This window comes from Phascolarctos cinereus, unplaced genomic scaffold (genome assembly GCF_003287225.1).
Source record: "Phascolarctos cinereus isolate Bilbo 61053 unplaced genomic scaffold, phaCin_HiC Scaffold_7;HRSCAF=346, whole genome shotgun sequence".
Taxonomy (NCBI): domain Eukaryota; kingdom Metazoa; phylum Chordata; class Mammalia; order Diprotodontia; family Phascolarctidae; genus Phascolarctos; species Phascolarctos cinereus.
Window position 1 is genome coordinate 133,292,936 of NW_027556180.1, and position 72,089 is coordinate 133,365,024.

Genomic DNA, 72,089 nt, shown 5'->3' on the forward strand with positions numbered 1-72,089 from the left:
CTCTTCTTTGATTACAAACTCAACTCATTTTCTATCAATAGAGTTTGTCCAAGATGCACTAATTCAATGCAACTAGACTAATTCATTGTGTTGGCCATGAAAATATGGGCAACATCATCTATCTATCTATCTATCTATCTATCTATCTAGATAGATAGATATAGATATGGATATACATATAGTAAAAACATCTCATTTTTAGTACTGTTCCTTTTTCTGCCACTAGCACTGCAGAGGAAAGCCGTGCAAAATTAAGGATCATTTTTTATTTTTTTTTACATTATGGGTTGTAATGGGGGTCCTTCAGGTAATATTATCCCCATTTTTATTTGGGAAAGCTGAGGCCAAGAAAGTTTAATGGACCTGCACAATCATTCAATTAGTAAATAGCACAGATAATACTTGAAGCTCTGTATTACTGACCCCAAGACCAATACTCTATAAATAATTCAACCATGTCTTTGATAACCAGTAGAAGATGATCTCTGAAAGCTTACTTGTTTTCCTCTTATATTTTCATCATGGATAATGTTTTGCAATCAAATATTTTTTCATCATTATTTCATATATTATTATATATGCATATAAAACATTTTTCAACATTCATTCATATCTCATATTTTGATCCTCAGTAGTGCTTTGAGGAAGCTATGGCACTGCCCCTTACAATTTTCTCCCCAAATGATCATAAGAATGGCCAAATGGATAATATGTAAACCTATTTCAAACTATAAAGGAAGAATGTTTGTGAAAGGATTTATTCCTTCATTTTCCTCATATGTGTCAGAAAAAGAGGCCCCTGTGTCTTTTTTTCTTCTTTTTTTGGCCTGTCAAATAGGTTTAAAGAGAAAGCAGCCCAACTCTTTCAGTACTTTTTATCTAGAAAAGCTTATTATAAAGGGAATGGTTGGAAAATACCAATCACAAGATTGCCTGTTGTACATGTGAATAGGACTTATTATGAATACCTAGAGAATCTCACATTTTGGTATAATAATGTTTAAGTATACTGATCTAAGTTCAAAAATTCCAGATTCTAAGAAATTTCCTTAGAGCACCTGACCAAAAATATTTGGTTTCTATTGGACACACAGTCTTTTCTTAAATAATGCTTAAGGGTAACGATAAACAGACCAAAACAGATTTCAATACAATTAGATCATTCAAATGGGAGTAATTAAAGAAAAAAAAATTAAAACTGAATACACACAAATTTATTTAGTTATTTCAGTGTAAGTCCAGTTCTTCCTGACTTATATGTGTTAAATTATATTTTTTTACTAGTTCCTCTCCTAGTGTTTCATTAAAACATTTTTTCTGATCATCACATAGCCTGTAATTATTATTACCTAGAAAAGGTAAAAAAAAAAAATACAATTTCACAGACAATTTTAAATCATCTTTGCACAGATTATTCACTTGACCAAGTAGTTTCGATTTTCTTCTTTGGATACTCCAAGCATGTCCCAAATTGCTGACTCAATGGCACTGTAGTACCTACCATTTATTAGGCCTGAAGCAAGATTCACAAAACATGAATTATGTCCTTCAATCAGTTTTTTTTTAAACACAAATTCTGTTGGAAAAGTATATTAAAAAAAATCTTGGGGACAAACACTTGCAGGAGTGAAGATGGTGGAGTAAGCACTGCAACCCTCCCATACTTACCTCCAAACAACCATAAAATGGATCCTCAAAACAAATCTTGGAACAGCAGAACAAGCCAAAAGATAGGGTGAAACAATATTTTGTTTGAAAATTCAATAAGAAAGGTCCATCTCACTTGGGTGAAAGAGGAGCACAGCCTAGGATGGGAAGCATCCCAATAAACCAGGAGCAAACCCCATCTCAGAAAAATCAGTGGGAGATCCTGAGCCCCAGTGTGGTATAGGGAAAGGCCAACAATATACCAGCCCCACATGCCTTGGGCAGAGCCAGAGAAACTGGCAGATTCTAGCTCTGGGAACCACCTTGTGCTTCAGCTCAGATCCAGGCAAACAAGTAGATGCCTACCCTACTGAGGCCTAAGCAAAAAAGCAGCCTGCAGCCAGCACCATGCTACTTCAATGTAGTTCTGGTACCTCCAGGGTAGCCTCCAGTGGCCAGACCTCCATGTGATTCAGTGTAGCCCCAGGATATGCAGAAGCATGCCACCAGGATTCAGCAAATTCAGCACTAGGTCCCTAGCTCAGCACCAGGTAAGCTGTCAGACCCCTAGAGCATCTAGCAGCGTCATCCAACCCCATCCCACATCCTCAGTGCAGCACTAGACAGTGAGGGTCCCCTTATACATTCAGTGCAGTGCCAAGTAAACAACAGGGCCTGAAGGCACTAGAAGAAGATGCTGGAGACGGTGTCAAATTTAAAAGAAATGCTGGAAAAGACCAAAAAATTAGCAGAAAATAACAATAACAACAACAACAAAAAGAATTTGACCATAGAAACTTATTATGTTGACAGAGAAGATCAAGACATAAACTCATAAGAGGACAACAATGTCAGAACACTTATGGGCAGAACCATGAAGAAAAATGGGAAGTGGTCTCAAGCCCAAAAATATCTCATGGAAGCACTCAAAAGGGAGCTTAAAAATTAAATAAGAGAGATAGAAGAAAAATGGGAAAAGAAATTGAGAGTGAAGCAAGAGAAGAAACTTTTTTTTTAAAGTAGGATTGGCCAAGTGGAAAAGGAAATAGAAAAATCCACCAAAGAAAACTCCTTAAAGCGTACAATTACTCAAATGAAAAAGAAAGTACAAAAGCTAATTAAAGAAAACAATACTTTAAAATTTAGAATTGGGCAAGTGGAAGCTAATGACCCTGTGTATCATCAAGAATCAGTCACATAAATTCAAAAGAATGATGAAAAAAAATGGAAGAAAATGTTAAATACCTCATGGGAGAATCAAGTCACCTAGAAAATAAATCCTGTAGAAACAATATCAGAATCATTGGATTACCTAAAAACGATAATCAAAAGAAGAACCTGGACAGCATATATCAAGAAATTATCAAGGAAAAAAAAACTTCCCTGATGTCCTGGAACGAGAGGCTAAAACAGGCATTGAAAGAATCCACTTATCACCTCACAAAAGTAATCCCAAATTTAAAACCCCAGGGAACATTGTAGCCAAATTCCAGAGCTATCAGATCAAGTAAAAAAAAAAAAAAACAATGCTAGAAGAGGCCAGAAAGAAACAATTCAGATATCAGGGAGTCACAATCAGGATCACACAGGACCTGGTAGCTGCAACTTTAAAGGATCAGAGGTCATGGAGTATGATATTCTGGAGGACAAAGGAGCTAGGACTATAACCAAGAATCACTTACTTGACAAAATTAAGCATAATAGGTCAAGGGAAAATGGTCATTTAATGAAATAGAAGGAGTTCAAGCCATCCTAATGAAAAGACCATAATTAAACCAAAAATTTTACCTCCAATATCAAGACCCAAGAGAAGCATAAACAGGTAAAAATGGAAAAGAAAGCATAGGGGATTCAATGGAACTTAATTATTTACATCTTTGCACATGAAGATGATACTTGTAACTCTTATAAATTGTATCACCAATAGTACAGACAGAAATAATATGCACAGGCAGAAAATAGAAGTAAAAAGGGAATTTGAGAAAATGATATTAAAAGAATTAAGGGATGAGAAAGAAGAGTACAAAGCATACAAAAGGAAGGTAAAAGTAAAATGGGGTTAATTGCCTCTCATGACAAGGCAAGAAAGACCTTTTACAGTAGTAGAGAGAAAATTGGGAGGGTGGACGATGGACATCGCTTAAACTTTACTCTCATCATTATTGGCTGAAAGAAGAAATCATACACACAATTAGTTGAATATAGAAGTCTATGTCACTCAACAAGGAAGTAGGAGAGGAGGAGATCAAGTAAAGTGGGAGTGAGGGAGGTGGTGGTCAAAAGCAAAACAGTAGTGAAGAAGGAAAAGGATAAAGGAGGAAGAAAAGCATAAAAGGGGGGGAAGAATGGAGAGAAATACACAAATGGTAATCATAATTGTGAATGTGAATAGGACGAACTCTCATAAAATAGAAGTGGATACCAGAGTAGATCAATAACCAGAATCCTACAATATGAATATGTTGCTCTCAAGAAACAGATGAAGCAGAGAGACACACACAGAGTAAAGGTAAGGGGCTGGAGTAGAATCTATTAAGCTTAAGTTAAAGTAAAACAACAACAACAACAACAACAACAACAACAACAAAACCAGGGGTAGTAATTCTGATCTTAGACAAAGTAAAAGCAAAAATAGACCTAATTAAAAAAGAGAGAAGAAAGGAAACTACATGTTGCTAAAAGGTAACATAGACAATGAACCAATCAAATTAGAAGAGAAAGGAATAGCCTACCTGTCAGATCTAAGGGGATGGGAGGTATTCATGACCAAGCAAGAGATAGAAAGTATTGTGAAATGTAGAATAAATAATTTTGAACATAATTAATTGAAAAGCTTTTGTACAAACAAAACCAATGCAGCCAAGATTAGAAGGAAAGCAGAAAGCTGGGAAACAATCTTTATATTAAGTGTCTCTGATATTTCTTAAATATATGGAGAACTGAGTCAAATTTATGAGAATACAAGCCATTTCCCCATTGACAAATGGTTGAAGGATATGAACACCCAGTTTTTGGATGAATAAATCAATAAAGGCATATGAAAAGTGCTCTAAATCACTTTTGAGTAGTGAAATTCAAATTAAAACAACTCTGAAATACTTCACACAAATCAGATTAGCTAGTATGACAGAAAAAGGAAAATGATAAATGTTGGAGAGGATGTGGGAAAATTGTGACACTAATGCATTGTAGTTGGAGGTGTGAACCGATTCGACACTGTGTTATTTTTTGGGGGGGATGTTTTTAATTAATTAATTAATTTTTAATTTTCAACATTCACTTCCATAAAATTTTGAGTTTAAAATTTTCTCCCCTTTTTTCTCCTCTTCCCTTCCCAAGACAGTATGCAATCTGATATAGGCTCTACTTATGCATTCATATTAAACATATTTTCATATTAGTCATGATGTGAAGAAGAATTAGAATTAATGGGATGAACGAGAAAGAAAAAAACAAACAAAACATCAAAAGAAAAGGAGAGCAAATAGTATACTTCCATCTGCATTCAGACTCCAAAGTTCTTTCTCTGGATGTGTATAGCATTTTCCTTTGTGAGTCCTTTGGAGTTGTCTTAGATACTTGCGTTGTTGAGAAGAGCTAAGTCTATCAAAATCAGTCATCACATAATGTGATTGATACTGTGTACAATATTCTCTTGGTTCTGTTGATTTCACTCAGCATCAGTTTATATATGTCTTTCCAGGTTTTTCTGAAGTCTGCTTGCTCATCATTTCTTATAGCCCAATAGTTTTCCATTACATGTATATACCACAACTTGTTCAGTCATTCCCCATTGATGGATATCCCCCCTCAGTTTCCAATTCTTGGCCAGTGTTTCTGGGATGGATGTCTAGAATGTAGAATTCGAAGAGGAGGGATATCTGGTGATTTTCTATATAAATAAACATTCTTGCGAGCTAGATTCTAGGTTCAGTTGGTGTTATGATAGTAAACTAATGTAAATGGTGTCAGAACCCTATAAATTAATACCTTTGCACAAAGTCCCAGTTTCCTTGTCATAGTTACAACTATACTAAGAGATAACATATCCCTCCATTATATAACTAGAAATAAAATTTAAGCAACAGAGTTTCATAGATTTTGAGCTTAAAGGAACACAAGATGTCATCTTATCCCAACTTCCTCATTTTACATATGAGGAAACTAAGGCCCAGATAGGTTAAGTGACTTGTCTTAAATAATATAGTAAGTAGCAGAGCTAAGACTTGGAGACAGGTAGTTTGTCCCCAAACCCATTGTACTGTAATGGCTCTAATGATATTTTTTAAAATTTTATTTTATTTATTTATTTTTAGTTGTCAACATTCACTTTTATAAGATTTTGAGTTTGAAAATTGTCCCCCCCCCTTTCCAAGACAGCATGAATTCTGATATAGCCTATACATGTATGATCATATTAAATAGTTTCCCATGTTAGTAATATTGTGAAAGAAGAATCAAAACAAGAGGGAAAATAGAAACATGAAACCATGAAACCAAAAACATGAAAAAGAAAAAAAAATAGAAGAAAGAAAGAGAGAGAGAGAGACAAATTGTATGCTTTTATCTGTATTCAGACTCCATAGTTCTTTCTCTAGATGTGGATAACATTTTCCATCATGAGTGTTTTGGAATTGTCTTAGATCATTGCATTGCTCTGAAGAGCTAAGTCTAACAAAGTCGGTCATTGCACTATGTTGCTTTTACTATGTACAACATTCTCCTGGTTCTGCTTACATAACTCAGCATTAATTCATGCAGGTCTTTCCAGGTTTTTCTGAAATCTACCTGCTCATCATTTCTTATGGAACACTAGTATTCTATTGAATTCATATACCACAACTTGTTTAGCCATTCCCCAGTTGTTGGGCATCCCTTCAATTTCCAATTCTTTGCCACCACAAAAAGAGCTGCTACAAATATTTTTGTACATGTAGGTCCCATTCCCTTTTTTATGGTCTCTTTGGATACAGACTTAGAAGTGGTATTGTTGGATCAAAGGCTACGCACAGTTTTATAACCCTTTAGGCATAGTTCCAAATTGTTCTTCAAAATGGTTGGATTATTTCACAACTCCACCAACAATGTAGTAGTGTTCCAATTTCCCCACTTCTCCAACTTTTATCATTTTCCTGTTTTATTATGTTAGCCAATCTGATAGGTGTGATGTGATACCTCAGAGTTGCTTTAATTTGTATTTTTCTAATCAATTTTGATTTAGAGCATTTTTTCATATGACTATAAAGAGCTTTAATTTCTTCATCTGAAAATTACCTGTTCATATCCTTTGACCATTTATCAGTTAGGGAATGACTTGCATTCTTAGAGATTTGGCTTAGTTCTGTATATATTTAAGAAATGAACCCTTTATCAGAGACACTGAGTGTAAAAATTCTTTCCCAGCTTTCTACCTTCATTCTAAACTTGGTTACATTGTCTTTGTGCAAAATCTTGTTAATTTAATGTAATCAAAATCATACATCTTGCATTTCCTAAAGCTCTCTATCTCTTGTTTGATCATAAATTCTTCTCTTCTTTATAGATCTGACAAGTAAACTATTCCTTGCTCTTCTAATTTACTTATAGTTTCACCCTTTTTGGCTAAATTGTGTACCCACTTTGACATGTATATTGGTACATGGTGTAAGATGTTGGTCTATGTCTAGTTTCTGTTTTCCAGTTTTCCCAGCAGTTTTTGTCAAATATTGAGTTTTTATCCCAGAAATTGGATTCTTTGGGTTTATCAAATGGTAGATTACTATAATCATTAACTACTGCGTCTTGTATACAAAACCTGTTCTGCTGATTCACCAGAACCAAGTGGTTTTGATGATTGCTGCTTTATAATACAATGTTAGATCTGGTATGGCTAGGCCACCTTTGCTTGCATTTCTTTTCATTAATTCCCTTGATATTCTGGACCTTTTATTCTTCCAGATGAATTTGTTATTATTTTTTCTAGGCCTATAAATTAGTTTTTGGTAGTTTGATTGGTATGTCACTGAATAAGTAAATTAATTCAGGAAGCACTGGCACTATTTTTTGGGGAGTAGTATATGGGGTTAAGTGACTTACCCAGAGTCACACAGCTAGTAAGTGTCAAGTGTCTGAGGCCGGATTTGAACTCAGGTCCTCCAAACTCCAGGGCCAGTGCTTTATCCACTGGGTCAGTGCTCTATCAACTGCACCACCTATCTGCCCCTGGCACTCTTTTTAAAAGTTATCATATACTCTTTTTCATTGTACCGTCCTGCCCCTAATAGAAACTCATATTCATATTATTATTAAATATATTAAATATGTAATAAGATGCAAGTGACTGATAGTAAAGCATTGCTGGAGGATAAAAATGATGAGAAAGGATTTAAGAGCATGGATGACTAATAAGGAAACATTTTTATATATTAGAAAGCACATACTGGATGAGGAATTGGAAAAACTAAATTCAAGTCCAGGTTGTAACTTAAAAAGCTCTCTTTTCTTAGTTAAATAATTGTACTGAATATCAGTTTCTTTGTAAAATGAGAGTAATAACTTGCATTGTCTATTACATAATTATAATAAGGTTCAAATTAGATAATACATGTAACATTCTTTTGTAATTACAAAATGCTATGTACATTTATGTCAGTAATATTAGAAAAAACAGCTACTGAAGGAGGAAAACATGTGAACAGAAGAGACTGAGGGTATCAAATGCAAACTAATCTTTCTTCAGAACTTGTCTATAGTGTACCTCAATGAGATAGAAGGCTCATTTTATTGAAGTATTATTTGAGTCTCCCATTGCTCATGGTGTAATATTTGGAATCCATATTTTACTGTAAAAACTATTTTGTTGGCAACTAATTTCAAATATTTCCTTTTTTCTGAATAAAATGAACTTATCTAAATCATATTTCCATATAATAAATACCCTTAATTGCTAAGAATTGTATGAAAGATTGGCCTCTTGTGATTCATATGTGCTTATCTTGCTAGCTTCTTACTGCTAAGAGAATATTGACAAAAACATGTTATGAGATTTGCTTTTCATTTTACCCCATAATTTGCTATGTTATCGTATTATGCTTAACAAGACCAAAGAAAAGGATGATATTTTCTAATGTTTACTAAGCACCTTGATCTGCATTCATTGAAAATAACTATAAAGTTTGGCAATAGCAATTTACCTTTGAAATTTAAGCATGTAAATAATGTGTCATTAATGAGCTAATCAGCAATGGTTTCTGTTTCATATTGGAATGCAGGCTTCCTATAAGCCTTCTTGAAAAAAAGGAAAATATTCTCTCTGTTCCTTTTCCTGGTGTCTGACCTTATTCTGATTAATACCAAATTATGCTGACTGAAGGTACAACTTTACCCTCAATTATGCATCATAGAGAAATATAAATATCTGCATGCAGACATACATGCATTCATATAAATGACTATAACCACACTATTACAAGTTTTGCCACCCCCTCCAAAAAAAAAAAAGCTTAAACAGCACAGAAACTTTTGGGATTCTATGTGTATGTGTGTGTGTATGCTTTCACCACAATATTATTCTATTTTTAAAACTTTCAAAGTTTTTATGCATAAAAACATATGTACCCTTCCATCTATGTGTGTGTGTGTGTGTATGTGTATCCATTTTAAATGTGCATATATTTTAGCATTTAAATTCATTTATTTTCATTATGACTTGTAATATCATTGGTATAAGGTCATTTCTGTTCAGAAAATTCTATCAATGTGAATCAGCTTCTGTTCCTAATGTTCCATGACTTATAATCTTAGAAAAAATGAATACAGCACTGAAGTTAAATGACTTGCCTAGGGTCATACAACCAATTTCAACACCTGCTTTGTTTCAATTATCCATCTTTGTTTCTCTGGGTCTGTCTGTCTGTCTGTCTGTCTGTCTGTCTCTCTCTTTCTCATTTTATCTGTCTGACTCTCTCTTTCTTTGCTTCAACATGTCAATATATACTACACACAAATATGTGTTTATGGAACTTACTCTACCTCTATATGAAGAGGGATAGTTGTTCTCTGTTCAATTGATCTGCCCTAACCCCCTGCCACCAGCTGATGTAGTGAAAGATTGTAAAGGATATGCAATGAGTGGTTATCTCTTGCATTCTATTAGCTATACCATCTAGCAGTGGACCTACTTCCCCAGTAGAAGACAACGTAGACACTAGTACAAGAGCAGATCAGTTCAAAGCACAGTTGCAATTCATCCAGCATGTTACATACTGAAGAAGAGACACATACTTTTCAGTCAGAAATCAGCACAGAGATGCAGTAAAAGAAGGGAAAAGGTCTTCCAAAGTACATGAATTCTAACAGAAGATAATAGAGTAAATCTTGACAGTTCAGTAATAATATCTTCAGAGTCACACTGAGCAGGTGGGTTGTTATACACAAAGTGGAGGAGTTAAAAGAAACCATGAGAAGACAAAGTACTTCAATTTCCTACAATATTGGAGGTGTGAATTTTGTAACATATGTTCCCTACCTGTCTACCCTACTACCTTTGTTTGTGCCCACTGTTATCCTGGGTATTATTGTATCTGAGGGATTGCATATCCCGGCTTTGGAATTGGGGGGAGGGGTAGCTGCTCTTTTTAATATTCTCTCTTTGTAAATGCCTTCACTTTGAGCTAAACATAGAAAGAAGAAACTCACCAGTTGGAACTTATGAGCTATACTTCTAGGGATGCAAACCCACAGTGTATCTTAAACATAGGAATAGTAGGTGCTTTCTGGAGACCAAAGTCATCACTGTGAGATATGCATACATGTGTACACATATGCATATGAACTCTTAATATATACCACGTGACATAAATGTGCTTATTCATACACACAGGTATCCAAACATGATGAGTATATATTATATGTTGAAAACATGAATATTGCATATATGTATAAATAAATAATAAACACAGAAGAAAAATTTTCTTTGAATAAGGTTGTGGTTAAGGGGAACTAAAAATGTAGGAAATCCACTGGGGATGGGGAGAGATGGCTATCTGTAGCCAAGTATTTACTTTGCTTCATTTCTTCCAAACTTGGTTTATGTACCTAAATGGAATTTCACACACCAAGAAGTTTACAGGTTGAACATTTCTATGCACATCAAAAGTGAAGATCATAATGTTGAGGTAATTATCTAGATTAATGAGATGAAAATTATTTTGACTTTTCAATTACCAAGACACTTAAGGTAAATAAAGGAACTTTTGATTTTATTTTTAATCAAAGGATCAATATGACTGCCCTACTCTAATGTCCTCTTTACTTTGAGTATGCTTTCATCATGTGTGTGTATATGTCTCTGTATTTGTTTGTGTGTGTTTATTTAAAGGATACCATTATTCTAGAGAAGATAGTCCAGGACAGAATCCTCAGGGACACCTATTGTCAACAAGCATGATATAGAGGAGGATCCAGCAAAGGACACAGAGAAGGAGAGGTCAGATAGCTAGGAGGAGAACCAGGAGAGAGTGGTATCCAAAAAGCCAGAGAGAGAGAGAGAGAGAGAGAGAGAGAGAGAGAGAGAGAGAGAGAGGGTGATGAGGAGAGATTTTAGAGCTGATGATAAAAGAAATCACAGACTAGTTGGAGATTAAATATTATATTATAAACAATATATACAAATAAATATATATATATATATACACATACACAACATATGTGCATATATACATATATAATATTTTAAAAAGAAAAAAATTAGGTAATTTTCTACATAATAGATAACAAGAAAGGTTCATATATAAGAAATAAGTCCAATATTTTTCATTCTAATACTACATATAAATATGTGTATATTATATATAGTACTTAATTTATACAATGTTAATAATGACAAGATTGCAGCAAATCTGGAAAGAGGTTTTACATCCATTTTATAGAGAATAGGTGCATATATGTGAGGGTTCAGATGAGCATGGCACAACTGGGTTAATGTAGTCTTTCCAAATAGACCGTATGCTACTTCAGGGAAGAAAGTATTTTATTCTTGTCCTTATTTTCTCAGCACCTAAAATAACGCCTAGCATATGGCCATTTAATAAGTGCTTTTTGATCAATTGAAATTGTGTATGTAAACAAAAAACAGTAATTATATATATATATATATGTATGTATATGTATATGTATATATGTATGTATATGTGTGTGTATATACAAACACATTTATATACAGAGAGAGAGAGACAGAGACAGAGAGATGAGAGAGAGGAGATTCTAGCTGAAAACTTCTCATCACAATGGCAGAACCCATTTTGGTGAGAAACATAATCATCATCCTAGACTTCTCATTCTCTCACACCTCTCTCCGTTCTATTGTAAAACCCATCAAATCTATCTCCATATTTACCTCTTCTCCTCTGACACTGCCATTACTCTGGTACAGGCAATCCTCATTTTACTTCTGAGCTATTGCAATAGCTTTCTGGTGTGTCTCCCTATATCAAGTCACTCCCCACACTTGAACATGCTCTATTAAGCTGTCAACATAATTTTCCTCAACTGAAGCTCTGACCATGTCACATACACACGCACCCTCCACATTGAATAAGCTCCATTGGCTCCCTATTATAACCAAGATAAAATGTGAAATCATCGCTTTAGGGATACAAAATTTCTCATAATCTGCCCTCTTCTTACCTGTTTAGTCTTCTTATACATTACTCCCTCCAATTTACCCTATGATATAGTGACATTGACCTCCTCATAGTTCTTCATATGACAATCACCATCTTCCAACACTAGATATTTGTAATTTGCTTCCCATTCCTAGAACTTTCTTTTTCCTCAACTTCACTCCCTTCTAGCTTTTCTGATTTCTTTCAAGTCTCAGTTAAAATCTCACCTTCTACAAAAAGCCTCTCCCAACTCCTCTTTATGCTAATATTTGTTTCCTAGAATTTGTCTCCAACTTATCCAGCATATGCTGTGTTTGTACACAGTTGTATACAAGATGTCTTTTCCTTTTGACTGGGAGCTGCTTCACAGAAGGGACTTTTTTTTTTTGCCTTCCTTTTTATCCTTTGTATCCTTTGTATCCTTCCTTTGTATCCCCGGAGCTTAGCACAGTGCCTGGCATATGATAGATGCTTAAAATGCTCCTTGAAATTACTTAAATTGTCTTAAAAGAAAATCCACAGAAATTCAAATTAGATGAAATGTGACAGCTATTCACATAACACTTTAAAATTTGCTAGAACCTTAAATAAAATACCAAACTGAGACCAACAATAAATTGGAAGAAACAATGTGAGAGGAAGGAGCAAGGAAATTAAGATCTCCAACAAGATGTTCAGCAATTCTATTTTTCCCTGTATACTGTGTAAATCCTGAAGAGTATCTATCTCAGTATCATTTTTTTCTTGTATCTAAAGTCTTTGTCTTTTCAAATATGACTAAGTCAATTAATTTGTAAGCAGCACCAAATTAACTATGACTCTTTGAAATGGGTTCTTTTTCTAAAGTATTTCCCCTTTCTTGTGTTTTTTTTTCTATAACATTTTTCTTATGGATATTGAATAAGTCACTTCTTATAACCAAGAACTAGGTGGGCTCATAATCATCCCACATGAAAATAAATTTCTTTTGTGGTCTTTTTTTTCATGTCTGAAACATGTTGAATCTATTATTTCTGTTGTGAAATTATAAATACCATGAAATGTGTTTATAACCTTTGGATATGCAACTGGGATATCCATAATAGCTAAAATAATCGATAAAGTACAAGAATAACGGCATACAAGAATCATTTGTAACCTCCCCTCCATGACAAGAAAAATTAAACTTTATCTAAATGACAGCCAAATATTGTACAAGACAAGGGAAGTTATATATTATTTTATTTAGAATGAACACAGAGTTACCTACAAGTAAGTAATGGCTTAGTAACCATAATTTGGTTCTATGAAAATGCATTCTTTTACATCTCTAAGCATACTGTTACAGAGTTGGACACAACATTCAGGTGTTAAGCCAAGGCTAAAGAAGGAAAATTGAGAGATTTTAGGGTAAAGAACTGTGTGTATAAATTTAATAGGAAAGCAAACAGGCCAGAAGGGAAGAAAGGAGGAGGGGACAGGAGGGGAGAAAGGAAGAGAAGATTTTTTTTAAGCACCTACTATATGCCATACACTGTGCTAAGTGCTTTACAAATGTCATTTCCTGGTTCTGTTCATTGAAAGAAGGGGAGGGAGAAAATTTAGAACTCAAAATAAAATAAAAAGGAATGAAAAAACAAAATAAATATCTCATTGGATCCTCACAATAACCCTGGAAAGAGTGCTACTTTTGTTTCAGTTTTGCAGTTAAAGAAACATAAGCAGAGAGAGTAACTTGACCAGGGTCACACAACTAATGTCTGAAGTCAAATTTGAACATGGGTCTTTTTTTTTCTTTTTAACTTCCAGTACCCTATCCACTGTGTTACCTAGCTTCTTAACCTTCAAATTCCAAGACACAGAATGGGTAAATATCATAATAACAAACAACAAATCTTGCAGGCAAGAATCAAAGGGGAAATGATAATGGTACTTAAATATAGTAAGTGCAGAAATAGACAAAATAAATCTGTACTGGAGCTAATGCATTTTGAAATGCACTGACAGACCTGTTCTTATGTTATGTCAGAGAGGTTAGGATTCCAAGTGAATTAAAAAAAAAAATTGGAGGTGCTGCTTTTCCCAAAGAAAACTGAGAAATCAACTACTAAAGCAGCTAGTTGATACAGAAAGTAGGACTGAAACCCAAATGTCAGGAAGCCCTGATTTCAAATCCTGTCCCAGAAATTTATTAGGTATATGAGTTACATAATCTCTCTCAGGCTCAGTTTTATCATCTGTTAAATGAGGATACCAATAACAATCTTGGTTTTGGTAAGGATCAAATGAGAAAATATGTAAAGCAATTTGCAAACCTTAAAAAGCCATATAAATGCTATTTATGATTATTGATTCATATGTCAGCTTCTCACAATTATAAAAATTTTATAATAATCACATATGCATTCATCTAGATATCTTCGATAAAAACATCAGAATGAAAGATCAAGCCTTTTAAGTACTTCTATAAAGTAGACCGTTTCTTTATAACCACACAACTAAGAGGGCCAAATATCACTATGGTTCTTATTTAGTAACTTTCAAAAAGCATATGATTTGATAAAGAGAAATGCAGCCTTGAAGATCTTCACATGTAAGTCAGCTTTCCTGTGAATATGTTATAATCAACAATGCAAAGCTACATGTCAAATTTAAACAACAAGATTACCTTTTTTCAGACAAAGAAGGTGCATGTTGTGATTTGTACTGAGGAAATGTCCATAAGGATGAAGTCCTACCTCCACTGACGTATCAGCATTTCTGTTGTATGAAATCATTATGTACTGACATAGGCAGTGTTTAGCTTATAGACCGAAATCCAAAATTTTTAAATTATTAATCCTTTATTTTTAAATCACCAATATTTCCCAAGAAATCTCTCCTATCTTTTCCAGGGTACCATCCCTAACAACAATAACAAAAATTTTTTAAACCTAGCCATCATGTCAGACAAGTCTGATGTTATATGTTTTCTTCTATACCAATAGGCTACCACTTCTGCAAAGAAAGGAAGGCAGTATATTCACATATCTCTTCTTTGGGGAGCTAGTTTGTCATACTTTCATAAAATTCAGTTGATTATTTTGTCCATATCTTTCTTTCCACTTACTTTGTTGTATTCAGTGTACACATTATTTTTCAGGTTCTGCTTATGTGTCTTTGTTTCAGCTTAACTGAATGTCTTGCTGTGGTTTTCCATAATCTCATTATACAAGTAATTTTTATAATATAGTACGACTACGTTACTTTCAATTACCACAATTTAACTAGGCATTCTCCAATTTATGCACAAGGTTTCCATTATTTTAAATCTATGAAAGATAACTATTATACTATATATGTGTATATATATATATATATATATATATATATATATATATATACACATATATACACACACACGTGACATAGAGTGGGATATCTATATTAAAGAGTAAGAACATTTTTGTCTCTTAGCATAATTGCAAATATCTTCTCTTTTTTTTTTATTAGCAAAAAGAATAGTCTATTTATTGGCTTTCTCGAGGAGGGGCACCCAAAAGATGGCACCCACCGAAGAAAGCCTGTAAATATCTTCTCAAAATGGATGGACCAATTCCTAGTTCAACCAAAAGCTGGTAGTCAGTCTTCATATTGTTGTTCCCATATTGACTATTCTCACTTTTGTCATCTTTGCCAAATTGCTGGGTATGACTTGAAACCTCAGAAATGTTTTAATTTGCATTAATCTTATTATTATTGATTTAGAGAAATATGTCATTTAATGTTTAGTATACCATTTTTTGAAAACCATTTGTTGATAACCTTTGACTACCTTATTTTAGGCTTATATGTTTGTGTTGCTCCCCCACATGACTTCCTGAAGTCAGGAAGACTTGAATTCCAATCTAACATCAAATTCTTGCTAGCTAAGTTACCACTCTCTGTGACAATTTCTCCTTCTCTAAAATGGAGATAAGAATAGCAACTACCACCCAGAATTATAGTGAGAATCAAATAAGATAACATACAAAATACATTGAAAATCTTATATAAAAATAACTGTGTTTTTTTTTTAGTATTTTGGATAGCAGACACTTGTCATGGTCTGTTAATTAAAATTTCTTTTCTAATTGACATATTCCTTTATTATCATAGGTACATTAATTTCATTTTATTCTTGTAAATGCTTTTCAGTCACATGCAATCTAAATTATCTCTAATCTTACGTGACTTTCTCTATCCTTGGTGTGGTTAAAAATTTAATCCTTACATACAGATTTCAAAGATACTAGATCTGATTCTTTTCCATTTTTCTTTAATGTTATAATCTTAAATATTTATATCATGTATTCACTTTGAGCTTATTGTGGCATGTGGTGTAAGATGTTCATTTAAGCTTTATCTCTGCTATACTGCTTTCTATTTTTTCTAGCAGTTTTTGTCATTTTTCCCCTTAAGTAACGTATTTTTTAGCACATATTGAAGAATGGATTACTGAGTTCAATAGTTTTTATTATTTTACAGTTTTATTCCATTTATCTATATTTCTATTTTAACCCACTGAAATGATTTTATTAGTGCTAGAAGTATTATTCCTCTTCATTCTTTTTTTCTTCAATTATTTCCTTCAAAATTCTAGAACATTTTTTCACTCATAGGAATTTTGTTATTATTTTGTCTAGACTATAAAGCATCCCCTCAGTCATTTGTTTGTTATAACAATAAAACTCTAGATTACTCAAGGTACTGTGATCATTTCTATTACACTGGCATAAACTAGCCATGTGCACTGAAAATATTTCTTCAGTTACTTAAGTGGCTCTTCTTTATTTTTTTTATTATAAATTTATTTATTTTTATTTTTCAATATTCACATCCACAAGTTTTTGAGTTCCAAATTTTCACCCCATCTCACCACTCCCCCCACCCCAAGATGGCATGCATTCAGAATATCCCTTCCCCTAGTTTGTCCTCTCTTCTGTCTCTCCTCCCTTCTCTTATCCCCTTCCCCTTCTATTTTCCTGTAGGGCAAGATAGATTTCTATACCCCATCTCCTGTATTTCTTATTTCCCAGTAGCATGTGAAAACATTTTGTTTAAACATATGTTTTTAAAACTTTAGGTTTCAAATTTTCTCTCTTCCTTCCTCCCCACCCACCCTCATTGAAAAGGCAAGCAACTCAATATAGGTTGTACATGTGCAGTTATGCAAAACTTCCATAGTAGACATGTTGTGAAAAATAACTCTATTTCCCTTAATCCTATCCTGCCTCCCATTTATTCTATTCTTTCTTTTGACCCTGTCCCTCCTCAGAAGTATTTCTTCTGATTACCCCCTTTCCCAATCTGCCCTCCTCTCTATCATCCCCTGCTCTCTTGTCCCCTTCTCCCCCTATTTTCCTGTAGGGTAAGACAGATTTCCATACCCAATTGAATGTGTATGTTATTCCCTCCTTAAGCCAAATCCTATGAGAAAGATTCACTCATTCCCTCTCACCTTCCCTGTTTCCCTCCACTGTAAGAACTTTTCTTTTCTGTTTTTTTTGTGAGATAATTTACCCCATTCTACCTCTCCCTTTCTTCTCCGAGTATATCCTCTCTCTCCCTTAATTTTTTCTCCAGATATGACCCTTAATCTTCAACTCACCCTGTGCCCTCTATCTATCTATCTATATACATACATATAATTTTTTTCCTTCAACTACCCTAATACTGACAAAGGTCTCATGAGTTATAAATATCATCTTTCCATGCAGGAATGTAAACAGTTCTTAATAAGTCTCTTATGATTTCTCTTTCCTGTTTACCTCTTCATGTTCCACTGAGTCCTGTATTTGAAAGTCAAATTTTCTATTCAGCTCTGGTCTTTTCATCAAGAATGCTTGAAAGTCCTCTATTTCACTGAATGACCATTTTTTCCCTGAAGGCTTATACTCAGTTTTGCTGGGTAGGTGATTCTTGGTTGTAATCCTATCTCCTTTGCCCTCAGGAATATTATATTCCATGCCCTGTGGTCCTTTAATGTAGAAGCTGCTAAATCTTGTGTTATCCTGATTGTGTTTCCACCATACTTGAATTGTTTCCTTCTGGCAGCTTGTAATATTTTCTCCTTGACCTGGGAACTCTGGAATTTGGCTATAATATTCCTAGGAGTTTTCCTTTGGGATCTCTTTCAGGAGGAGATCTGTGGATTCTTTCAATTTCTATTTTGCCCTCTGGTTCTAATATATCAGGGCAGTTTTCCTTGATAATTTCTTGAAAGATGATGTCTAGGCTCTTTTTTTGATCATGGCTTTCAGATAGTCCAATAATTTTTAAATTCTCTCTCCTGGATCTATTTTCCAGGTCAGTTGTTTTTCCAATGAGATATTTCACATTGTTTTCTAATTTTTCATTCTTTTGGATTGGTTTTACATTGTCTTGATTTCTCATAAAGTCACTAGCTTCCAATTGCTCTATTCTAATTTTTAAGGAAGTATTTTCTTCAGTAGTCTTTTGGACTTCCTTTTCCATTTGGCCAATTTTTCTTTTTAGGGCATTTTTCTCCTCATTGGCTTTTTGGACCTCTTTTGCCTTTTGGGTTATGCTATTTTTAAAGTTTATTTTCTTCAGTATTTTTTTGGGTCTCCTTTAGCAAGTTGTTTTTTTCATAATTTTCTTGCATTGCTCTCATTTCTCTTCCCAGTTTTTCCTCTACTTCCCTTACTTGCTTCTCAAAATCCCTTTTGTGCTCTTCCAAGGCCTGGGACTGATTCATATTTTTCTTGGAGGCTTTGGATGTAGGAGCTTTGACTTTGTTGTCTTCTTCTGGTTGTATATTTTGATCTTCTTTTCACCAAAATAAGATAATATAGTCTGACTCTTTTTGCACTGCTTGCTCATGATCCCAGCCAATTACTTGAGTTTTAAACTCTTTGTTAAGGTAAGAGTCTGCTTCCAATGTGGAGAGTGTCCCAAGCTTCAGGGGTTTGTATAGCTGTTTTCGGAGATACTTGTAGGGACCTGTAAATTTTCAGTTCTTCCAAGGTGGTATGATAAGGGGCGAGGTGTTTACTCCTTTCCTGGCCTGTGACCACAAGCAAATCCTTTCTGTACTGTAACTATGAGGAGGGGCTCTTCTCCACAGGCACTATAAGCTCCTCCATGCCAGCACTCTTCCTCACCCCAGTACCGCCGCCCAGAACTGTAACCCAGGTCCAAACACGGGCAAAGCAAGAGATTCCTGCCTCAGCATTGGCAAAAAGATCCCTGCAATCCCTTTCTGATCAGCCACTGGATTCCCCTTCAGTCTGTGGGCCGAGAAGCTCAGGAAGCAGCTGCCCCCCCAGGGTCATGTTTTGGGGAATGGAGCTGAAATCCCGCCTTCCTCTCTGAGCACCAACAGAAACAGACTTTTCCCACTGACCTTGTAAGTTGTCTTTGGCATTCGTGGATTGAGGAGTCTGGAAACCTCCACAGCTGCCTGTGATTCAGTCCTCTGAGGCCTGCTTCAGGTTTGCTGCAGCCTGTGCACCCACGCTGCGCTGTGCTGCGCTGTGCTGCGCTCCCAGCCCTGCGCAATACACCTTTCTGATCAACCATCCAGGTTGTCTTGGGCTGGAAATTTGTTTCACTCTTTGTCTTTTTGTGGGTTCTGCTGCTTCAGAATTTGTTTAGAGCCATTTTTTATGAGTATTTGGAGGAGTTTGGAGGAGAGCTCAAGCAAGTCACTCCTTTCAGTCCGCCATCTTGGCTCTGCCAGTTGTTCTTCTTTATAAAGGGGCATTTTATATTGTATTTATATAGGTCTTGAGTGCCTTGGTATAAAATGATTCCTAGACCTTTTTTTTTTTTAAGTTTTGTAGTTATTTTGAAGGACAGCTAGATGGTTGAATGGATAGAGTACTGGGCTTGAAATCAGGAAGACTCATCTTTATGAGTCCAAATTTGGCTTCAGATACTAGTTACTTGATGCTGGGCAAGTCACTTAACCCTGCTTGCCTCAGTTCCTCATCTACAAAATGAGCTGGAGAAAGAAATGGTAAAACACTCTAGTATCTTTGCTAAGAAAACCCTAATGAGGTCATGAAAAGTTAGACATGACTGAAACAATTCAAGAACAAGTTCTTTTGAAATGGTCTTACTTTTCCTTTATGTTATTCTACATTTTGCTAACTCTATATAGAAATGTAGTTTACTTTTGTGGGGTATTTTTTTGTATTTTGTTACTTTATTAAAGCTGTTAGTTATCTCAGTTTATTTGTTAACTTTTGAAGATTTTCCAAAAGTCTCTTCATGTCATCTGCAAATAAGGATTGTTTTAAAACTTTTCTGTCTATGTTTATGCCTTTATTTATTTTTTTGGTGGTAGGAGTCAGATTTTTAATGCCAAGAATTCAATAACTATATAAAATAGAAGCAAAGGAAAGGAACATTCTTGCTTTGCTCCTATATTTATTGGGATATCTGGTGTTTAGCCACTTAATATTATATGACATTTGGATTTAGATATAAATTTTTATCATAGTAGAAAAAAAGGCCTTTTGTGCCATGTGTTGTAGACTTTTTAGGATAAATAAGTGTACTTCATCAAAAGTTTTTCTATAACTTGCTGTAATCATGTGATTTAGGGCATTTTTTCTAATATGATTATATTGTTTGGCAATCTTGGACTATCATTTCATCTCAGTTATCAATACAAAATTTTAACACAATTTTGCTTAATTTTAAAGATTTGAATAGAGAGATTTCCCTTGAATCAGGAAAACTTGGAATCAGAACTGACTTACTTTTTTACTTACTAGTTTCCTGACCAAGTCACATAACTCCTATTTGCCTCAGCATATATATATATATATGTATGTATGTGTGTGTGTGTATATATGTGTGTGTGTATGTATGTATGTGTGTGTATATATATGTGTGTGTATGTATGTATGTATGTGTGTGTATGTATGTATGGGTGTGTATATGTGTGTGTATGTATGTATGTGTATATGTGTGTATGTATGTATGTATGTATGTATGTATATACACACATATATACCCTTTCTTTATAATATCATTACCTGGTTTGGGTTTTCATAGAAGGGTTTTGGTAGTGCCTTCTTTTGTGATTTTTGGGAAAAGTTTAGTAGTATATTAATTGTCCTTTGCAAGTTAAATTGAGTTATCCTGTATAATCCATCTGAATAACCTGCCATCCTTCCAAAAAAAGGATAAAGAAAATAAGGAGAAAAAAAGGAGGAAGAAGATGAAGAGAAGGAAGGGGGAAAAGAGACAGAAGAGAAACAGAGAGAGAGAGAGAGAGAGAGAGAGAGAGAGAGAGAGAGAGAGAGAGAGAGAACCAAGAAGTTAAATGTTGAATGGTCTGCTAATATTTCACTCTATTCCAATATTGAACCTTAAATATCAGGGCAACATCATGTTATCAGGCCCAGGGTAAAAAAAATTAAAAAATTTAAAAAAACCCCAATAGGTTTAGCTTTTACTTTCTTTATAGTCCTTTTTCTTTTCAAATTTTTTGGTGTTGGAGAAGTTTTTAAAAAAATATTTTTCACTATCTTGCCAGTCTTGTGATGCTTGTGGTGTTTTTAATGAACGTAATGGTAGCATTGGTTCAGGAACAGAAATTTACTGCTATGATTACTACTACTGCTGCTGCTGCTGCTGCTGCTGCTGCTGCTGCTGCTGCTGCTGCTGCTACAACTACTACATTTCAGGAGGAGAGTCTCTTAGTGTAGGGAGAGTATGGACCCTATGTAAGAAGGCAAAAGATGATAAGACACTAGAAAGGAGAGCATGGACTGAGAATCAAAAAAGATGCTTAATAATAAAGGGCATGTATGGAAATGATAAAGTATATATATACATACATATATCTATATATGCACAAATATTATATGTTATATATGTGTATACACAAAAGTATGTTTTGTTGTTGCTGTTGTGTAATCATGTCCAACTCTTCATAATCCCATGGACCATACTGTCTATGGAGTTTTCTTGGCAAATATACTGCAGTAGTTTGCCATTTCCTTCTCTAGTGGATTAAGGCAAATAAAAGTTAAGTGACTTGCCCGGTCACATAACTAATAAATGTCTGAGTCCGGATTTGAACTCTGGTCTTCCTAACTCCAGGCCCAAAACTCTATCCTCTGAATCACCTACCTGCCTTTCTCTCTCTCTTTCTTTCTCTCTCTCTCTCTCTCTCTCTCCTTCTCTCTCCCCTTTGTCTGTATATGTATATGTATTTATGTAGATAGATAGATAGGTAGATAGATAGATCATATATGTGTGTTCATTCATATCATATGTATATAAATATAGATATTGATGTATATTTTCCCAAAAGAACACAAAACCACTGCTGAGGTCTGAACAAGATCTCCCCTGATCAAAATAATGTGTCTAGAAGTTTACCTCAGGAAAAAATGATGAAAGTTAGAATATAATTGGTTTTGGAGAAATGTAAAAATGTTTTTAATTTACTCAGTAATTTCCACAAAGTATGTTCAAAGGCATACCTTATGGAACCACAATTCAATTGTAAGAATTACTCTTAAAGTTTTACTTACATATAAATGCAAGTAAAATAAAATTCAAACATTTAAGTGCATTCCAAATACTTTTTGTTGCTCTTGTAAATAAAAATAACAAAAAATAAATTCAAATTGCTGCCTTTCATTATAGGAATATAGAAGCATAAAAATACAAAATGAAATCCATTACAATGTTTAGATCTGCTTTTTTTCAACTTTCCTAAACTATATGTTGGTCTCCTTTTTAAAATATTGGGTATCAAGCTGGGGAAAAGTTTGGCCATATTTATCTGCAAAGCAAGGATGAAGTCTGCTCAGATTATGCATTGTGCAGAGTTGAGAGTTGCCTGGTTTGTTTGGCCAGTTGGGTTGCAAAGGAGATTAAAGGAAGAGGGTAATGTGAAACAAACCTGTAAAGAAGTATATCTTGGAGTTAGAATGTGGAGGGCTTGAAATTCCACACTGTCAAATTGCTATTTTATTTTAGAGGCAATAGGATTTTAATGGAGATTTTTAAGCAGGAGACTAGTATGATCAAACCACTGCTTTAGAAATATGAATATGGCAGTGTGTCAAAAATAGATTAAAGAGGGGAGAGTCTAGAGATAAGAAGAGTGACCAGGACACTATTGCAATAGTCCAAGCAAGGTGTGCACAGGGCATGAGTATGTAAGATTATGTAACCAAGGTTTCTTTAGCATAAACTCTTGAGATTTGTTTCTGGTGTGTGGTGAGGGGGGAGGTTGGGAAGCAAATAAAATTTAAAAAGAAAAAAAATCCACTTTCTCCTACATGTGGATGAGAATAGACTCTTTCCATTGACTTCTCAGGAGGAATTGAATGTATGTTTAAAATGTAACAGGGTGGTTGGCCCGATAAAAAATGAGGAGCAAAATTGAGCCACGGGCAGCCACTTAATAATCCCAAACTTCCTCTTAATGGTGCCAAAGAATCCTAGGGGGAAAGTAATACATAACAAACCTGGTCCTCAGGCAGTAGAGACCAGAGTAATAAATGTTATAAATAAAATAGATGGTTGATAGGTTACATACAAACTGATGGTCCTACAGGTTAAAAACATATTTTGAAATGCAAGGCAGCCAACGCATAAATCTTAAAAAAAAATACGCATAGATACAAAATAATATCTAAATTTAAAAAGCACAAGTAATTAAAATGTTTCATTGTATAGTTCAAGTAGAACAATTAATGTGACATGTAATACCTTACTCCTTCCCCTACTACTCTCTACTAAGGAGGAATGGTCACATGGATAGTAAAAGAACAAGAAAAGCATCACAGAAATTCAGAAAAGAAAACATCCAGGAGGACAGAAACTCTGCAAAGACATTAAGAACCATGATGAGTGAGAAAAGACCACTCAATAAGGCAAATAGATTTGCCTTAATAATTTTGGAATGTGTAGATTAATTTGAGTGATGAGATTGGAAGCCAAATTTCAAGAGGTTGAGAAGTGGAGCAAAAGAAGCAGAGAAAATATAGTCTTAAACCCCTAAGCACTCCCCCCCCCCATATGAGTGTGGCTATGAAATGGAGGAGAGATATAGGACAGTCCCTTGAAAAGATGATTGGGTCAAGTGAGGGTTTCTTTTTTAGGGATGATAGAAACCTGAGTATGTTTACAGGTCACAGGATAGGGAGAGATAAAAGGAGCATGTATGGATTGAATATTTAAATATATATGCACATATTTATGCATATACATATATTTAATTTGAATTGACTAGGAAGAAAAAGCAAATTGAAACTATATTAATATATTATATATGTATATGTATATATTAATATGAAATACATTTATATGTAATGTGAGTTTATATGTATTTAATATATACATGTTAATATGTTTGTGTGTGTGTATATATATATATATATATATATATATATATATATATATATCTCAAACAAAAAACATACATGTAAGGAAACATTTGCACTAAAATTCCCTTGATCTTGGATATTCAGAAGGCTATTAGTGTATAAAATATTGTTATCTTCTTGACTGTGCTTAAAGTAGCATTTGCCATCAAGGGATGTTTTGGTTTAGATCATGATAAATCCAAAGGGCTGGACAAAAGCTCTTTACTATTTGTAACATGAAGTAAAGGAGAATTAAAGATACTAAGTGCCAGCATGATTCCCTGGGAAGAAAAAAAATCCCTGTGAACTAAGATTTCAACAAATACCATCAGGGCTTAGCTATATCCAATTAAAATAAAAATCTTTGTGTATAAGTTAACCCAACTACAAAAGAACAGCATGCCCTACATTCAAGATAGCAGGGGGAAAAGAAAGAATAAAGCAAAAGAAACCCCTAGGAAGTTGAAGGAAATGTTTATGCATGTAAATGAAAATAAATTTTCAAAGACGTTTCAGCTAGGTTTACTTTCTTCAGAATGAGTTTATATTTTGATTCTTATTTTCTTGAAATTACCTAGACTGTTTTTGGGATGTTTGAAACTTCTGGTTCAGGTTGTAAAAAATTCACATGCAGTGAGGAACCTTCAGGGAGGTGGCAGCTTGTTAAAATTTTATTGTACTATGGAAAAACCATATAAGTATGGCTTTAATGAATACAGAAAGCCTGAGACAAAATTGCTCATGCAGCAGAAATAAAACTATAAGCCTACTTTCCTAGAGCAATTATTGATTAATAGAGAAAAGAAAACAACTTGGAAGCAAGAAGAACAAATGGGGTTTACTTTGCTGCTACTACTACTACTATTACTACTACTTGGAGACATAGTATACTGTTCTCAGCATCTTGACATTTTTAGTAGTCTGGGTAATGTCACTAAAGGAGCAGGGAATGTGTTGTATATTTGATGCATATTTGATGAGCTAACAAAATTGAAGATAAAAAACTTCTCCAAGCTAGAAACTCATTGGGAACATCCTGTAAAACCACTTTTCTTTGTTACCATGCTTGAGGCCAATCAGACTTTCAGTAATATTGTTTCACATGCTATGATTTGGGAAAATGAGACCACAGTTGCAGTGCTGCTTTTGATAAGGCATTAGCCACTGGGGATAAAAAAAAATTCCTTTCTTCTATGAAGACTTAGAATCATCCTAATGAGCCTTTGTTCTCTTTTTCTGTCACTTGTTTATGGTGCATTATGCTTCTCATAAACATTGCCACAGACCCCTTTGCACGAAGCATTCTCCTACAAATGGTAGGTTCCATGCAATTTAAAACATGCAATTGAAATGTAGAATGTGTCTTCACCTACAAAAAGCATGCTGATTTTTAGGGAGGCATATACTGCTAGACTAAATTAACCTGTATGGTACTGGTTGGGGTGAAGAAAATTCAGGTCAGTTCCCCTTGGATCCCTTTCCAGCATTTGCATAGAAGATAGAATTATATATCCCTTTTTGATGAAGGAATTATTTTCCTTTGTTCTGCCATATTTATCCTTCTCTCACATTCATTTTTTTCCAATGTCTAATATTGGAAGAATTTTCCTGCAGCTGTTGAAAATAAGTTTTACTCACCTGATCACTATCACGAAGGTGTGGATCAGGATGTTTAAGATACAGAGATGGCTAAGTGTATGAATTTAGGAGTTAGGCCCATGGTGTCATGAGACTTAAGATAAGCATACATACAAGAGATTGTATGTATTGGGGAAAAACATAGTGGAATTCAGTTACTACAACTGCTCTACAGGTAGAGCAGAAATAGCTTCAAGATTAAACAAAAAAGAAAATGCAGTTGTGTGGCTACAAAGAGAAATCCATAGTCAATATAACTTCAAGGCTAGGGGATGGGGACTGACCATTGATTTCATTTTTAGAGGAATTCCTAGATTTGGAAACTCCCTATATCAAGGCAGAATATATATTGTTTGTATCTATCTATCTGTCTATCTATCTGTATGTATGTGTGTGTGTATGTGTATATTTATATATGTTGCAGAATACATAATTTATAGTCTTCAGGAGTTGACTGCATTCTGTAACTTGTCCATGGACATACAAAAATATGTATAGGGGCAGCTAGATTGTGCAGTGGATAGAGCACCAGCCTTAGAGTCAGGAGCACCTGAGTTCAAATTCGGCCTCCGACACATAATACTTCCTAGTTGTGTGACTCTGGGCAAGTCACTTAACCCCAATTGCCTCACTTAAAAAAAAAAATGTATGAAAGGAAGAACCTACGTTGCCATAGCTCTGAGGATAGATCTCTGTTCACTACTCCCAACTCTGGCATACAATACTTTCATAAGTATATTTTTACGTAAGAAATATAATTATAGGGGCAGCTGGGTGGTACAGTGGATAGAGCACTGGCCTTAGAGTCAAGAGGACCTGAGTTCAAATGTGACCTCAGACACTTGACTCGTACTAGCTGGGTGACCCTGGGCAAGTCACTTAACCCCAATTTTGCCTCACCTATATCTATATATCTATAGCTATATCTATCTATATAAACATATATACATATTTACACATATATGTATAATGTTCTCATATATATATATATAAAATTGTTCTTTTATATATATAAAATTATGTTCATATATATACATATATATATGTATATATATATATATGAAATTATGTTCTTAAGAAAGAATAAAGAGGGTTTCTAAGTAGTTATAACCCAAATACATCTGGGAACTTGCTTGATTGCTTACTCCACTCCCCTTCCCTTCTGTGCTACATAGCCACGAAGGGTTTAGGGTATAAGTATCCTAGAGGAAATGGATGTCTCTATAATTTTCAAAGATGTTTGCTATTCCATTAACAGAGAGCTCAGCAGTCCCAAAGTATGGACAGTAAGGTCATGGCCATCAACAAAGAGGATGAACAGTATAGATTTCAAAGATCTGGATCAAGTTTCCTGATAATGTTAGAGCAAAGAGCCAGGAAATACAGCTTCCACTACAAGTTCTGTAGACTCTGTACATGGCTACTGTGTCCCTCTTTCTGTTTTGATAGGAACTGAAGGATTTACAATAAGAACTTAGGCTGTGATTATTTCAACTCTTGAAAGTGATGCAGGGATACTGAGATCCCACCATTAAGTGGGGCAGAACAGAAAAGGATAGCTTGAGTTGAGTTAAAAATTGTGTTTATATGAAGAGGTGAATGAGATCTGACACTTACCCTCACTGATCTTTTGGTATTATTGTATTTACTACTTCAGTTAAACATTTATTCTAAACTAATTCTAAAACTATTCTAAACTCTGTGACCAGTAGCACTGGCCTCTTGACTGCTCCTCACATAAGAAACTCTACCTTGCAAATCTGGACATTTTCACTAACTGTCCCTCATAACTAGAATTCTTCCTTTCTTCATCTCTTCATGCATTTTTTCAAGTCTCAGTTAAAGTCCTACCTATGAGGGGCAGCTAGGTGGCACAGTGTATAGAGCACTGGCCCTCAATTTGGGAGGACCTGAGTGCAAATGCGGCCTCAGACACATAACACTTACTAGCTGTGTGACAAGTCACTTAACCCCATTGCCTAGCTAAAAAAAAAAAATGAAAAGTCCTACTTATGGAAAAAGCTTTTCCCAGTCTTCTATAATCTTAATTTTAATCTCAGTGTATTCTGTCTGAGATTATACCTAATTGAGCATGTATCTATGTATCTAATCTTCCCTTTAATTGAAATACAATTCCTTAAGAGTGAAAGCTGTTTTTTGTTTTGTTTTGTTTTGTTTAGCCTTGCCTTGTGTCATCAGTGTTTAGTACAGTGTCTATAACACAGGAAGCACTTTAAAAAGCACTTGCTGATTTATGTGGCCAAGTCTCTGGTCACATAATTCCTGACCTATTACTTACATGAGAAGAACTCATATTGATATCATAATTGGGGTTTGGAGAATTCCAAAACAACTCATACAGTGTCTTCCATAAGGGAGATGACCTATAAATTTTTTTTTCCGTGTTTAGAAGTAAAAATGGCAGCACTGATTTCATTTTCCAAATCAAGATATCCACTACCCACAAGAAGCTGTTCATTTAGTTGTCAGAGTATCAGCTTCCCAATTATCAACTCTCTCAAAAGTTTTGACAGGTATTTGTCACTTCCTAGACTATTATTAATTTACCTAGACATTTTGAGGTTTGTCTTGTTTAAGGACATGCCTTTTCTCGAAAAAAAAAATAGTAATGTACTCTTCTGTGCTCTAACTCAGACTGTTCTTGTGTTTCACACTGTAATTATGTCAGCTCTGCCATATCATAAAAAATAAGCCAAGTCTAATAATATATGTGCAATTCTTACATATTCTGGGTAACTATTTCTACATTTTGGGCTAGAAGTTTTCTTCAATCATAGTCTACTAATTGACAGGCAATTCTCTAGACAGATATTGTAGACAAGGACAGTAAGAAAGCTTATACATATATATATATATATATATGTATATACACATATATATAACATATATATAAAAACACACACATACACATATATATACACACATATATAGTATATGTATACACACATATACACATGTGTATGTGTATATTTATATGTATATATATGTATGTATGTGTGTATATAAGACAAAGAATAAAACAAATGATATTTTCCTTCCTCAAGAAGTTCTTGCATTATCTTTCTTTTTACTGTTAGTCCCTTCAACATTTCTGCCCAATTCAAATAGCTTACATTATACCCAATACTTCCACATACATTAATAATGTGGAAATATAATTTTGTGAATGCTTACTTGTATTTCAATTTTTCTTTCTGATGTCTGAATTCACTGTCCTATAGGTGCGTCTGAAAATCTGATCCTTCCCTACAAAGCAGATCACATTAATAAAATATTTTCTCTTTTGACCATTGTTTATTTCATCAGAAGAAGTCAATTGATATTGCAACAATTAAATTGGATGGATAATGATATCTATGAGCAATGAGTGGAATCAAAGATATTATCTCATTTACTCTGTTGATTCTTGATCCAAGTATATACCAAAGATATTTGTACATCTCATCTCAGAGATACTTCAAGAAAAAGAGAAGAAAAGAAAAAAAAACCAAAAACAACTTCATATTCTCTCTTTTAAATAGTTCAACTCATTCCATGGGGAACATGTTTGTTTATGCCTAGATGGGAATAGTCTAGCTATAATTTAAGCAAATTTCTTCTTGGTTTAGTCTCAGTGGAAATGGAAAACATTTTTTGCATGATAGTCTTTCATTTATTTGTGGAATGTCATAGACTATATACCTACAATTTTAGAAAAATCTGTTTTGAGCCAGTATAAGATGGTGTGTATGGCTTCTGGGGAGGCAGTTTGGCATAGTAAATAGACTTTAGGAATCAGTTCAAGGTCTGCTTCTGACACATATTAGCTGTGACATCATGGTTGTCACATAATCTCTAAGTGCCTTGTAGGACACTCCCTAAGATGAATAACCTATTGACTTCTAGATAAGTTTTTGCACTGGTACACAGAGACTCCACCACAGGTGTCCTTACACAATGGTGAAATAGTAGGTTTAGTTCAAAGGAATGGGGGAGAAGGAAGGACATAAAAGTCTCCTGTGACCCATTATTAATAGTTGCAATGCTACCTATTCCTTAAAATGACCACTGACTCTATTCCTTAAAATGTTTTATTTTAGTTCAAAGGCTCCCCTTCAAGTTTAGGGAGGTTCTATACAAATGACATCTTAAGTATAGAAGATATGGGATCTTCCTTCTCTTTTCCTGATTATTTCTTCCTTCCAACTGTGTTTATATTGTCAGCAAAGCTGTTCACCAGGGAAGGGATAATGGTGCCTACTTTAAAAATAATATTAAAAAAACCCACAGTGTTCTACTTTCTTATCCATAGAAGCAAGAATTTCTCTCTTTTCTTCCTTTAAATATTTCCAAGATACTACAATTTTTAAAAATGGGCAAGTGAACTCAATATCCATCCATTGGTGAACAATCCAACATAATTCTGTTGAGAACTAGGCAATTTGTCTTTTTGGTTTCTTTAGCCATATCCTGAAAGAGAAAAGAAGCTTTAAGACAGAAAAAAAACAAAACAAAACCCTAAAACAATATTAGAGTAAGTAAGAATGCAAGTCTAAATTCAAGGGTAATGGTAGGAAGATATTAGAGGAATTGGTACAATCAATATTGATGAGAATTTTTAAAGAATCTACTATGTATCAGTTGTGCTAGAAGTTGAGATAAAAAGAAAAATGAAATAGTCTCTGCACTCAATTAGCTGATATTCTTCAGAGCAAAGAGTGTGAACATAGGCAGTTAAGCGGCATAGTATAGAGAGTGTTGTTGGCTTTGGAGTCAGGAAGTATGTGAGTTCCAATCCTTTCTAAGACACTTTCTGTCTGACTGTACATTTGTCATTTAACATCTGTCTGCCTTAGTTTTCGTTGTTGCCTATTTGTTCTATTTATTTGCTGTAGCTTTAAGACTGATCAAAACCAGATTGTGAAGAATTTCAATGAAAAATATACCTACTTAATTCTAAAATCAGTAAAGCCACTGGAGCCTTATGGGGTAGGGGAGAGATATGGTCAGACCCAATTTTTAAAATTTTAGTTTTAATTTATTGCATATAACAAGCATTTCCGCAACATAGTACAATAGAAAAGATGATTGTACATTAAATTGCGAAACTACTAATCACAACTTGCTATTATTTCAAAAAACAAAATTATCAAGTAAATTTCTCTTTTTTTCCTTTCCTCCCCCTCTTACCCTAGAGATGACTACCATTACACACACATATGCACACATGCATGCACACACATTGTGTGTGTATATAAAATTATTCTACATATCCTATTTATCACTTCTTTTTCTGGATGAAGTTAGCATCTTTCTTCATAAATCCTTTGTAGGTAATTTGGGTATTTACAATAGACAAAATAACTTATTCCTTCAAAGTTGTTCTTAAAAAATATTACTGTTACAGTACATAACGTGGTCTTGGTTCTGCTCATTTTGCTCTTCATTACTTCATGCAAGTCTTTCCATGATTTTCTAAAAATCTTTGAGCTCATCATTTCTTTCTGTTTTTAAATTTATTTGGTATTTTATTTCTCCTCAATTATAAGTAAAAACAATTTTTAACATTTGTTTTCAAAATTTGAATTGCAAATTTTCTCCCTTCCTCTCTCCCTTCTCCATATTGACAAAAGCAAGCAGTTCAATATAGGTTATACATATGTAGTCATGCAAAACATATCCATATTAGACAAGTTGTGAAAGAAAACATAAACCCAAAAAAAACCTCAAGAAAAATAAAGCAAAAAAATGTTTTTCAATCTGTATTCAGACACCATCAGTTCTTTCTCTGGGTACAAATAACGTTTTTCATCGTTAAGTCCTTAAGAGTTTTCTTGAATGTTCTGTTGCTGAGAAAAACTAAGTCATTCACAGCTGAACATCTTATTCCTGTTACTTTGTACACAGTACGTTTCACTTTGCATCAGCTCATCTAAGCCTTTTCAGGTTTGTCTGAGTACATCTTGCTCATCATTTGTTATAGCAAAATTGCATTCCCTCATAAGCACATACCACAATTTGTTAGGCCATTCCCTAATTGACGGGCATCCCCTCAGTTTCCAATTCTTTGCCACCAGAAAATAGCTGCTGTAAATATTTTTGTAAATACAGGTCATTTAGATCATTCCTTTTTTTCCAAATCTCTTTTGGGAGGCAGACCTAGTAATGGTATTGCTAGGTCAAAGGAAATGCATGGTTTTATAGCCCTTTGGGCATAGTTCCAAATTGTTCTCCAGAATTGTTGGATCAATTCACAAGTCCACTAACAGTGCATTAATGTTTCATTTTCCCTGCATTCCCTTGTTTTCCTTTTCTGTCCTATTAGCCAATATAATAAGTATTAGGTAGTACCTCAAAATTATTTTAATTTGTATTTTTCCAATCAGTAGTGACTTCAAGTATTTTTCTCATATCACAATAAATAGCTTTGATTACTTCATCTGAAAACTGTTCATATCTTTTGATTATTTATCAGTTGAGCAATGGCTCTTCTTTTTATAAATTTGACTTCATTTTCTATACGTTTGAGAAATGAGGCATTTATCAGAGAAACTTGCTTCAATTTTTTTTCCACAGTTACTATTGCTAACTGTATTTCCCTCCTTCCTATCCCCCTCATTTACTTTATTCTCTGTCTTATTTCACCCTGTCCCTCCTCAAAAGTGTTTTGCTTCTGAATACGCCCTGCCCTCCCTTCTATCTCCCTTGGCCCCTTTTCTTATCCTTTCATCCTCAGCTTTCCTGTAGGGTAAGATAGAGCTCTATATCCAATTGCATGTGTATGTTATTCCCTCTTTGAGCCAGTTCTGATGAGAGTAAGGCTCACTTATCCCCTTTTCTGTCCCCTCTCTTCCCCTCCATTGTTAATGCTTTTTCTTGCCATTCTACCTTTCCCTTTCCCATTCTCTCAGTACATTCCTCTCTCACTGCTTAATTTTATTTTTTTTTAAGATAGCATCCCTTTATATTCAACTCACACCTGTGTCTTCTGCCTATATATATATATTCCTTCTAGCTGCCCCAATAATGAGAAAGTTCTTATGAGTTACAAGTATCATCTTCCCATGAAGGAAGGCAAGCAATTTAATTTTTTAAGTCCTTCATAATTTCCTTTCTTGATTACCTTTTTATGCTTCTCTTGAGTATTCTATTTGGAAGTCAAATTTTCTATTCAGCTATGGTCTTTTCATCAAGAATGCTTGAAAATCCTCTACTTCACTGAATGACCATTTTTTCCCCTAAAGAATTATTACTTAGTCTGGCTGGGTAGGTGATTCTTGGTTGTAATCTAGCTTTTTTGCCCTCCAGAACATAATTTTTCAAGCACTCTGATCGTTTAACGTAATAGCTGCTAAATCTTGTGTTATCCTGAAATTCTTTCCTTCTGGCTGCTTACAATATTTTCTCCTTGACCTGGGAACTCTGGAATTTGGTTCTAATATTCCTGGGAGTTTTCAATTTGATACCTCTTTTAGGAGTTGATTGGTGGATCCTTTCAATTTATATTTTACCCTCTGTTTCTAGCATATCAGGACAGTTTTCCTTGATAATTTCTATTACATTCAATTGCATTGAATTAGAACATTTTTGTACAAATAAAACAAATATAGCTAAGATTAGAAGGCAAGAAGTTAATTGGGAAAATGCATTGATAGTTTATCAGATAAAGGTTTCCTATCTAAATATACATCAAGAACTTTATCAAAATTCTTAAGAATATGAGTCATTCTCCAATTGACAAATGGTCAAATAATATGAACAGGCAGTTTTCCAACAAATTTTACCAAACAATGAATTCTTATCCCAAAATCTTAAGTCTTTACATTTGCCAAAAACAAATCCAAGAACTATATAAACAAAAAAAAAACTTTTATACAAATACAATCAGATTTAAATAATTACAGACCTGCTTTTTAGAATTATCATTGTGGAATTTGTCTAGATGATGTATTAGAAAAGGCAGAGGCATAAAGCAAAGAGATCAATTATGGAGCTATCACAGTAGTTCAGATATGAGGTGATGAGAGTGAAAGGAAATATATAAAGTGGTGACATTTCCATAAAATTCAGTGATCCTATATCGAAACACAAAAATATATGAAATAATTATTTTGTTTGTCCTTCATGCTAGAAGAGAACCAAAATGACATCACAACATTGGGGGTCCATGTACAGTATTTCTGGTTATGGTTGATCATATCACCACAATCTTGGAAGACTTTACAATGGGTTGCAGAAAAAATAGTCCATATGACCATTAGAGAGGGATATTTCTCTAAATTTGTACATCTCATATTTCTTTTGAGATACCAAAATTCTACTTTGCTCATAGAGTACAGAACCCTCTTTGATGCCAGCTCAGCATTCTGGTTAGTCCTGTGCTAGTGTCTCCCCAGTCTCACGATTGATACCAAAATTCTTCAAAGAGACCTTGAGAGTGTCCTTCTATCACTTCTTCTTACCTACATATGAGCACCTGCCTTGTATAAGTTCTTTGTAAAATAGACTGTTAGGAAAAAGCTAAGTTTGGCATTTGAGCAATGTGGCCAGCACATCATTGCTATGCTCTCTGTATTAGAGTTTGAAAGCTTGGAAGTTCTATGTGGAATAGTAACAGAAAAGGGATGATACAATAAAGTAAGCTGTGTAAATAGCTAGAATCTAGGCTAAAAGGGAGAGGTTAAGAAAACGAAAAATTAGAGGTTCTTAATGATTTAGTGGATCTTAATTGTTGTTATTCTTGTTTTTCATCCTTATTTTTGAGCAAGAATATCATGAGGGTGACGTTTTGATTTGCACATGAATTGGATATCAGTGGGACAAAGCAGCACAAAGTCATCAGTCTCATTCTGTCCTCCAGAATCATAGAAGTCTAGTGGAAGAAAAATAAAAGAGAGACAGTCTCTTCAGGGAAATATTCCCATTATTTATGTAAAGGCCATAGAACAGTTTCAAAATTAGCATATAGATAACTGAGTTGTTTTTTTTACCATAAAATGAAAAAATGCTTTAGGCAAATAAATCAATACCACCTACAAAGTCTGATTAAGTCACTTCCTTTTCATGCTGGAGAGAAATAAGAATTTAGAGGCTAATCTGACTTAGGAATCTAAGAGGGTAGTTAGAGGACTTGAAAGAGATATGATCCTACATTAAGGATTCAAAAAGTTTTCTAAAGGAAAAACAGTAGGAGTGTGTGAGCATACATAAATACTACACTTATAAATGAATATACCTAAATATTTATATGCACATCATATATAAACACATATGCAAGTACATAGTATGCACAGATGTATATGTGCACAGTATGTATACTTGTATATGTGTAATGCACATACCATGTATATCACACTGCATATTCACACATATTTATATTCATGTTTATATGTAACACAATATCAATTCATACGTACACATATGAATGTGTATATGCTCTATATACAAATGTGTAGATGTGAATGCATATTGTTACATATATGTGAACAGGTGTGCATATTATATTGTATGTATGCATATATACACATTCCTACCTTTTCTTTTTTTTGAAAATATTTTAAACCCTCAATACAGGAACATTTGTTTACACATTCTCTAATTCTCCCAAACTAAGTCAGAATGGACTCTAAATACATAGCATATATGCATGTGTATATGTATATCTATTTGTATAAATATATGTGCATGTGTGTATATGCATATGTATACATGTGCCTCTAGATATATACATATATGTGTACACATAGATGTATGTTTGTACGTATGTATCTATGAGCTTTTTTTCTACCTAGAAGGAACTCTGACCTGACATGGAAATTTGTTTGACAAATCTTACCTGATTTCTGAACAGTCTTAAATATTCCTTACCCAGGTTCTCTACCACAATGATAATTTGAGAGTGTCTAGGAAAGAATAGAGGAGTCTAGTGTAGAGTCTAGCTTTTTCCACTTCTTCCCTATCACCAACTCACCAATTCTAAGCATATGTTATGAAAAAGGGGATCCATGACATTGGTTATATTCATACAACCAAATATGGCTAAATAAAATGATTTGTGTCATTTTGCTGGTTTTGCTTAATAGAGAAGCAGAAGCCTAAGGAGTGAGAATTCTGAGATCCCTCTACCTAATGAAAAAAAAGAAGCCATAGTGTATTTAAATGTCTGTCTTCTGAATTCCACTACATTCAAGGGTCACAGAGGTAACAGCAAAGTCAAAAACAAGGCATGTGAATGGCTTGGGTGTATATTGTTGATTTTAAGAGAAGAAACAAAAAAGGAGGGAAATATGGATACACTAGAGAAGTGATTAGGAAAAAGGGAGAGAAATATATTTTTTATAATAATTGGACTGTGCATGAAGAAGAGTTACAAACATAGAGGAGAAAAAAACTCATGGATCTCACTCTTATATAGATTGGGCAAAGATGTGTTGAACACATACACAAAAAATAGTTTGGTGTAGAAAGAGTGAGCAACTAGATGGCTCAGTGGATAGAACACTGGCCTAGAGTCAAAAAGACCTGAGTTTAAATCTGCGCTCAGATACTTACCAGCTGTGTGATCCTGGGAATTTGATATATATGCATCAATTGGAATAGTATCTAAGTACATAAGGAAAAAAAAAGAACTAATTGAATTACTTTTAGAGATAATAAAGCTAGAATAGTAAGGGATGGTAATGTGCCCATCTCAGACCTAGAAAAATCTTTTTAAAAGATAAAACAACAGAAATTTAAAGATGAGTAAGTTTTAGAAAGATATATAATAACCCTCTGATGATTACTGAATGGGAAAAGATGGTAGTTTTATATAATACTTTTAATAAAAATTGACTTTTTTTTAGAGAATAAAAACCTAATGAAGGCATAAAAAACATTGTTTTCTAACCACAACATAGTAAACTAATAAATAAATGCTTTAGGAGGAAAAAAAGTTTTCAAAATTAAAGAGCCTAAAAATTATCCTAAAGATGTGATAGATAAAATAAAAATCATGGAAATAATAGAAAATATGACAAAGAAAACAGAACAATTTCATCTTAACACACACTAATGAAAGAAAGAGCAGATCAGTGACATGTGAAAGTGTTAAAAATATATGTTAAAAATATATGAAATACATATGAAATGCTCAAATACGGATTCTAAAAAATAAAGTAGACAAACTAAATTGAACACATAAAAATCAAATGGATAAAACTAGGAGCTATATTATTTGAAGGAAAAGAAGCTCATATAATAGATAATAAGTAAATTTGATTTAAAAATAGAGGAAAAATGAGTTACTACCATCAAAAATGAAAAAAAAATTGATTTCACAAAAGAAGAAAAAGAAATAAAGGAATTTTTGAGAAACTAATTTGTCCAGTTATACGCCAAAAAAATTTACAAGTTGAATTAATATTTAGAAAATTATGTAAAATACCCAGAATTATAGAAAACAAATGAAAAGAATTTTAATAACTCAGTCTCAGGGGGCAAAAATAAACTACGCAAAAGTGAACACCCAAGGGCAGAGAAGGGAGGGTTGCGTTAGAGGAAGAGCCAACAGTTTTTAAAAGTGAATTACACTGATTATATAAACAATAATTCCACAATTACATAAATTATATGCACTTTTTTAAAAAATTGAAAGTGCCTTTTCCTTCCATAATTACATTTATTAATGTGTATAAGGAAGAATGTGCTGAGGAGGAATGTACCACAGAGATCCTATCCAACTCCTTTATTAATACAAATGTGACTGAAACCTTAAACAGATAGATAAAAGAAAGTATAGACCATTATCTCTAATGAATATCAATGTTAAAATGGTAAGTAAAATGGAAGCAGAGAAGGGAAAATTTTTTTTAAATAATTGTACATCAAAAAAAACAGGCTGGATTTTTATGAAGCTCACAAGACTGAACCAGTATTAAAACAACTATAAAAATAATAGAACATGCTAATAAGAAAACCAGTAAAACCACATCTGTTGTTCAATCATTTCTGATTTTTTGCCACTCCCTTTGGGGTTTTCTTAGCAGAGATACTGGAGTGGTTTGCCATTTCCTTCTCCAGCTCGTTTTAAGGAGGAGGAAACTGAGGCAAACAGGGTAAAGTGACTTAATCAAGGTGACTCAGCTAGTAAGTATATGAGGCCTGATTTGAAATTGGGGAGATGCATCTTCCTGATTTCAGATATAGCATTCTATCCATTGTGCACTCTAGCTTCCCCTAAAATTGTGTAGTGATATCAATAGATACATTAAAAAAAAACAAACTTTTTGACATAACATAACAGCCTTTATGTTTCAAAAAAAAGAATAAATTAGCTTTTCTCTACTATAATCAACAATATCTATAATGAAAAGCTAGCATGATCTCCAGTAGAAATACCACGGTGGCCTTTCCAGTAGGATCTGAGGTATAGCAAGGATATCCATCACAATCACTATTAGTTTTTAAAACTACAGAAATACTAACTATAACAATAAAACAAAGAAAGGTAATCATGTGCCTAACTAAAGAGAAAACAGCATTATTGCTTTTTGTAGATTATATAATGGTATATTTTGGAAAATCCTACAGGTGCAGCTAAAATTAAAAAAAAACATTTAATTACTTGAATAAACATGATATATACTAAATTTGCTACAAAAAAAAGTTGTTGGACTTTCTGATTATTACCTGTAAGACCTAGAAAAATTAGAGAGAAAAATTCCATTCAAAGTAACTACAAGTATATAAAATACTTGGATATCTATCAGAAAGACACACAAAGGTACTATATGACTATAAGTACAAAATACTATTTATTAAACAAAGGAAGAGCTAATCAACTAGATATGAATTAATTGAAAGATAGCTCATGCTAATATAATAAAAATGACACAAATTAATTTTAGATTAACATAACAATTAAACTAAAAGGATAATTTTACATAATGAAACAAACTATACATCCTGCTTTAAAGCATTGGAATAATAAGCATATATGTGGAATTATGTTTGTATATACATCTGCATATGTAGTTCTAGGTATATATGCATATGTGTATATACAGACATGTGTGTACTTGCACAACACTAAGATTTTCCAAGTTATTTGATTAGAGGATTTGGGACTCTAGGTGACTATATATGATCAAATAGCTTATTTCACATTTTAACTTTTGAAGGTCTAGATATTATCTTTACCTTTTAGATACCAAATGTGCCTTATATTATAGGCTGATATCTTAGTATGTTTTAAAAAGAGTAGACCTGTGAGGAGAATTAAGAAAATTAAGACTAACAGTATCTCTTTGTGAATCCATCTATTTCCTCAGACCTCATTTCTGAGGGACAGGCAGTTTCTAAAGGGCATAATTGAGTAAGGTAATCACTTTTAGCCCCAAGGTACCTGCTCATTAACTAGCTTGAGTAGGGCCACTTTAGTTTATCACATAAACAGAAGCCAGTTTGAACTAAGGTCTTGCCCAGAGATTGACTCTTGTGTCCTAGCTTTTTCTTTATCAAAGATCTGGGACAACTTGGTGTCCCATGGAGAAACCAAAGCCAGGGGAAACCAGATTGAGCCAAGAATGATGGAGGTAGCTGTGTCTTATGGAGTACTTGCCATTCCTTGAGTGTCAAAAAGAGCCATGACCTGAAGACCAACCCATCTGTCAATCATGGTTGCTTTATGTTTGTCAGGGGAAGACCCAATGATGTACTGTTATGTCAATCGAAAGGAAGATGGTGTGTTTGGAGTAATCAAGAAAGACCAATGGCCTCAATTTGTTGGTTATCAATAGCCTACCTAATAAATTGATTAATCATGCTTGGAACTTTGTCTCTTGAAATTTTATTCAGCACACTTGAAATCCAAGAAACCTTAATCTGAGTTCCAACTCTTCCAGTGATTAGCTATGTGATCTTGGCTAAGTATAATAGTTTATTTTAGCCTCATTTTCTTTATATACAGATTGAAGTCATTAGACCTTTTCTCTATACTCTCTTTCAACTCTGATCTTCTGTTTGCTCCTGTACTCTACTCTCTTGAAAATAGGACATTTTATCACTCCTAAATTTTAGAGTTATTGCAATGTATTGTGTACTGGTACTGATTGATTTCCTTTTTGTATATCACAACTTAATTGTTGCTATGGCAAAAGAATTGTCTAACCTAATGGGATTGAAGCTCATCAAATATATGAAGGTTCTTTCTCAGATAACAGTTGCATAGACTCTCAGGGCCTGTAACTGAGGTATTTACAACATTCTGTGTGTTGACAAAGCTCACATTCTGGAGCATAGCCTTTGAAAACTAGCAGTTATCTCCATGCTACAATAAAGCATCATAGTAGGACTTTAGTAGAGGTGGTTCTATAATAAAGATATATTACAGTTACCATGGAACACCATAGTTTAGTAGCAAAATTATAAATAGCCCAGAAAGCAATGCAAAGATGATTGGTAGAAATATGAAGTTGTGCTGTGTCACCAGCAATAATTTGTCAATGGAAAGTGGTATTTAAAAAAAAAATCATTATCAATTTTATATATGTTCATAAAATTATGTGGTCTGTCATATAGCTAAAAAAATTAAAGAAAAAAGGTGGGTGTCTTCAGACACACATACTCTTCAGTTGTGAGAAGAAAAAGATTTAAGGGAAATGCATGTGATAACGGGAAAAAAGAAGCGATGAACACAATAAAAGAGAGGAAGGTCAGAGTTTTTGTGATGTATATTAGAGAAGTTAATATCCACATAAATAAGATCATCTATTTTTCAAAGTATGTCATAACCCAAGGAAATCGAGTACAATAGGATTAGGAGGAGAGCAAACAATCTCATGAATTTTGTCAAAATCAGAGAATTATAAAAATATTTAGCTTTTAAAGTAGTAAGGAACATTAGAGTTTATCCAATCTAAAACCTTCATTTTACAGAAGAGAAACACACAGCTACTAAGTGGTAGTACTAAGAATCCTAGAATGTACACAGAATCCTAGAATGTCAGGAGCTTAAAGAATACCTAGTATAACCACTTCATTTTACATATGAGAATGGTGACGTCTAGGAGGGAGGAAATAATGTCTTAAAGCACTATCTAATCTAGTAGCAGTGTTGGGACTAAATCTCACAGATCCTATATCTTTCCCTCTGCATGATACCAAATGCTTATGGTCATCAGTGACATAATATTTCCCATTAGAGAAAAGGAAGCCAGAATGTAACTTAGGCAAACAGAAGTAAGGATTGCAGCAGTTTTGAGAAGTAATAATTAAGAGGAAATACTATTTTTATTATATGAGTATTCCAGATTTTTTTGTTTTTGCTGAGTGGACCAAGACATGGACATTAGAATGTACATATAAGTAGGGGCAGCTACGTGGTGCAGTGGATAGAGCACAGGTACTTGATTCAGGAGGACCTGAGTTCAAATCCAGCCTCAGACACTTACTAGCTGTGTGACTCTGGGCAGGTCACTTAACCTCATTGCCTACACACACACACACACAAGAAAGTATAAGTAAGACTCTTTTAGCAATGTTTTTTTAAAAAGTATAGTCCTTTCAGGAATAGGTAAAACTTTCTGTGTATTTGAATAGTTCAATTATACGTGAAAAGGCCATTTTAGAGAATGAACTTGTCCCTAAGGTAAAGAAGCAGGAAATCTTGTGTATTAATGAATGAATTAGCAGGTGGGAAATTGCAGGAGAATATATATTAATCAGAAACTGAAACTCTCTAACACCTCCCATTGGATATTTTCAACGGGCAGAGAAAAGAACTTCAGGAGGGAGAAGAAACCCAGGCTCAAATGTTCCTTGTGCCTTGGATGCCTTTAGCAGTCTGGTAAAGCCTATGAATCTCTTATCTGGGGGGAAAAAAGTTTGCTTTTTTTAAATGCATAAAGAATATAGGATTAGGAGGAAAATAATATTATTGAAATAGTTATCTATCAAAAGAACAAGAGAAACAGTAACAACAAAAGTATGTTAATTGATCATATGTTAAGTAATCAACAAACAGGGGCAGCTAGGTGACACAGTGGACAGAGCTCTGGCCTTCAAGTCAGGAGAACCTGAGTTCAGACGTGGTTTCAGACACATGGCACTTACTAGCTGTGTGACCCTGGGCAAGTCACTTAACCCTGATTGCCTCATTAAAAAAAAAAAAAAGAAATCAACAAATAATAAATCAAGCCCTGATTGGTAGTGCTTATTGATTTCTGCTCACAATGAAGATTCAACAACCAGTTCTCATGAACCAGTTTACACTGGCTCCAGAACACCCCGGTTGTGGGTACAAACCTCTTCCTGAAATAGTGGACTTCCCGAATTTTTTGTAGCTAATAAGGTAATAGATTATTGACAGTTGTTATTGACTAAAGCTGGTGACTCAGTAAACTTTATCCCATTAACTCTTTATTGTACCAGCTATAATTCAAGGACATTTTTTTTACTACTTGTTTTCTTGATTGTTATCCTGAAAAATGATTTCTAAATTCAGAGCTCCACCCAGCCAACCCCCTTCTGAAAATTTTTCAAAAGGACATTACTGATAAGATTGAACTGAGCTTTATCTTGGTCAAACACCAACCCTGACCTAAATTGATTTAATCTGCTCAGGTTTTGGGTGGAGACAGAGTCTTCTGCCTAGATAGCCCAAGGCTGAGAGCGGACTGGTAGACTGATAAAACAGGTATTTCCTTAGTCCTGAGGTAGCAGTTACAGAGAAGTTCCTATGTTACCACCTCCACAATTGACTCTTAAGGCTGAGGAAAGCTTAAGGACTATCTTGTTTCTGGAAGAAAAAAACATGCTTTATACAAAAACCAGGTAATTTTCACCCAATCATCACTCTTCTTTCCTAACTTTACAAGTTTTCATATTCACTATCTCTGGCCAGAATCAGATACTGTACTGGGATCCAGTAAACATTTGCCAAATGAATGCAAACAATATTGTGTTCCTTGTACATTTGTGAATTATAGAAAGTGGCCTCCTCAATGGAAGTGAGGTTAGAAAGCAATGCTTTGCATGATAGTGAATAAATCCAGCATGTGTTGACATACTTGAGTGGATAAACACCAGATGCATAGCTGAAATCTAGCTTGTTTGTGGACCCCTGCCAGAATAGCCAAAAAGGATTACAAATGTTGTATATCATTTGGCTACCTTGGAGGTCTTCTAGCACCTAAAAATAAGCAGCAAATACAAAATTGATAAAAAGCTGCTTACACACTGACTTTTATCTGATGGCTGTATTGACGTTACACTGCCATCACACACACACACACACACACACACACACACACTAAAACTCCAGCTACAGAGAGAACATTTAAGTAAAGAAATTTAAAAATGAACTTTGATAAAAATCAAGCAAATATATAACCAAAAAAATTGTCCTTGAAATCCAGCTTGGGCAGTAAAGAGTTAATGGAATAAGGTTTACTCAGTCACTAATCTTGGTCAAGTACAACTGTTAACAAACTATGCTCTCATTAGCGACAAAATTTAGGAAATTCCCTATTTTAGGAAGAGATTTGGGCCCACAACTAGAGGTATGTTGAAGACAGCTTAAACATGGTTTATGAGCTGCTTATTAAATTTTCAGTGTAAGCAGGAATCAGTAAGTACTACCACTCAGGGCTTGATTTATTATTTTATTGATGGTCTCGACTTGATAAAGTGATGGAGAAAATGGTAATGATGCAGATTAAACTAAAAAGTATGCCATGAGTATAATTTTCTTTTTTCTAAATACTGAGTTATTCCTGATCTAAAGTTGAGCATCCTAACCACTATACACAAAATCCATAGTGAAGTGTATGGGAGTTGGGCAATTTTACAACTAAATACAAAGAAAAAAATACATTAAAAATTGAATTCTATGAGTGAAGTATATATTTTAACAATAACCTGAAAAAAAAGAAAGATTACAGCCAAGTTCTCAGAGTTGACCTCACTTGACCTTATATAAGGCATCTAACTTTTTTCATGCCTGGGCTTACTACTTTCAAATGAAGCATATGGGAACAGAGAGGAAAGAGAGAAGAAGAGGAAAATTTCTGCCTACTAGAGGTGATGTGTTGTTGTCTGGCTCCCTAATAACCATAAAGTTTCAGGAGTGTCAGGGCTCAATGGAATGAATTCAGACTCAGAGGAGTCAAATCATACAACTGTTGCCTACTTCTTGTGTGACCTTTGATAAGTTAAAACCTCTCTAGACTTCAGTTTCCTCATCTGTAAAATGAGTGAATACTATTAGATTGCCTCCAATGTTTCTTCCATTTCTAAGTCTCTAAGCTCACAAATCTTATGATCTTGTGACTCAAATATGTAGTATAGAGCTTGTAATAATGAAGGTATGATACTGTCTACAAGTGACAAGCAAATATATAACCAAAACAATGACCTTAAAATACAGCTTGGATAGTAAAAAGTTAATGGAAAAAGATTTATTGAATCACTAATCTTGAGCAGTGAGAACTGTTAACAATCCCTCATCTCATTAGCTACAAAATTTGGGAAATTCACTATTTTAGGAAGATATTTGTACTCTTTCTGAGGGGGTTTGAGGAACAGGTATAAATTTTAAAGAAAAAGAAATATCATTACATATTACATAGAAGGCTCTTCATCAAAGAAACCGGCCACCAAAAAGATTGGCTTAAACCTAGCCATTTTCCAGCAGATATGTAGTAGGAGTGATCAGGACAGTGCCAGGCAAAATGTAAATATTGAAATGTAAGTATTTCTTTAGCAGTCAAACAAACTGCTTTATGCTCTAATGAGGTTTTAAGTATCACACTCAGTAGATTATAACAATAGTTATATGTTGTTTCCACATTCTGTTCTATTAATTTATGCATGTGAATCTTTCATATATATGTATATATATATATATATATATATGTGTGTGTGTGTGCGTGTGTGTATGTATATATATATAAAATTCCTTTTGTTTATGAGAACAATTTGTCTCCCTTGTGCTGATTCATGTTATACATTTAATAATTTAGTACACCCTCTCCACACCCTTGCTTTTGCAAAAACCTTAGATCTGTGAGCTATCACCTTCAAATCTGGACATGTCCATACTCCATACCTTCAGAACAGCAATCTTTATGGTAGACTAAAGGGTTCATGTGATCATAAATTCATAGATAGAGAGCTGAAAGAAACAACAAATGTCATCTATTCCATTCCTCTCATTTTATAGAGGAAGAAACCAAAGTTCATAAGGCTAAATGATTTAATCAACTTCACCCAGGAAGTCAATAGAAATATTAAAATTTGAACCTTGGTTTTCTGACTCTAAATCCAAACATACTACTTTTCTGGAGGAGACTTTTTCTTTGTTTCTATGTTTTTTTCCCCCTTCCTTTCCTTTCTCCATATCTTTTTTCTTTGTTTCTTTGTTCTAGACATCTTTTTTAAATAGGTATAGGAACTGATTCGTGATGAAAATTCTTCTGCTAATGAAGACCTGTAACTCCTTTGCAACTTATGAGCTTAGAGAGTTGTCTGAGGAACTGAATGGGTAAATGATTTGCCCAAGTAGCACCTAGTTTTTAAGAGAAATGTTGGTTTGGAATCAAGGAGCTCTTCGTATGCTGAAAAAATAAAACCCATTCTTCAGACCAACTACATGAATAATTGTCATTCACATGCCCAAGAGCTATTGTTCTGGTTAAAGCCAAGTGGAAAAAGGGCAAGTTTTTGTTTTGTTTTGTTTTGTTTTATCATGATCCCAATATATCAAAAATCCAAAAGCAGCCAAGAAGGCAGGATTTTAACACAGCAGATGAAGAATAAGCTGGAAGCTGCACTGTGATAATATCACTGTCAGTCTGTATCTACAATGCTGATCAAAGAAGTATCCATGAAGATAATGGCAGAAACTTTTAGAGTCAAGGTGTTTTTGGCTGTTATCATCTTCAAGTGAGAATGCTGGTCCACAATGTAAAATGAGAAGCAAAAATTTATTGCTACCCACAATATAATGGAAATAGTACATCTGATTTAACATATAACAAATAAAATGTTCTACAACAGATAAGGGGAATGATATCTACATGGAAGTAGTTTGCCTTTGGAAGAGATACTTCAAAAACCATATGGAAAGGATTATGGAAAACATCTAAAGTCCAACTTATGCAATTGATATTAAAATATCTAACTGGAAAGTAGGATATTCAGCTCTGAACTTAAATCTAAGAAGACATGGTTCCCACCACCTTCAAATATTTAGCTTTGTTCTCATGGCCAAAGTGACTCAGTTCTCTGAAGCTCAGTTTCTTAGCTTATAAACTGGTAAAAAAGAAATAGTAACTTTTATACCTCCTTCACGAGGTTGTTTCATATAATGTTCAAATGAGATAATGCATGAAAAGCACATTGCAAAACTTAAAGCACCATATAAATTTAAGTTATTCATGTCAATATTTGTTAGTATCTGATTGAGCCAAACTTTCTAGTTTTTTGCAAGTAAAAAGGATGAGTGAATGCAAAATTATCAATTTTTGTACTGTTTTAAGCTGTGATAAATCCAAGGGTAATTTAATATAATCTTCTTGGGTCCTAGTTCAAGTGTTTTTATTCAATTTGAAATATTCATGGAGGCATCTGCACAGTTTTTAATATGGTACATGTTAAAATATGTTCAATATTCCATATTATGATTTATTTTTAACAAATTAAGTAAGAATGCTTTTCTTTTTCTTTCTTTGTTACAGACCTTGGTATATAAGCCACTCAACATGTATCTTAAGGTGTAAATTAGAATAAAAAAATATTGCCACAGTATTACAGATGTTTGTAGAATAAACACTTGATGGCAAGGCAGATAGGTTACAGAATAGAGTCATTTGCCAATTACTCCAGCTGTCTTTTCTGCTGTCAACTAATGATATGATTTTCTTGGATCTGCCCAAGTATTGAACATGTATTATTTTACTATTACACAATACAAGATTATTCCATCTATTTCTGAATAATGGAAACCCATTATACCTTCCAATAGTATATAATACCATTATCATAGCAGCTTTAATAATGAATTTGTATTAAATTAATGCTTTATGTTGATTTAATAGATAAAAGAGTTGAAGGATTTTTAAAAAAATCCTTAGTATTAATAACTGTTAGGAATGTTCTAACAAGATTGAGCTCCATATTCATAGTGAGGGGGCTAGCTCAAAAGCACCTCTTAATGTTAAACCCATTGATGAAGTCATAATCAGAAGCATTTAAAAATAATTTTATTAAAGATAATATTGGGGGCAGAGCCAAGATGGTAGAGAGGAGCCAGGAGGTTGCCTGAGCTTTCCCCAGTTTTCTTCAGAAACAATGAGAAATCAAGCTTCCAAATGGATTGTGGGATGACAGAACCCACAAAAAGATGGAGTGAAACAATTTTCCAGCTTCAGATAACTTAGCAGGACTCCAGGAAAGGTCTGTCTCCTTGGATAAAAGGGGAGCACAGCCCAAGGTAGATTTTGTCTGGTAGAGCCTGAAGGAAGCTCTTAACCACAGCACAGATCAGCAACTGAGAGCTCTTGGTCCTAACTCAGCAGGCCAGCCGTGAAGCCTGCAGCTCCAGCATAGAAGGCAAATTGTGAGCTCCAGAACCCCTGCACAACAGGTACAACTATGTCTGGTCATACCCAGTGCATACTCAAACAGCTGAGGCCCCTACATGGAAAGCCAGTAAACTGGCCCCTCGTTCCCAGCATAAGAACATGGGAGTAGTACCCCCTATGCCCCAGAAGGAGAACTCAACTTTAAAAGTCATGATATAGACTAAAACTTGAATGAAAAGCAGAAAAAAGAGCCCTGCTTATAAAATATTAATATGGTAACAGGGAAGATCAAAACAGAAATTCAAGAACAACAATGTCAAAGTGCCTACATGGGAAGTCTCAAAGGAAAATATGAATTGGTCTCAAGTCCAAAAAGTAGTCTTGGAAGAACTCAAATGCATCTTAAAAATCAAATAAGAGAGGTAGAAATAAAATAAGGAAAAGAAATGAAAGTTGTGAAGGAGAATTTTGGGAAAAAAAGTCAACAATTTGGAAAAGGAAGCACAAAAATTGACTGAAGAAAACAACTCATTAAAAAATAGAGTTGGCCAAATGGAAAAAAAAAATCCACTGAAGAAAACAATTTCTTGAAAGGCAGAATTGGCCAATTGGAAAAAGAGGTACAAAAGCTAACTAAAGAAAATAATTCCTTAAAAATTAGAATTGGGCATATGGAAGCTAATCACCCTGTGAAACATAAAGAATTTGTCAAACAAAATCAAAAGAGTGAAAAAAATAGAAGAAAATGTGAAATAACTCACTGGAAAAACAAGTCACATGGGAAATAGATCCAGGAGAGATAATTTAAGAATGATTGGACTACCTGAACATCATGATCAAAAAAAAAGCCTAGAGAGCATCTTTCAAGAAATTACCAAGGAAAACTGCCCTGATATCCCTGAATGAGAGTAACATAGAAATTGAAAGAATCCAGCAATCACCTTCTAAAAAGAGATCCCTAAATGAAAACTACAGGAAATATTGCTGCCAAATTCCAGAATTATCAGGTCAAAGAGAAAATATTTCAAGCAGAAAGAAAGAAATAATTAAATATCAAGGAGCCAGAGTCAAAATTACACAGGACTTAGCAGCTTTTACCTTAAAGGATCAGAGGACTTGGAATATGATATTCAGGAAGGCAAAGGACCTAGCATTACAACTAAGAATCACCTACCAAGCAAAATCCTTTGGGGGAAAAGATGGACATTCAATGAAAGGGGACTTTCTAACTTTCCTGATGAAAAGTCCAGAGCTGAACAGAAAATTTGATTTTCAAATACAAGACTCAAGAGAAGATAAAAAGGTAAATAGGAAAGAAAATAACATGTTATTCAATAAGATTTAAACTGTTTTTCCTACATGGGAAGATAATACTTATAACTCTCAGGAACTGCTGCCTATTAGAGTAGTTACAAGGGGTATACATAGAGGGTATGAGTATAAGTTGACTTTGATGTGAGGACATAAAGAAAAAATTAAGGGGTGAAAAAAAGATTATACTGAGAGAAGAGGAAAGGGAAAGGCAGAATAGGGTAAGAAGGTGGATAAAATCTATTACAGTAAAGGGGAAGAAGGGAGAGGATGAGGGAGAAAGAAAAATTTGGAACTCAAAATCTTGTAAAAATGAATGCTAAAATTGTATTGATATGTAATTGTTGGAAAAATAAAATAATGCTTAAAGAAAAAAAATAAAAAGCATAATTGTAGACAATATAAAATATTTGTGATTCTGACTGCCAAGACACACCCAGGAACTACATGAATATAATTACATTTTCTACACAAATATAGTCACATCTAAATGATTGGAATAATATCAATTGCTTATGGGTAGGCCAAGATAATATAATAAAAATAGCAATTATACCTAAATTAATTTACCTATTCAGTGCCATACTGAACCAAACTACCAAAAATTATTTTGTAGAGCTAGAAAAAATATTTACAAAATTCATCTGGAAGAACAAAAGTTCTAGAATATCAAGGGAAATAATCAAAAGAAATGCAAGAGAAAGTGCCCTAGCCATACCCAATCTACAACTATATTATAAAACAGCAGTCATCAAAACTATTTGGTACTGGGTAAGAAAAGGAATGCTGGATTAGTGGAATAGGTTAGGCAAACAAGGCACAGTTGTCAATGACTATAATAATCTTTTGTTTCATAAACCCAAAGACTCTAGCTTGTGAGATAAGAACTCATTATTGGAGAAAAGCTGCTGGGATTACACCTTTGGGTGTAGGTGATAATGAAAAGCCAGTTGATGGGATTATATGGGCAGAGGCTTCCTTGAACCAGTAAGAGAAGTCAAGGACAGTCGAAGGTTTTTCTAGGGCCCATAGACAAATGGGGCCCAAATTGGGACAAAGGTGTTGGCTTGGGCCAGTACCCCATCAAGACTTGTGATGGAAAATGCTAACCATATCAAGAGAAAAAACTATGGAGTCTAAATATAGATTAAAGCATCCTATTTTCACTTTTTTTTTCTTTCTCAATGTTTTTTCCCTTTAGTTTTGATTCTTTTTTTCACAGCATGGGGAAATATGTTTAATATTATTGATGATAATCACTTAAGATTACCTGAGCCCCAATGAGGGCAAAAACCCTGAATTAATCTTTTCTCTATGAGTGAACTAAAAATGCCCTTTTCTGTGTCAGCAACTACAGGACCAGGTGAAACTGACCAGCATTATTACTGTTTGTGATCACAGGGCATCTGGGACCAGACACTCTCTTGAATACTGGGACTTTTCTTATCTTGGAATCCTGTGGACATATGTTATATATGGAGAACACTGATATCCTGGATCTATAATTTCTATTGACACTCTGACATTCTCCTATTTTATTATATTTACAACCTATTCAACTAAGAAACTTCCTTTCCTATGCTATATGTTGAAAAACATGGAGGCTCTCTATATATGCATATATATATATATATATATATATGTGTGTGTGTATATATATATGTATATATATATGTATATATATATATGTATATATATATATATTTTTTTTTTGAGTAACACGGACATCCTGAGTCAGGGTTCAAATGTCCTAAAATTGCTTGAGTCAGTCACAATTAAAGCTCTGCCTCCATGTACATGTCTCTAACTTAAGGGAATAAACAACATGAATTTACTTATCATCTAGTTTGTTGCCTCTTTAACCAACTTTCAGGTTGACACTGTACATGTGTAACCTATATCAGATTGCTTCTTGTCTTAGGGAGGGAGGGAGGGAAGAAGGCAAGGAGAAAAATACAAAACTCAATATTTTACAAAAATGAATGTTAAAAACTGTCTTCATATGTAATTAGAAAAAAATAAAATTCTGTTGAGGAAAAAAAAAAGAATGTTGAAAGTTATCTTTACATATAATTGGAAAAAATACTATTAAGAAAAAATATATAGGAAAGCAGCCTGAACAGTAAATATCTGCCATCCCCAGTTATCCCCATTCATGGCTCTCAAGTTCACAATAAAGAATTTCTTAGCTAGTAATGGAATTGATGTGTAGATAAATGTGTGTCAGAGGAAGATCTGATATCCCTTCACCTCTCCCAGTTACTAACATTCCCTCATGAAAGAATCTGGCACTATTTTCTCCACACAAATATAGCAGGAGAATATAAATTCACTGAAGGACTCTTAAAACATGCTTGTTTACTTGAACTAAACATATCCATTGCTAAAATTCTTCCCTCTTCTGTGAAAAGAAAAAAATAAATTTTTTCCCCTTAGGAAGAGGCACCATAGGGAGTATAGTAAAAAAAAAATGATCTAGAAATTGTCATGTTGTCTTGTTTGACTTTTCGTCTTAAAAATTTTAAGGAAAAGAAGGAACTTCATTTGCCTATGTTAATTGCTAATGTTTATCAGAAGTCCAAAAGAACTGAGATCTCTATGTTTATACTAAAAACAGAAGGAAAAGCAAATATCAACCCCATGTAACCTAAGAGCTTTATTCTGCTAATGTATTGGGTTTCCTTTAAGATAGGTTAAGAGATTGAAAAGATTAGAAGTCTTTATTGGGGACAGGAGCAACCTGCCTCAAAGGAAAGACTTGGCCTCTTGATTGGATGAATTCAAGTCCCATTTCTGATCTATTCTGACACAACCCCTAAATCTGGAATGTTTACTTCTTGTATACTAACAAAAAAAAAGTTCTAGGTTCTTTGGCTGCCAAAGAAGAGGAAGCCTATGTGCCAATCCCTTCACTCCTAGCAGGTGCTACATTTTCACAACTATAGCTGCTATTCATGATGCTTCTTTTTTGCCTAGAATGAGCTTCCTTCTTATCTTTATTTGTTGAAGTTCTTGGTATTTAAAGCCAAACTTAAGTGGGGCTTCCTTAAGGAATTCTTATTTGGTTCCTCAGTTCCTAAAGACTTCTGCAGCTAGACCACAGATATATGTACTTTTGCTTTAAATCTTTCATTATCCTACCCAACTGAGTTTAAGCTCATTGAAGTCAGGAACAATTTCTCATCTAAATTTTGGATCTTCCTTAGTGATTTTCATAAAGTATGTAAATGAATATTTATTGTTCAATCAACCAAGGCTTACATAACAGTTCATGGATCATATTGTAGATTGAAATCTGGAAGGGAGATCAGAGATAATGTAGTCAAACCTGCTTATTTTTCATACAAGAAAACTGAGACCCAAAGGAGTTGTTACCCAGAGTCAATATTGTTATTAAGTTTCCAGAAGGCAAATCAGATGAGCCCTGAACATGTGTGGTGTAGCTCCAAAAAGAATTAAGCCCTGGATGTTGATTGGAATCAGAATCTCAAAGCCCAGATAAGAACTATATTTTTCCAGAGCACTAAACCCTTGTGGGAGAAAGTTTCTCTCTTCACCTCCCAAAACCCCCAGAGAGTAAGTATTATATACTCCAATGCCACTTAATCATGATGTTAAACAGAAGAAGGGGTTTATAGTGAAACAACAATAATAACATTATTGGATACGTGAAATGAGAGTAGTAGGTAAGCAAAACTATTGAGGCCTTATCTTACTCCAGAGCAGGAAATTTAGAAGAAATTGTAAGGTAGGGACAGTACTTTCCAGACACATGCTTCTTTCCCTGCTTAGCTATAAGTGACAGCCTCATCTCCAGTTTCTTTTTCTTTCAGCAGATAAGAACCCCTCCAACACACTTTCCTCCTGAGGTGGGTGTGCCGCAAGTAAGCTCATCTTCCTACTAACTTCTATTCTCTGGTTTCTGCCCCTAACAAAATTTGCTATATGTAACTCTTGATCAGTCCTAACTCTTCTTGTCCACACCCACATTTGATCACTGTTTACTTAGGAAAAATCAGGAGAGATGTAACGAAAGGGCTGATAGGAAAGGTGCTTTACAGTTTGCAGTTTACAGTAGGTGTTACAGAAAATATTTTCAGAGGTTAAGTCACTTATCTATATTCACAGAAGCTAGTAAGTTTCAGGGTCAGTATTTTAATTCAGGACTCCCCAGGCTCCATCTCCACTGGGTTTTGACTATGTCACACTGCCTTCCCTATTTAATATATAAGTTCATGCTTTTTCATTTTTCAGATTTGGAAGGAATCCCCAACTTGATCCAGTTATCCATTCTGACTTTTACCTGGAGAAGGACTTTTCTCTCTGTAAAAACCCTAACAAAATGTTCTACCATTAAGAGAAAATGTTAAAAAAAAATCTCTGTTTACCTAATGATTATTTCTGAAATGAGGACTAATATTACTCTAGTTTAGATTTTTTTTTTTTGCAACTACTATATGTCATTGGAACAATTTTGGCAATAGCCTGCAACTTACAAATTCTATACATGCTTGTTGAGCTATCTTGATTGGCCTGAAGGTAGGAGGGTAATAGAATAATCTATATTTTCTTTAATAGAGAAAAACTGTCACATAATAAATAATCACATAATAAAAATGCTTTGTTAAAATGGAAGTACTATGTCAAACATAAATATGTTTATGGAAATGATGGCATTTCCTTCCAGACAAAGGGAATGAGAATAGCTGAGTTGAAGTGTTTCTGAAGATAATCTCAAATTAATCACTTAAATTTGAATTTGTGTTCCATTCAGTGAAAGTGAGCTGTGGGGCACAGGGAATAAAGGGACCTTACCATAACAAAGGTACTATAATAATAATAGGCAAGCCTTTATATTGTGCTTTAAGGTTTGGAAAATAATTTTCGTATATTATTTTATCCTCACAACAACCAAGGGAGAGAGGCATTATTTTTATCACCTTTTTGTAGGTACCATAACTGAAGCCAGGAGAGGTTAAGTGATTTTCCTAGGGTTACAAAGCTTATAAGCATCTAAAGCAGGATTTGAGCTCAGGTCTTGCTCACTCCAACTCCAATTTACTATCCTTCTTGACCCATGTAGCTGTTATACTATGATTACAGGAAATAGTGGTATCATCATTGATTGAAAGCATTAAAAAAAAGTTAAAGAAAAAAGATTTTAAGAGTGCAAACGATAGTTTGTCTAGTGTCTCTTGGCTCATATATATAGACATGTAACAGCAACACTGGATATTTGTCAAGAAAGAAAAAGGTGCAACTTCCCAGCTGAGAAGAGGGCAAATTAGGAAAATATCTCCTTTTTTAGGTTCATATATTCTTATTTTAGCTATAGACAGAAATGTTTCAATGCCAGTGTAGTCTTATGAAAATAAAGGCAAGCAGCCTCATAGCCCTGTAACAGGATGGCTAGAACTGCTTGTTGGTAATTAGCTTGGGGAAATGGGATCTGTTGACATAGTTTTTAATGTCCTTTTAAACTGTTTTGTGGTCATTGGTCTGTTTAAATAAATGTCTTATTACTGATTCTCCATCTCTGAGCTTTCCCAAGGACATTTTACTAACCACATAATATGTTAGACATATGCTTAAATACTTCAGCAGAGTAGATACTCTGTGACACATTTGCATTCCTTTCTATCAAATGTTTAATCTCATCAAGTGCTGCTGTCATAGCCCATGTTCTTAAAGAGTTTTGGAAGCATTCCTTTCTCAGGAGCATTATTTTTTTTTCCTTCCCAAATGAAACCAAGCTGATTGCCCAGGCTCTTCCATTCATTTCTTTAACAAACAGCTAGCTGCCTGTTTGTACAAGGCGTTGAGGTAGCTGCTGGAGAGATTTTGCAGAGTATGAAGGCATTATCTCTGCTCTTGAATAACCTAAAACGTAAGGACAGAAACACTGCAAACTGAAAATTGACTACAGAATACTGATGATATCAAAGCTAAAGACAGTTTACACTTGATACTATTCTATATAAGGCTAGAAGCTAGGTGACACTAATATTGTTGGTAAGGCATTAAGATTATAGAGTTAGAGATGAAAATTAACTTACAGGGCGTCTTGTAAAACTCCCACACTCTTATTTTACAGTTAAAGAAGTGAGAGACTGAGAAATAACTTTCTCAAAGCTCTAAGACAGGGTATGTATGACAGAGGCAGGATTTTAACACAGCCTTTTATTCCAAAGTCACTATGTTTTCTACACTATATCACACTAAGGCATATAATTAAAATCATAAAACAAAGCCTAGCTATCCTTGGATATTATATTCTAACTATCTTCATAGTATATAGAGTACTATGCCTGGAGTCAGTCAAGACCTGAGTTCAAATTGAGCCTCAGAAGCTTACTTGTAGGACCATGAATCCAGTCAAGACAAGTTCAAATTCAGTCTCAGATACTTACTAGCTGTGTGATTTTGGGCAAGTTACTAAATCTTTGTCTGCCTCAGTTTTTTCACCTATAAAATTTAGATAATAACATCTAACTCACTGGGTTGCTTAAGGATGAAATAAGATAATATCTGTAAAGCTTTCTGCAAACCTAAAAGCACTATATAATGGTTAGCTATTATTACAAAGTGGAACTAGTTTATATTCTTTTAAAGAAAGCTATACTGTCCCCAATATGGCTTGAAGTTGGTGCTGTTTCAATGAGGTTGTCACCAAGGGAGCAAGGGGCTCTATTCAACAGATGTGGAGAGCTATAAGGTGTTGAAAGAGATGTTTTGTATTTTACATTTGGGGTAGGGCTGATGAGGCTAATTTTTTCTTTCTTAAATATCAAAGAAGAATTTTTTTTTTCTTAATTTTCCTAGAGGGACTCTAAACAGCCAACTGTGATATCACTACTACACACTAACAAGAGAGAAGATGAAAAAAAAAAGCCTAGTGTGGAAGGTGGCACTTTAGTTGTAGTTTGAAAAATGCTATAATTTAAAAAAAACTACTACTTTTAAGAGGCAGAAGTGAAGAGGGAGTATATTGTAGAGTTTGAGGACCACCTCTACAAAGGAATGACAGGAGGAGATGGATCTTTGTATATAGAGAATAGCAGGTCACTTTGTCTTACAGAGAGAATGCATGAGTAAATATGAAATAAGACTGAAAAGGCAGATAAGAGCTGTATTATAAAAGATGTTGAATGTCAAGGGGAAGGTTTTATATTCTCTCCTGCAGGAAATAGGAATTAACTGAAGATTTTTATTTTTGAAAACAAGGAGTGACATGATCATCCGGGTATTAGGGAAATTGGATTGATGATGGGTACTTTTATGGCCTTGTCCTTTTAATATTTCTCACAGTTATTATAGTGACTTAAGGAAGCATTCCTAATTTGCTTCTCTATAGACATCTCCATCATTACCTGACTATACATTAAAACTAAGGAAATGTCTAAATTTTAAAATTTCAAATGATAATACATACTGATACCTCTTTTAATCCTGAGATTTTGTGACTCTTGTAGAAAAGATATCAGTCTAACCTGTCAGATGAAGTTACTCACTGAGTCCCCTGTAATGATTTAATCATAGATCCAATCCAAACAAATAATGATGATGAAGATAATGATTTAACTGGCATTGAACAAGTTTGCCAATTGCTTTATATATTTTGTTTGATCCTTGAAACAAACCTACAAAGAAGATAGTAGAACAGTGGTCCATAACCTGGGTTCCATGGATACATTTCAGGGAAACTGTGAACTTGCATGGGGAAAAAAAAATACTCATTTATTTTAATATTATTAATTTCATTGAAATTCTATGTATCTTGTTTTACAATTTTTTTAAAAATATAAATTTATTCATTTTTAGTTTTCAAAATTCACTTCCACAAGTTTTTGAGTTCCAAATTTCTCACCCCTCCCCCACCCCAAGATGGCACGCATTCTGAATACCCCTTCCCCTAGTCTGCCTTCTCTTCTATCTCTCCCCCCTCCCTTCTCTTAACCCCTTCCCCTTCTATTTTCCTGTAGAGCAGGATAGACTTCTGTACCCCATTTCCTGTATTTCTTATTTCCCAGTTGCATGTGAAAACATTTTTTTTAAACATATGTTTTTAAAACTTTGAGTTCCAAATTTTCTCCCTTCCTCCCTCCCCACCCACCTTCATTGAAAAGGCAAGCAGCTCAATATAGGTTGTACATGAGCAGTTATGCAAAACACTTCCATAGTAGACATGCTGTGAAAAAACTAACTCTACTTCCCTTAATCCTATCCTGACCTCCCATTTATTCTGTTCTTTCTTTTGACCCTGTCCCTCCTCAGAAGTATTTGCTTCTGATTACCCTCTTTCCCAATCTGCCCTCCTCTCTATCATCCCCCTGCTCTCTTGTTCCCTTCTCCCCCTATTTTCCTGTAGGGTAAGACAGATTTCCATACCCAATTGAATGTGTATGTTATTCTCTCCTGAAGCCAAATCCTATGAGAATAAGATTCCCTCATTCCCTCTCACCTTCCCCTGTTTCCCCTCCACTGTGAGAGACTTTTCTTTTCTGTTTTTTTTTGTGAGATAATTTACCCCATTCTACCTCTCCCTTTCTTCTCTGAGTATCATCCTCTCTCATCCCTTAATTTTATTCTCCAGATATGACCCCTTAATCTTCAACTCACCCTGTGCCCTCTATCTATCTATCTATCTATCTATCTATCTATCTATCTATCTATCTATCTATCTGTCTATCTATCTATCTATTTATCTATCTATCTATCTATACATACATACATATAATTTTTTTTCTTTCAACTACCCTAATACTGACAAAGTTCTCATGAGTTACAAATATCATCTTTCCATGCAGGAATGTAAACAGTTCAATCTTAATAAGTCTCTTATGATTTCTCTTTCCTGTTTACCTCTTCATGTTCCACTGGAGTCCTGTATTTGAAAGTCAAATTTTCTATTTAGTTCTGGTCTTTTCATCAAGAATGCTTGAAAGTCCTCTATTTCACTGAATGACCATTTTTTCCCCTGAAGGATTGTACTCAGTTTTACTGGGTAGGTGATTCTTGGTTGTAATCCTATCTCCTTTGCCCTCAGGAATATCATATTCCATGCCCTGTGGTCCTTTAATGTAGATGCTGCTAAATCTTGTGTTATCCTGATTGTGTTTCCACAGTACTTGAATGGTTTCCTTCTGGCAGCTTGTAATATTTTCTCCTTGACCTGGGAACTCTGGAATCTGGCTATAATATTCCTAGGAGTTTTCCTTTGGGGATCTCTTTCAGGAGGAGATCTGTGGATTCTTTCAATGTCTATTTTGCCCTCTGGTTCTAATATATCAGGGTAGTTTTCCTTGATAATTTCTTGAAAGATGATGTCTAGGCTCTTTTTTTGATCATGGCTTTCAGATAGTCCAATAATTTTTAAATTCTCTCTCCTAGATCTATTTTCCAGGTCAGTTGTTTTTTCCAATGAGATATTTCACATTGTTTTCTAATTTTTCATTCTTTTGGATTGTCTTTACAGTGTCTTGATTTCTTATAATATCACCAGTTCCCAATTACTGTATTGTAGTTTTTAAGGATGTATTTTCTTCAGTAAGCTTTTGGACTTCCTTTTCCATTTGGCCAGTTTTGCTTTTTAGGGCATTTTTCTCCTCATTGGCTTTTTGGACCTCTTTTGCCATTTGGGTTAGGCTAATTTTTAAGGTGTTAATTTTCTTCAGTATTTTTTGGGGTCTCCTTTAGCAAGCTGTTGCCTTGTTTTTCATGATTTTCTTGCATCACTCTCATTTCTCTTCCCAGTTTTTCCTCTGCTTCTCTTACTTGCTTCTAAAAATCCTTTTTGAGCTCTTCCAAGGCCTGGGACTGATTCCTATTTTTCTTGGAGGCTTTTGATGTAGGAGCTTTGACTTTGTTGTCTTCTTTTGGTTGTATGTTTTTATCTTCTTTGTTACCAAAAACAGATTCTATGGTCTGACACTTCTTTTGAGGTTTGGTCATGAACCCAGCCAATTACTTGAGTTATAAACTCTTTATTAAGGTAGAGATCTGCTTACAATGTGGAGAATATACTGTCCCAAGCTTTGGGGGTTTGTACATCTGTTTTCAGAGATACTTCTAGGGACCTGTGAATTTTTAGTTCTTCCAAGGTGGTATGATAAGGGGCGAGGTGTTTACTTCTGTCCTGGCCTGTGCTCTGGTCTTTGAGGAGAATTTCCTCTCCCCAGCCACTACAATCTCCACCACGCCAGCACTCCTCCGTGCCCCAGGACTTCTCCACAGAACTGTGACCCAGATCCAAGCACAGGCAAAACAAGAGAATCTAGCACCAGCAGAGAGATCCCTGCAATCCCCCCTTTCATCAGCTACTGGATTCCCCCTCAGTCTGTGGGCCCAAAGCTCAGGAGTCAGCTGCCCCACCCCCCACAAGGCTGCACTCTTGGGGAAACTGGAACTGACACCCTGCATTCCTCTCTCAGCACCGCAGAAACAGATTTTTCCCACCAACCTTGTAAGTTGTCTTTGGCGTTCATGGGTTGAGAAGTCTGGAAACTGCCACAGATGCCCCCAATTCAGTCCTCTGAGGCCTTCTTCAGATTCGCTACAGTCTGTGCACCCACATCGAACTGCGCTCCTCTGCCAGCCTAGCCCGGTACACCTTTCTGATCAACCATCCAGGTTGTCTTGGGCTGGAAATTGTTTCACTATGTCTTTTTGTGGGTTCTGCTGCTTTAGAATTTGTTTAGAGTCATTTTTTTTATAGGTATTTGGAGGGGTTTGGGGGAGGTCTCAAGCAACTCACTGCTTTAACGCCACCATCTTGGCTCCGCCCTGCCCCCACCAGTCTCTTTTTCTACTTTGATCCTTTCTCCCCTTGAAACCCTCTGGCCAGCTAGTTACTCATCTCCTTAATTCTGCATAATTTTTTTTAAATCTACCTTAGCCAGAAGTGTCTATATGTTAGGCATCTTCCTCTAATTAGCCCTAGGTAGTACAAATTCCGATTTTGACATTTCCTATTGTATAGTAATTTCTGCAACATTATAGCAATTGCTAAAGCATCATTAGTTGATGGGCATTCTTAGTGAAATACACATAACTCCATATTCTTCCTTGAGCATTAATCCTAAAATACATAATCATCTCCTTTTAGAGAAAGGAACATTTTCTTGTCAACATAGGTCTCAAATGTGGATCTACCTCCATGTCCTGCACCTTAATTTCAAAATGAAATCTCATAGGTATTCATTCATGTCTTTCCATCCTTACAAGTCTCTAAAATCCATTTATATCTTATTTTGTCCTTTCCTAAGCATTAGTGCTCTTCTATTTTTAGCATATTAAAATTCTTCTCTAGAGACCTGCATAACTATGATAATAAAACCTGTTCTAACCAGCTTACCAAATATAGTAAATGTCTGGATTGGGGACTTTTTTTCCCCTTAATGGTAATAAAAAGTTATTTGCTCATTATTAACTTTGTTTTAAATAAAGTGGGTCAAGGATGAGAATCTTAGAAAGTAATGAACTGAAATTGCCAACATAGTGACTATCTCCACTGTATCCAGGTAAGGGGCTATTTCCAGGAAAATGTACCATCACAGAAAATAGAGAATTGGAAATTCAGTAAAATAATTGATGGGAGTGTGGAGAAAAGATTGTTTGAAGACAGGGCTAAGACAAAAAAAAATTTTCATTGTCATATATTCTGGTTTTGGTAAAATACAGATTGCCAGATATGAATTAATTTTTTTTTTTTACTCTGTGTGTATGCATTTTTCTTTCAATCCCTATTAATGATTGTGAACATTAACTTGAATGTGAACGTTAAAATCCCTGCTAAGCTTTGATCATGGCCTAGGCTTTGTTTGGCAAAGAGATTTGATGTTGAAAGTCTCAGCAAAGGCTTTCTGCAGTAAGGGGAGCTCTGTGTTTTTCTGTCAGGCAAACAACAGAAGCGGTTTTGTGTGCAGTCATATAACCATAAAAATGGCAGATGCCCTTACTTTCAGCAACTTAAAGTGATCAATCTGAAAAAAGCATTCATCAGAGACCATACAGTGAAGACTTCTAGATGTCAAAGGAAGAGATGGTTGGTCGATTAGTACACTCTGTGTTCCATCAAACAATAGTCTGGTCTCATTCACTTTCAATATAATTGGCTCCTTTTCTTATATTTCATGACGCTATCTCATCACTTTCCACAAAGCAAAGAATAAAGCTTTTGATTGTAAGCACTATTTTCAGCTATTGTCCAAACAGCTAGGAAATGGAAAAAAAAGTTAGTAATTAGTGAAGTAAAAAGATATCAATGGTCTGCTTTTTTATTGTCAAGTGGACTGAAAAAGAAATTCACAAAAAAGACCAAAAAAGAAAAAAAAAGCTTTATCTTTCTCTGTAAGAAATACTGTAAACATTTGAAATGCTTGTAAAACTGCCTAGCTTTTTGGTTTTGGGACTTTAATGAAAACCTAAAAAATACATTTTTTATTTAAAATATCAGCAATTTATTGAGATGACAGAAAATTAATATATTAATACATTTTATAGACATTGTTGTGATTTTTATTTTAATATATTTTATTTTGAAGCAATAGGGTATTCACTGCAAATACTACTTCTGAAAACTCAGTCCTGCAAGGAAGTTGAGAACAAACTCCTAACATGTTTTTAGTTGATAGTTTATGTTATTTTCCATTTTCTTTACTTTGTTAATTATAAAATTCAAAGAAAGGTAATATGTTTTAATTTTGAGAATATCAATGTTATCTATACTTTGTTTTCCTAGCCATGGCATATGTTGTTCTTTTGGGTCTGATGTGCTACCTGAGAGAAAATGTAAAACCAGAAATCCTGAAAAAACTTTCCTTCCTCCTCCTCCTCCTCCTCCTCCTCCTCCTCCTCCTCCTCCTTCTCCTCCTCCTCCTCCTCCTTCTTCTTCTTCTTCTTCTCTTCTTCTTCTTCTTCTTCTTCTTCTTCTTCTTCTTCTTCTTCTTCTTCATCTTCTTCTTCTTCTTCTTCTTCTTCTTCTTCTTCTTCTTCTCTCTGTCTGTCTCTTTCTCTCTCTGTCTCTCTGTCTCTCTCTCTCCTCTTCATCTAGGATGTCATATCTACACAGTTGATGCAGTTCATTGGTAATTGATAATAGTGGACCCCTTCTCCACAAGATTTGTTCCTCAGAATGATGGAAAGGTCTTTTCAATCCTGTATTTTATGGTTTCAAAGCTAACTGATTGGTTTCTATTATCCTATATCAATGGATTTAATTATGTTATTTTTGTTGTGTTTCTGTGTATTCACTGGTATACGGAACTGTACCTAAAAAATTCCTTCTACTACAGGAAAATAGAAGAGGAAGGGGAGAAAAGAAGGGGAAGGGGAGATAGAAGGGAGGGCAGAATAGGGGCAAGGGTATTCAGAATGCATGCTATCTTGGGTTTGGGGGAGGGATGAGATGGGAAGAAAATATGGAACTCAAAATCTTGTGGAAGTGAATGTTGAAAACTAAAAATAAATAAATTAATGAATCTTAAAAAAAAAGATAAAATGAGATTCTCAATAAAAACAAAAAATCCTTCTACAATAAAGATTGGCACCTGCTCTGCAACTTGATAGTCTGAGAGTATTACATGGTATTGTGAGAAGTTAACCAACTTGCCAAAAATCACACTGTCAACTTTTTTCAGGAAAAGAAAAAAAGACTTGAACTGAGTTTTTCCAGGCATAGTATAGTCAATAAGGCACTGGACTTGGAATTAGGAAGCCCTTGGCTTAAAGTCTACCTTAGAAAATTACTGCCTATGTAACCCTGTACAAGTCACTTAACATTTTGCCCCTGTCTTTCCTTTCTTGCAAAATGTCATAGATATTTGATAGCCTCTTTCCACACCTAAATCTATGATCCTATGATACAATTGTGCTGATTCTGAGGGCTCTCAGCTTTCTATTTATTATGCTACACTTTGCTCTGTTGTTATTAAAGTGGTTAATTATATTAAAGGTTATCATAATATTGAACAATCATTTAATTTTCAAGATCACTTTTACATGACTATGTAATTATTAGGAGAGCATAGATAAACTTTTTGTGCTATGTTCCTATCAATATTCATAAGTGAATTTTGACGTAGTTCTTTTTTATTTATTATTCCTCCTTGGCTTGGGTATCTGGACAATATTTGACTCACAGAAGTCGTATGTCACCTTTCATTTTTTCTTTTTTTTTAAAGAAAAGATTATGTGATGTAGCATTTATTTACTCTTAAAAACATTCTATAGGATTCACTTATATAGTGAACAAGCAACAGACCAAGTTTTTAGCCTTCCTCGTGAGTTCTTTCATGATTTACTTAACTTTTAATTCTGGAAATTAGTCATTTACATTCTATTCTAGATTTTTTTTTTGTTCATAGGATATTACTGTTGATATTTTATTTCATTTAACTTTTCATCTTTTTTGTATAATTAAGTAAACTAATTATAATTTCTGTTCCACTTATGAATTCCACAGTTTTCCTTTTCACTTTAAAACTAGATTTTTCACTCTTTAAATATAATTTTGAAGTAATTACTGAATTTTGTTTTTTTGTAAATTTTTTTTGTTAATTTAAGCTTTGTTCATCTCAGTTTTACAAAATGTATAAGTATACATACATAAGTACATATATAGATATATAATTATGGTTCTCTCTTTTCATAAATATGAGTTTATTAACACATATTTCTCTATGTCTGTTTAGCTATTTCATAAATTTTGGCCTATTTCATTATTATCATTTTATTTAATGTAATTATTCATTATTTCTCTGAGTTGTTTTATCTTTTCATTATCTAGGACATCGTAATTTAATTTCCATTATCTCAGTGTGTTTTGCTTATGTTTTCCTTATTTAGTTCCCTTTTTAATATTGCAGTCTGTAATTGAGTTTAATTCAAGTTGACAACATTTATTAAGTTCCTTTTATGTGATAGGAACTGTGCTAGGTACTGGAGATACAAGGGGAAAATAAAAAGAAGAAAATAAGCATTTATTAAGTAACTCCTTTGTTCCAAGCATTGTAATAAGATCTTAACAAATATTATTTCATTTGATTCTCATAACAATATTTGGGTTATTATTATTCTCATTTTACAATTGAAGAAACTGAGACAAAAGTTAGTGACTTTCTCAGAGTCACAGAGAGTAATGCCTACACCAGATTTGAACTCAGGTTTTCCTGATTCTATGACCAGTGTTTTATCTACTGTACACCTGTATTTAAAAAAGCTTATATTTAATTGTGGAGATACATCATGTGTGTGTGTATATACATAGATGTATATGTATGTACATACATACATATATATATATATATATATATATATATATATATATATATATATATATATATATATATATATATATATATATATATATATATATATATACACATACACCCCCCCATATATTTAGATATCCATATATAGATATCTATATCTATCTATCTGTCTATCTATCTATCTATCTAAAATTCTGGGGCAGAGGATAGCAGACATCTATAATGAAAGATGGTTTCTTAATAAAAGATAAATAATTCCAAAGGACCACACCAGAAAGACAGAGAAGAGTGAGATTGGGTAGGGCTGGCTGAAATGAATGACTTTTAGGAAGCGGAAAGTAGTTGTTGGGGAACAGAGCTTAAGTCTAAGAAGAATACAATTAAAAATCAGCTTATGTTAGTAGGCTATCGTAGCCTTCAGAAGAAGAAAGGCAATGTTGATTTGATTATTAGTCCCTGGAAGGATATTGTCAGATTCATGTGTGTCAAGTCAGATATACAGTTCTTTGTCTTTTACATCTTTCTTACTTATATGCATTTTTAACATTAACTTCTTTAAATCTTGTTTGCCACTCCTGATGTTTTATTCACAAGAAGTAAAAAAAAAACTTTATCCCAGACCCTCACTGTTACTCTGTATTTTTATGTATTTTTAGAGTGTGATTCTTGGATTCAACAAGTTGTTAGATTATGTGTTATAATTCATTCTGTAACTTCATTTTGTTATATTGGAGAGTTGATCCATTAACATTTAAAATTATAATAATTTCTTTTTACTTTGACTATATGATATAATGTCTACTTTGGGGGTTAAAGTTTTAAAATTACAGATTTCCTTCCACCCATGTATCAGGATTGTCTCTCTTCTTCCAACCTATATAATACTTGCTGCATCTTATGTTTTAGAAAAAAAAATAGATCTAGATATCTGCAACTTTTTTAATCAATACATTATGAATCCTGCCTCTAATCTCAGACATAGAGAAACTACATTCCTTTCACAGCTCAGATTCCTTGGCTCTACTTTCAGTATTTTTTTAAACCTTTTTTCTTCCTCCATTAAGTTATTCCATTTTTTCTGAAATGAAAGAAAGAGTTTTTTAAATTTTTTTTAAATTTCCTTTTTTTCTCACACATTTATTTCTGTGGCATTTGTTTGTAGCTCCAATTACTAACTCAATTCATCCTCTTTCTTCCTTTTTCCTTCCTCTAGTACATATCTATCTGATCATGCAAGCTGTTAGCTATTCTGTCTTTTCTTCCTTAATTACCCTTTGACATGATATGACTTCTATAGTATAATGGTCTTTTCTCCTTTTTCTAAAATATTAAGAGTCTTAAGCTGGCTTTTTCATTCTCTTTGAATTTAATTAATTTTGGTAAATTTTGTGTAATATTTGATTTTCTTCTGTTAAAATGTATCTTTAAAAAGATTTTTGTAGGAATGTATACTGTTTTTTAGAATTTATAGCTAACATGTAGACTATTGCCTCTTTTTATGTTACTACAACAACTTCACAGAATCCCAGATCACAATTAGAAGGAATCTCAGAAGCCATGAATTCTAACTCATTCCTGAACAAATATCCTTTAAAAACATAATTAGTTTGCTTTTTCCTCTTGAAAATCTCCAGTAAGAATAAACCTCTTTAGTCATAGTCGTATATAATTTTATACAACTATAATTATAACAAAATTCACTGCCCTTTGTAATAAATCTGAATTTGCCTCTATACAACTTCTAGTCATCGCTCCTAATTTTATCTTTTGGAAACAAGTAGAATCATACAGTCTCAGAGTTGAAAGGCACCTTAAAGCGATCCAGCCCAACTTATAATTGTGATCTCACTACCTTCTAATGCAATATATTTCTTTTCATTAAAAATTGTCCTGCCTTATTAAACTAACATTTACTGATAAGTCTATTGTTACCTCAGGAAAATTTGCAAAATATTTTGATTTACTTACAAATTCTTATCTGACCACTACATTTCTGGGTGGTTTTAAATTAAGATTTTGATCTAATGGCATTTGTGGAGTCTATCAGTCTACATTTTAGCCTCTATTTCCCTGGCTTTTGAGTTTTATTTTAGTATAATATCCTGTAATAGGTGAGTTAGAGTCTGTATTTTTTTTTTGAGGTCATTGAATTTCAGAATTCCTTGTGTTCTATCTTTAACAGTTTAGATTTTTTAAAAAAAATTATGTTATTTTACAATTTCACCATTTGATTTTCTTCGAGTAATTTCTTTTTTATCTATCTTTTGACTTGTACAATCACAATATGTTTCAGGGTTTATACTAAAAGAATTAAAATGTATTTATTCAAATCATATATCAAACACTGTGTTAAACAAGAAAGATATGAATATATAAATAAAGTCAGTCCTTGTCCTCAAGGATCTTACATTCTAATATGGAAGAAAACATATGTAGGAGACTAGTGGCTAGATGACATTTTGTTTTGCAAGATTATAGTGGTGAAGTGGAGTCATAATAGAATAGACTGATACATGCATTTCAGTATGAATTGCAATATTTGATTATGGTTCCAGAATTCTTAATAGATATGTGGGGTATGGTGGGTAATGTATGGTGATAGTGTGGATTGCGAGAAGGTGGTGGTGAAGTAAAGTGAATCATAGCTATAGCCTCCTGGATATGGGGGCATTGAGGCACTTAGAATAGTAGGGCATGGGAGACTAGACAGGGAGTTAAGAGTGTGAAAAATTTAAGTCCTTCAAGACATGCTGTCTTGTCTGGGCATCAAAAAAGTGAAAACTAAAATGGCAGTAATGATTTTAGTAATTAAATATTTTAATAAAATAAATGTTTAATATTATTTAAGTGATTAATCATTAAGTAATGAAGAATTAAAGAATTAATAAATGAAACATTTCATAATAAATGTTTTAATAAAATAATACATATTATTTCATACTTTACACATTATTTTTATTCCCCCCCACCTTGGAGATTTGTTTCATATCTTACTCCCCCCCCCATCATCCTCTCAATCACTATAAGCTTTTTACAATTTTCAGGATCATAGATTTAATTACTTCATTCTATTCCCAAAGAAACTGAAGCCAAATGAGATTATAATTTTTCTATTACACAGAGTTCATAAATTCCTTCTCCAGAATTTTAACTAAGTTCCTCTTGTTCCAAATCCAGCACCCTTTCAGCTATTCCAAATAGTTTCCCTTGTTAGATGCCAGCAGAAGGACTTATCTCACTTTGTTGACTAAGTCTACTACAAATAGTCTTTCTGTTTACCTCTCTCCCATTCCCTTGGAAGTTGTTTTGAACTTCTTATCAAATCCTGATTCCTTTTCCTACCCAGGTTTTTTTTACAGATATGCCTGCCACCTACTTTACTAAGAAAATTAATGTTATTTATTATGAGTTTCTTCCCTCTGTTACTCCAGATTTCAGTACTCCTTTACATCTTCATCCACCCTTTTCTCCTGTAACTCCATATTTGAAGTAGAATGTTTTCTTTGTTCATGCCATACCCTCTACCTTTGTCCCAAATATTGTCCTAACTGCTCTACCCCGTGAACTTGCCCTCTTGTTCTCTGTATCTTTACCATTTACACATCTGCCTTAATCTATCTCCTTTCTTTATTTCTAAACAAAGAAAATGTCTTTCATGTCCACTTCAAGATGTCATCCTAGAGTTCTCGTCTTTTGTGGTCAAATACCTAGAAAAAAAATCATCTCTATTTATTCCCTCTACTTCTTCACTATCTACTTTTCATCCTTTCCAGTCTATTCTCTCATCCCATTTCTTAACTAATGCTACACTCTCTAAGGTTATAATTTATGTGTTTAGTATTATGACTTTGTAATTTTGGCCTTCATCCTTTTCTACTTCTCTGTACTTTTTTGACAAAGTTGATCATCTACTTTTCCTGAATACTCTCTTCTATAATATTTATCTTTCCTGCTTCTCCTCTTGTTTTCCTAATCCTGACTTCCAACTCTACTTTAATAAATAATAATCATAATCCATTGCCTGTATCTTCAGTCAGGATATTTCCAAATACTCTTTCCTAGGACCTCATCTGTTCTCACTAGAATCTCTCATTTGGTGATTTCATCCATTCCTATAGGTTCAATTGCCATATCCATGGAGATAAGTCCCAAATTCATCTATATCCCTGTCTGTATCCTTTCCTGAACTTCATTTTGTCTCTATCAACTGTCAGATTGATAGTTCCCGAATATTCTGTAAGTATTTCAAACTCCATATGTTTTAGCCTGACCTCTTTATTTTCCCTAATCCAAACATGGCTCTACTCCAAATCTCCTGATCTTTGTGGATGATGCAATCATTCTTTGAGACACTCAGATCCATAATTTTAAATCATCCTTGATTTTTCTCTCTTCCACTTTAATTCACATCAAGTTAGCCTCCATATCTTAGAGATTTCAAATTTGCAATTTATTTTGCATCTCTATCCTTCTCTTTATTTTCACAGACACCATGCTAGTTTATGGCATCATCACCTCTTAGCCAATATACTTAAACACCCTGCTTCCAGTCTCTCTCCCTCTCTTTAAAAATATACATTTTTCTAATAACAATAAATAAAAGTCTTTCGAAGGGAGATGATTAATAGCATCATGTTCTTCAAAGGTTGGAGGCAGGACTACAATACCTTCCATTTGACAAAACAATGAAATATAAAGTCCTTAGCCTTTCTTTGAAAATACTTTAGAAGCTGGTTCCCATCTACCTAATATAGCATTATTTCTACCACTTCTTTCCAGAAATCTTCATCTCAGAAAAAATGGTTATTATCATAACAATTTGGTATTTCATTGTCATTTATATGCATTAGTATGAGCTGTTTCTGATGCTTGATATGCACTCCTTATCATTTTCACCTCTCAGAATCTTTGTCTTTAATTTGAGCAAAAGGAGATGTTTCTTGATTTTGACTGTCAGTTAATTTGCAGTTTTTTTCAAATGTATGCATATAAAATTTTATAAGTATGCTTTTAATGAGTACATGCATATGCTAATAAAATTGATATTAATAAAATTTATGTTGATCAAAATCCTCAAGTGGGATAGGAACATCTTGGGCCAAAGCATTAGAACCTTTAAGCCTCTAAAGTATTACTGAATGGCTAAAAATTATTCAAATATCTTGTCATTCAACCTGTTCTGTACCAACAACTAACCTTTATTTTTAGATCTTATCTGCAAGGACAGCATTTAGACTGTCTGTCGTGTTTTGCTGAAATCCAGGTGGACTATGTCTAGAGAATTTATTTGTTTAATCCCTCTATCAATTTCCAGCAGTAAATCAATGTTAATCAACAAGATTTTTAAGTGGTTACTACACACCAGACAATATTTACTTGTACTGGAAATGAAAGCGCGAAAGTGATATAATCTTGGCCCACAAGGAACATATATTCTACTGTGGAGAAATAACATGTTCACAGACACATAATTGTGTGAAAATGCATACTGATTGGGGTTGAGGAAGTCATTAACAACTTGGAAATCAGAATGACCTCTTGAAGGAGAAGATATCTAAATTGAACTGTGAAGGGGGTTAGTGTTCCAAGAGGTAAATGTGAAGAGTGAAAATAAAATAAAATTTGAGTATTTCTGATCTCTCTTCATCAATTGCTATCCTAGTCTCATAATTTGTATCTCAGCTTTAATCTTTCTATTGGTTCAAAATATTTTTAAAGTATTTTGTTTACCTCTAATTTTCCCCTACAGTATTTGTACTTCTGAACTTTACTTTTTTTTATAATATGTTTTATAGAAATGCAACACGTGTAGATATTTGTCCTCCATTACATGTTCTTGCTTTCATATTCTCAAATATTTTAAACACCTAGATTGGCTAATGTTCACCTGTAATGGCTCTTCAGTCTCTTTAAACAATGGTCCATTTATTCAAATAATTTTTTCATGTGGCATTAAGGTTTCATTCTTGAGAATGTTAGCCTAATTTGGGCTAACTTATATAAAATTTTACAACATGCATTTCAATCTATACTTCCTCTAACCTCTAAAATCAGCTCACCCAAAATCTAGAGTGAATTTTAGAATATGTTTCATTTTTCCCTCCTTTATTTTATTTGTTTATTTTTTGGTGAGGCAATCGGGGTTAGGTGACTTGCCCAGGGTCACACAGCTACTAAGTGTCATGTGTCTGAATCTGAATTTGAACTCAGGTCCTCCTGACTCAAGGCCAGAGTTTTTCCACTGTGCCACATTTCTTCCCAGGTTCCTCAATGTTTGTACTTAAGAATCTAGTTCAGAATCAAGTTCATAATGGACATGTTTTAATTTCTTTAGCTTTTACAAATATAATTTGTTGACAAGATCTACCAAGAACAGAAGTATAAACATTTGTTACCCATACAGTAGGGTTATTTTCACTTATCGTTCTTTTGTCTTGGGGGAGAATGAACTCAAACAGCAGCTTCTATAAAACTTTTTATGCACTAAATTAATTCCTGAATTCTGTCTATTTGATGGATGAGTCAATGTGGGTACATTTTGCCTTCTTTATGTATATTTCTATGCTAAGTTAACCAAGTTACATGGGGATTTCACTTTCCACTGGACTTGGCTGTGTGTAAAATCTGCCATAGAGTATGGATTCTAAATTTCTGGCAACTTGCTTTTCCCAAGTTTCTAAGCTAATAAGGCCATAACTAAGTTCAATATGGCTTCATTTAAGAGCAAGAAAGAATATATGCAAAGTGATAAGACCAAAGGTCCTTATCAGAGACTCCTTGTCCATTGCCTCTTTGGATAAACAAAGGTCCAACACCTCTGCCAACCTGGAGGATTATAGTATTCTTTGTTTCACACATAACCAGGGTGACAAAGAGGGTCAGAATAGTGTTCACTTCCTTTATCTTGAAAACTGAAATTATGATTAATTCAAGAGTTTATCAGTTACTTAGTTTGTGGCAAGGAGAACTTCCAGAAACCTACATGTGTTTTTTGCTGCCCAATAACCTCACTTCAGTCATGTACTGTATCTTGCCCCTGTGGCTTTGTGATCCAGTTTCCAGTGTTATCATGTGGTCTGTTATATCATTCCATAACAGTATTGCAGGTGTTTCTCTTCCAAATGAAATTTATATAAATGTTATTCTCCTTGTGTCTACTCTCCTGTTCTTACTCTCTTACCTGACTCAGCAGCTACACATAGCAGGCATTTAATAAATGCTTATTTAATTGAATATATACTACTACTTCACTGATCTCCTTATCCATTTTGTTTCTTTTGAATAGGGAATGCATAATTATATGCAAATAACAAATCAAGCCTCAGTAATCCTTTTGTCCTTGAAATTGCCTATTTGTTTTAGATTCTCTAACTTATTTTGCTCATTACATATACTTTATACATTTGCATAGAGAGATCTAGGACTAAGTCCTTTTTTTTTCAAATTTATTAATGGCTTCCTTCTGAAATCATTTTCTGTGCATTATTAGCCTTTTCTACTGATATTATTCTTCCCCTGCTCTAATGGCTACCCTTTACCGGAACTGACTTGATATATGTGGGCAATTTTCTTTCTAATCTTCCATTTTCAGTTTATGATCAGAGTCATAAGATCCAATCAAACATATATCTTTCCGGTACTTGTTAAATGTACTAT